At 31.6% G+C, this 72089-nt stretch overlaps 4 protein-coding genes across 6 annotated transcripts; 1 reads left to right on the top strand and 3 right to left on the bottom strand.

Moving 5' to 3' along the window:
* Positions 1-6166: 6166 nt before the first annotated feature.
* LOC120079527 (tropinone reductase homolog At5g06060-like) lies at positions 6167-9267 on the bottom strand. Its single transcript, XM_039033739.2, has 5 exons — positions 9000-9267; positions 8701-8908; positions 7152-7368; positions 6957-7063; positions 6167-6532 (listed from the first exon to the last, which is right to left on the bottom strand). Exons 1-5 carry the CDS (start codon positions 9086-9088, stop codon positions 6332-6334), a joined length of 822 nt encoding a protein of 273 aa, XP_038889667.1. The 5' UTR covers positions 9089-9267; the 3' UTR covers positions 6167-6331.
* A 17444-nt stretch (positions 9268-26711) lies between these two features.
* Positions 26712-32172, top strand: HESO1 (Nucleotidyltransferase family protein). Its single transcript, XM_039034387.2, has 9 exons — positions 26712-27124; positions 27567-27711; positions 27867-28031; positions 28503-28681; positions 28771-28866; positions 29105-29174; positions 29906-30027; positions 30988-31098; positions 31223-32172. The coding sequence occupies exons 2-9, from the start codon at positions 27576-27578 to the stop codon at positions 31730-31732; spliced, it is 1389 nt and encodes a 462-aa protein (XP_038890315.1). The 5' UTR covers positions 26712-27124; positions 27567-27575; the 3' UTR covers positions 31733-32172.
* A 4971-nt stretch (positions 32173-37143) lies between these two features.
* Positions 37144-42176, bottom strand: LOC120080078 (putative methyltransferase PMT11). Its single transcript, XM_039034633.2, has 9 exons — positions 41152-42176; positions 40346-40495; positions 39982-40252; positions 39667-39777; positions 39123-39282; positions 38372-38629; positions 38172-38294; positions 37888-37965; positions 37144-37746 (listed from the first exon to the last, which is right to left on the bottom strand). Exons 1-9 carry the CDS (start codon positions 41848-41850, stop codon positions 37539-37541), a joined length of 2058 nt encoding a protein of 685 aa, XP_038890561.1. The 5' UTR covers positions 41851-42176; the 3' UTR covers positions 37144-37538.
* A 2649-nt stretch (positions 42177-44825) lies between these two features.
* On the bottom strand, positions 44826-51219 carry LOC120080075 (Regulator of chromosome condensation (RCC1) family protein). Of its 3 annotated transcripts, none has more exons than XM_039034629.2 (11): positions 50812-51219; positions 50054-50127; positions 49874-49958; positions 49259-49390; positions 48950-49183; positions 48362-48601; positions 47886-47929; positions 46174-46356; positions 45947-46037; positions 45484-45527; positions 44826-45336 (listed from the first exon to the last, which is right to left on the bottom strand). In XM_039034629.2, exons 1-11 carry the CDS (start codon positions 51035-51037, stop codon positions 45214-45216), a joined length of 1476 nt encoding a protein of 491 aa, XP_038890557.1. In that variant the 5' UTR covers positions 51038-51219; the 3' UTR covers positions 44826-45213. The 3 variants fall into 3 exon arrangements, with proteins under 3 accessions (XP_038890557.1, XP_038890556.1, XP_038890558.1); XM_039034628.2 differs by having other exon boundaries at positions 48362-48607; positions 50812-51177; XM_039034630.2 differs by having other exon boundaries at positions 48362-48607; positions 48950-49129; positions 50812-51177.
* Positions 51220-72089: the final 20870 nt, after the last annotated feature.

Here is a 72089-nt window from a genome sequence, read left to right as displayed (position 1 = left end):
GATCCAAGAGAGTTACGAATAACCCACTCTAATCCACCAATCCATTCTTCACTGCACCAAAAGACATCGACATTGAACTACCAAAATCCATTTGAAGGAAGGGGTCACCTTTCCTGACTCACATGGTTCTCGAACCTCACTGAATCAGGGAACACTTTGTGATTGTTCTAGTTTGGGTTCGTTAAATATACTTTTGAATTCTAATTTGTTAAACATGAGTTATTTATATGGTAAATTTGAATTGAACCTAGTGAATAAGGATAAGTAATATATAGCTAAACCAAACATGGGTTAGGTTTAATTAATTTTTACGTCCCCTCTTCTAAAACTGCGAACCAAGCTCTTTTTTTTGTATATATATCCAATTGATAGAGTTGACTCAATTTTCTGTTAATGACAAGTGATACTATTCATATCTTTTGTTATTAATCGCTCAACATGGCATCAAAATAAAAATATTTTGAGTTCAAATCTTTGCAGTGTTATTTCCTTTTTTTCCCCTTAAAAACACTATTATAAATCACAACATATCAAATTAAACTTTTGGGTCCAAAAATAATTCCATTGTATGAAAACATCAAAAAAACTAAATCTCTACACTATCATTAAACATTTTCTTAATTCTACAAACTCATTTTTTTAATATAACAAGTGAGATATGAAGATTTCAATCTCCGATCTCAAAGAGAAAAAAGACTACACGTCAATGACAGTTAAGCTATATCTACATTGATGAAAATAGCCATAATACACATAAGTCTAAGCTTAAAAAAAAGCTGTGAGGTGATAGATTTAGTACATATTGACTTTGATATTTTTACTAAAAGGGGCTAATTTAGGGTGAAGATATAGAGGCAGAGTTACATAACATTGTTACTTCACATTACACAACCAATAATGCCAAAAACAAAGCACTGTCCTTCATTCCATCGACTTCTTCTCCATAAGGAAAATTGATGAAACATCAATTTTGAGTTAAATGAGTTGATCTCATAGGGAGAGGGGATTAAAAATCCAAAAGACAGAGGCATTATTGCTCTATATAGAGGAAATTTTATGTAACATAGACATACCCATTTTACCATTAATGGCCACAAAAGTACTACTCAAAGCTATAATTGTTAAGAGAATTTAGAAGGAAAGAAAAGAAAGAAAGGACAACATTTTAGTTGGATATTAATTTTTATGGAATTAGGTGTTGTATCTCATAAGGTTGCACATGGGGTTTGGGTCTGTTACCCTATTTTGCCACAGTCATGTATGTGTTTGGTTCGAAGGTTTCATTGGGGAATTTCATCGAACACGTTATGGATGTGAGGAATAAATGGTCACTGCCTTACCTTTTTCATTCTAATTTATGGGGTTTCTATTTTATTCTTTGAAGCCTTTATTGTATAGTGGTTTTGTTTTGGGATTTGTGAATGAAAGCTCTCGTTGTTGCTCCCTAAAACACTCCTATTCCACCCTATTTTGCCTTTTTTTTTCCTATGCCATTTGGTTTCTCACGTGAAGCTTTTCTTTTTTCTTTGGAAAATTGAGAAAACCGGTTCTAAAATATGGTGATAATTGCAATTATACTATCAAACTTTCAATGGTAAAAATTGAGCACTCAAATGTATACAAGTGTTAAAATTGGATTCTCGAACTTACATTATTAGAAATTGCAATTATGGTATAAGTTTGAGAGTTCCATTCTTATAATTTGGAGTTCAAAATTTACCACTATTGTAAGTAAGAGTGCAACAAAAAAGAAAAATTGAAAAACCAAATCAATCCAAACTGATCTAATAAATTGATTTGCTTTTTTAATATAAAATTGGACATACTTGAAGAAAACAAAAAAGTATTGGTTCGCATTGATTTTTATTTGAAAAGCTAACCAAAACAGAGTGTATATATATCCTTAAAAATAAATTCTAATTTAGGTATTTTTACTATTTTAATTATTATGGTGCATATGTATTTGTTCTTTAAAATAAATGACTAATTATATGGCGTTGGTATATTTTTTTTATTTAAAAAATTGCCAAGAAAAAAATGAAAATATCAAATTTCTATATATATATATAAATAAAAAGAAATAGATGGTAATTTAAAATTGGAAAAAAAAAAAAAAGACCAATCCAAAATAAAAGTGAAAATAAAAATAAAAGTTTGTAAGAAAAAAAATGTAGCAAAAATCGAGAACAAAACCAAATAAAAATCAAACCTTTGATTTTATTCTTAATTGGAAATTGGACCATTAAAAATTTAATTTTAAAAATTAAACTTTTAATTTTAATTAGTTAGATAATTGTTAAGATTGGTTGTGGTTTCTCCCTCTTCTTCTTCGTGGATCATCAACCCCCAATGTTCCTCTCTCCCTCTCTTACAATTTCTCCCTTTCTTTCTCCTAGATCCCTCCAGCCTAGAAGAACAAGAAAAATTCGAAAAAACAAAAATCAAACCGAACCAATCTGAACTACTGATTTGGTTTGGATTTTTAGTATAAATTGGACATACTGATTTAAATTTGAAAAAAACCAAAAAGTATTGATTCAAAACGATTTTTAATTGGAAAACCCAATCGAAACCAACCAAACCAATGGTATATTAAATTACACTCTAACACTAGGTATCTTTTAGTATTTTAATTATTATGATGCATGTATATTTATTGTTTAGAAAAAATATTAATTATTATGAAGCATTTATGTTTGACCTTTGGTTTTGTTCCTTATTGAACATCCATTTGTATCCCTCCTTTATAAAATTGAACAGATTGTTTTTGTTCTTAGTTAACAGGAAAACCAACAATATTGAACCGACTATCACCCTAACTCCAACCACACACAGTCAGGAACCGTAAGTGTTGTAGGTTAAGCAACACAAAAAAATCCAACCATGAGGTTAATATACATTACACACTACGCCATGGTTGACCCAAAGTAGAAGAATAATGGTGTTTAAAATATAAGTATATGAGTAAAAAGTGAAGAGTGCTTTCTTAGCATTAAATTTAGGATCTTTATTGCATTTATTTCAGATATCGACCTTAAGGATCAAGATGCTAAGTTTTGAGTTCAAAATGTACGAGAAATGAGACTAATATGAACTCCAAGGCCATTTGTGCAAAAAAAAGAAAGAAAAAGGAGGAAAGTGGACTAGAAATCTAAAGGGGAGAATGTTGCAATGCTCCCTATAACACTTCACGACGCTGAAAACCTGAGAGCTTCAAATAGGGTAGAGTGTTGCGACGCTACAAACATATACTCCTGTCAGCGTTGCTTGATGTTGTAAGGCACTAGGGTCAATGCTAGACAATGTCATAATGCTGCCCTACAGTGTTGCGATATTACCTCAATATATTTCTTTAAAATAAGGTGTTGGCTAATGGAAAAGATATTCAAGTGTTCAGGAGTTTCTGAGACTTTGGGCAAGAGAAAGCCAATGCTACTAAAAGTCGATCAATAGCTTGTAGATCATCCCTGCAGTGTTGGTGACGAAAGATCGTTCTTCTTCGTTTTTTTCCCTTTACATTAGATTTGGTGAACTGTTGTATCCTGAGTAGCTAGACTATTATCCATAGTGTTAATGAGATTTGTGAATTTATTTGTTGACAATTAGATTACTATTAATTAATTACATTTTTATTTATCTATTATAATTTCTTTTGATTTTGCATGGACTATTTCACTACTTGGATGAGAGGAAAATTGGTTGGACATGGTAGATCAAATTGTTATTCAATTATGTATGAAAATGATAGGAAGATAATAAAAGTTGTTATTGAAGGATTTTAAGGTTGCAAAGTATGATAATTACAAAGATATTTGAATCAAACATTGTTAAGTTTAGGAAGGATTGAGCTCGAAAGAGAAAATCTTAAATTTTAAATTCTAGATCCATGAAATTGTTAATCATATTTCCACTCCTTAATAGGTTAATTAGTAAATCGATCTATGATCGACCTTGCACCTTGGAATCTATCCCATCAATTTCTTACTTAAATTGCTTTTGCTTAGTTTAGAATTTGAACAAACTCTTGATTTACCTTAATAGAATTAGTAGATTTAGTAACAATACTTGAGCATGTACAATTACCAATCTCTAAAGACGATATTTAGTTTGACTGTGACATTTATTATTCGATGCTTGCATTTGCGTTTGTTAGTAAGATGTTTGTAGTTTAAACTACAAAAATTCTACATAAATAACTTATAACAATTTAATATACTAAAAATCAACATATGAATACTTAAAGTCATGTCTATTTTGGTCAATATAGCTAAATATTTAAAAAAAAAAAAAAAAAAAAAACTAACCAGACACTGTCACTTGCTTTTTTTAATTTAAGACTGAAATTTACCAAACACTAAGTTACATCATAAAACAACTGATTTTTCTAAAAATATAGTTATTCGTAATTATTTTAAAAGTTACGATAATTTTAAATGGAGTCTAAATTATGTCATTGATTAGACTTTCAAAATGTTTTTTTAGTCCATCTCTTCTAATTAGTATATTATTTTTCATTTAATATTCACAATTCATTTCACTTCCCCAATGTTCATCTCTAATCCATGTGACTTGAAATGATTTGAATAAATGCTCAAGTTAGTTTTGCTAAAACACATACTTGAACCTAGATGATTAGTTTGTTTTTTAAAAAATGTATGAAATTGCCAACCTCAGTATATTCCAACTATTTAAGACATATGCCCTCGACTAAGAAACCAGAATTTTGAATGCCGGACCCACATTTGTTGAACCATAAAATAGTTGCTTTTAAAAGTTCAATTAATGTTAATTAAAATAGATATTTGAAAGTTCAATGACCAAAATCAACTTGAAAATTTAGAAACCAAAAAATAGAAAAATTGAAAGTTGAAGGATCAAAATCGAATAAATTTAAAAAATTCAAGTACCAAAATATGATTAAAGTAATTGCTCAAATTACTTTAACCTATATGATGTCTTGTGTGCATCTCCTTAAATCGTTACGTGTCTACGAGATTCATAACTTTGATACTATCTCTACATCAAGCACAAATTCGAGTAGAGATGAGAAGTGGTGTTTGGTCCTCTTGAAGTTGAAAATCTCAAATAACATTCAAATTTTTAATTAGGTATTAAATTTTTTAGCAAATTGCAAAAAGCACCCCTAAAATCTGGTAATAGTTATAATTGTACTCTTAAAACTTTCAATGTAAAAGTTTGAACCCTCAAACTTAAATGAATGTCAAAATTAGGTCAAATCAGACTCAAACTTATATGATTGTATAAATTATAACCTTTGTATAAGTCTGAAGGTTTAATTTTTAACATTTGTGATTTAATTTCTACAATTATTGTAAGCTTGAAGGCCAATTTTAATATTTGTAGAAGTTTAAGAGCTTGATTTTTACAGAATGTAATTACAACTATCACCATACTTCAAAAGCGAATTTTGTAATTTGCCCTAAATTTATTTATTTGATTACAGTAACGTATTATTTAGTTACTATATCTTAATTAATTAGAGATATAAAGAAGCACTCTGATAATTATACCTATTTCATTCCCATTTCAATGATTCTAGTCAAGTAGAAGTAAACACAATTAAAGAAATATCATCCCATTACAATTGAAGTTCATTTTCATTATGGGAGGTAAGCATGGGCTTAATGAATTAAAAATTTCTAATTAGGTCATTTTATACAAAATATGATAAACTTTAGGTTTAAATACTAATTTGGTCTTTATATTTTCAATTTTGATTCATTTTTGTCACCGTATTTACCAAATATCAATTATGGATCCTAGAGTTTTAAAGAGCAACCATTTTGATCCAAAGCATACGATTTAAAATTACAGAAACTAAAATAAATATTTTGAAACTATAAGGTTCCAAATGAACCGAAACTAAAAGTATATGGGTCAGCCTGTGTTTAAACATAAATTTATAAATAAAAATTTGACTCGTCAACAAATTTGTTTCATTAACATATCAGGATATGAAAACACGCCTCTAGACATACCCTAGTTAGGAAACAAAAACAAAACTTTGTTCCTGGACTAAGTCGAGGTTTGATTTTTCTGATATATGAGGATTTTTATTCCTATCATTTTTTAGTTCAAAGATTCAAACCTTTAACTTAGACGATGACATATTAAAGTCTTTTAATTAGTTGAGGAATGCTCAAGCTTATTGAAGGTTCATGATCTTACTCATGAAAAGCATCAAAAATTAAACAGGAGTAATATGAGAAGCTGAGCAGCAGACTTGAAAGAGTTGAGAACACATGATTTAGCATAAAAGATTATTAAGGAAATAAATCTGTCCAGTCATACGAGAGGCAGAACAGTGTTTTCACAATTTGTCTAGTCTCATACCAGGTTCAAATCCATTTGCAGTGAATCCTCCATCGACCGAAATAATCTGTCCAGTAATGTAAGATGCAGCAGGCAAGCAAAGGAATGCCACCAATGACGACACTTCGTCCGATTCCCCTATGCGCCCAAGTGGAGTTCGAGACACTATTTTGTCCACCAATGTCTTATTACTCAGCAACTATAGGATGATAATAACCCTTGTTATTAGTTAAACACTCAAGATGTTTAAGGGTGAAAACACATGAAATAAAGATGGACACTCTTAGACACAACAGATGTATGAATTACAGAATGTTCTGTCACTAGATGTTGGTTAAAAGAAAATTGGGATCAAAATGTAGGTTAAATTACTCTTTTAATCCTCATACTTTCAATAGTTACCGGATCAAATGTTGCCTAAATGATTCAATTTAACATTCATAGAGATTTAAGAGAAAGATGGATAAGATTAAAAGGAAAGAAGACAACTTTTTCCAATATCGCTTCAATATCTTACTCCATGCTCAACATTTGTTTTTTAGAAGAGACATAAAGAAGCCAAGAGAACAAAACTAAACTAATATGAGTGAATTACTTTGCAAGAATGGTTGAAAAAATATTACCTTTTCTACAAGAGGGGTATTGATATACCAGGGTGCAACACCATTGATCCTGATATTGTCCTTGGCCCATTCACAAGCAAGATTTCTGGTCAGTTGATTTATTGCAGCTGAGTAGAAAATAAAAAAGGTGAACAGTTTTAGCATCTTAGAACCTACCAAAGAAAAGAAGCTAAGTTTTACACAATAGCAACTCACATTTAGTTGCAGCATAGATGGATCCACTTCCAATGCTCACGAGACCAGCAACCGAAGTAATGAACACAATGCTTCCATTTCCAGAAGCTTTTAAAAGAGGATGAGAAAGTTGGGATAAATGATATGCAGATTCAAAGTTTGTTGTCATCAATGCCGAAACCTCTTCCAAACTGTACTCAGTACTTGGCTTCCTTATGTTTGTTCCCACATTGTTTACCTACACAAAGACACTGTCAGAGTTCCTGGAAGGCAACTTCCTAGGCGTCATGTGATTGATTATCGAGCCAACAACGAGACATTATTGCTTTTAGAAGAACGGAGGGTTTTAAACTTTGAAGTACTGGAGATCAATAGAAGGCTTTCTAGTTTCTAGTTTCTAGTTTCAGTGATATGATTGCAATTCACTGAATATTTTACTCAAACAATGTCTAATGTGGATGTCAAGTATGGAAAAATTATAGCACCTGCCTACAATTACAATACTTTTGAATTTAGATCTTTTTATAGTGGTTTCAATTCATTATTTTCTTAGAAATACAAAAGGGACTAAAGTTTATCCCACTTTGCAGGCATTTTTATCTTTCTTGGAGTTCAATCATAAATATACCAATGGATTGTATCTGTATTTTTGTTCTTTTTTGATAAACTAGTTTACATGCACAATTGTCTAATCCTACAACATTGATGCTCAAGCAAAAAGGTATATCTGTATTCTGTCCATTCCCTAGTGTATATATATATATATAACTAGGTGTACTTTTACTATTAGTTGTATATAATATGCAAGAAATGGGCAGGAAACTAATGGGATATTTTTGAACAAAATTACTCAAGGTCCTTGGAATTGGAGCCTTCCCTTTCTCGAGAAAAAATACTTAAAGTACATCTTGGACATAACCGATTCTTGTGCATTCTATTAAGTTGCCCAATCATAATTTTCTATGTGATAGATTCTTTTTATTTCTTGTTTAAAATATTTTAATTAATTTTTTTGGGGTGAGTCATGAGAGGGGATGCATTGATGGGTGCATCCTACCCCTCTCTTGAGTATATACACTCAAGCCTCATCCATCTAAACAATTGCCTTCCTACATCATTTCCCACTCATTCTATTCATAACCATATTAACTTTCCCCAACTCATCACTAATATTCTCTCAATAGTCTTATAATATTCCTAATTCTATCCCAATAACATTCTATCATACTTTAATATCAGTAAGTGGGCACTTTAGATTATAAAATTCGAATCAATATTCTTTTACACTTTTTCAGATGCCCAATGCCGAACTCCGCAAGTCCAACTAATGATGGTTTATTTTGGTTAATGCCAGATACAAGACAACAGATATATAATAATGACGAAACTTGTAGTTTTACAACCACTAATTTGAAAGTAAAGCTAAAAGCAAAATAACCAAAAAAAATGTGATATAATAAGGGCTTCAAATTCCCAACTCAAAGCCACAGAACAAACAACACCCAATTTCGACAATGTTAGCAAATGGCTCATCCAAAATGAAAATGAGCAGAAGCATAGTATTACTGACCAGAATATTGAGAGTGCCACAGAAAACAGACGCCACTTCCTGTATCAGCTCCTCTCTTTGTGTTCTCGAAGAAGCATCACAAACCGATCCACTGACCACAAATCCCTTGCCCTCCCATTCCTTCAAGCACCGATTGAGGTCCGATTCGTTCCGGGAGCAGGTGTGAACCGACGCCCCTAAACCGGCTAGTTCCTCCACCAAAGCGTGACTATAAAACAGAGACATAATCGTACACAGAGCAGAAGAGAATCGAAATTCAAACCCAGAGAGAAGGTTTCAGAGGAAACAGAGTAGCAGACCCGATTCCGCGAGTGCCGCCGGTGACGAGCGCGGTGCAGCCTTTGAGAGACCATCGGGATTTCCCGGAACTGTCGCCGGCCTCCGTCATCTTTGAAGTTCGTGTTCGCTATAGATTTTGAGAGAAGAGTTTGCAATCACAAGTTCGAAAACAATATTCAATTCCTCTTGCATTTATATTTGTCAGTGTGGACTTGCACCCTTGTTTTTTTTTCTCTTGGACGTCATTTTTGTCTTTTTAAATGCTTTTTTTTTTCACTAGTTTTATCCTTCATATTTGAGTTTTATTTTAATTTGATTCTTATATTTTAAAAAATTTATCCTGAATAATTAAAAATAAATATTTAATAAAAAAATTAAAATTAAAAAATATAAAAATCTTGAAACTTAATGGCCAAATTAAAAGAAAACTCAAATTCTCAAAAGTAAAATCATAACATTTTGAAATTTAGAGATTAAGTTGAAACAAAATTCAAAACTTAAATACTGTGTAATATTTGAAAATTTAGGGACCAAATAGAAATTACATCCAAGACGTAGGGACCAAGGTATTTTTCCATATTTTTTTTAAATGGATAATTTGTTTCAAAAAGACATTTATGTCATTGAATTTCTTAAACTTTAATAGATAACAATTTAGTCTTAATATTTTTAATTTATAATTATTTAGTATTACTACTTTGAATAAATAAAATTTTGTATTTATTGTGAAAAATATTATTAAAAACTAATCATTAATTTGATTAGGAATTAATTTTCTTTATAAACTAAAAATTCTAAGTTGTAATGTAATAAAAGTTGACATTGAATTTTGATTTTTTTTTATGATATGACTAAATTGTTATGAATTTCAAAGTATAATGATTGAATTGTTAATTAATTAATTGAGAGATTAAATTGTTGAAAATTTGAAAATATAGGGACGAAATTGTTATCATCTAAAAGTTTAGGATTGAAAGTTATTTTTAGTCAAGGCAGAAATTTCTTTTAAGAAATTAGATAATATTTACAAATAAAAATGTGGGTCCTATTTATTGCAATTGATTGATGGTGTTCAAGAATGAGAATAAAATGTGGATTCGTCTCAAATTTAGGAATCCCATTATGATTTTAAATTCTCATAATGGTGATCAATCTCATCTTTATACCGTTTGAATAGTGTTTACCATGAGCATCATATTCATAGTGATACTAGACATAAACAAACATGTGTTGATCACGCCTTTTTATTAAAAATTTTACTCAACAGTAATGGACATAATATTTCTTTTTAAAAGTTGAAGATTTGATCCTCCATCTCCGTACTTACAAAAAATTAAAAGCTTACAAGTTATATATGATGTTCTTGTATATAAAGTTTCATTTGGATTAAGAAGGTATCTTCTTCTCGCTAAAAGATAAAAACCTTTAATTTGTCTCTTAATCTTCTTTCCTATCTCATCAATCTATCCAATAAGAATATTGTTTACTAGAATGGTCTCAATACTTTATCCAGAAAGATCATCTTCAATATAACTTACAACAAGCAAAAGGCATTGTATAGTAAGTTAATGGTAAAGAAAACAGATCTATATCTATACTATATTAAAACGGGTCAACCAAGAGAAACTTTGCCTTTTAACTTATGACTCTTTTACTTCACACTCACACCCCTACATTGTATTGTACTTACCTTACATACATTTTCTTTCTGTTTTTTTATTTAATTTTTCATTCCTTTTTGACATTATATCTTTCCACAATTAATAATTTGTCCTAACATCATTTCCTACCTTTTTTTTTTATTCCTTTACTTTTGTATGTTTCTTTCATTTTTGGTTTCAAATTGAAAAAAATTAAAACAAAAAAAAATAGTTATCTAATCTATAAAATTTTACAATGTTCTGGAAGATAAATTAATTAAAAAACAAATCTTTTAAGTGTATATTATTATTAAAAGTATTGACCATTTATTTTTATTCGAGACCATTTAATATTATAATTAAAAATATATTTCTCCATTTTATCTCTTTAATTATTTTTAAATTTCATGTCTAATATTTACAAAAATTATATTTATTCAACCATTTATATTTCGTTCTATAAAATTATGTTTCAAACATTTACGAGTGGATCTAACACATTTCATATTCATTATAAATTAACTAAATAAAATATACATATAATTTTAATTATCATCTCTTTCATTACTTTAATTTCATGTTAGATATCTACTATGTAAATTTAGCTAAAATTATATTTATTAAAAAGTTTATATTTTAAAGATTTTGGACCACGTGCATCTCTGTGTTGTCTAGCTAGTTAATAATATAAATTGAATGAAATCTAGTGGTGTACAAATTTTTATGGATAAAGAAACTTTGCAAATTGTATACCACGTATTAAAAAGGAGGAAAACATGATTATGGCTCCTACTCTAGCATTCGTTAAGGGTCGGTTTAATATTGTTTTCGTTTCTTGTTTCCTTTTTGCTGTTTTTGTTTCTTATTTTTTAAGAAACCGACTTGTTTGATAACCATTCTCATTTTTTGTTTCTAAATTTTGAAAAATATTTCAAAAATAGGCCAAATTTGAGAAAAAAGAACTACAAAAGGTATTTCTCCTTGTGGAAATCAGAAATAGCACCCTCAACTTTTCATCTTTCAAAACTAGCATACTTTCTAAAAAGTAGTCAAACTAATTTTTCTTGGTTGCAAGATCAACCACCAAGATTTAGTTTAAAAAGATAGTTTTGTAATTTATCCATTGTTTTGGCCTTTTGAGTACATCTTGGAGAGATTAAACGTACAAAAATCTTATACCAAATCTTATATATTTTCAAATTTTCTCCAAATTCGTTATCTTTACCGAATATTATATTCAATTCTTATGTAATTTTAGGCCAATTTGTATTCCTATGATTATATAAATTTCTAAATTTCCATGTGAATTTACCAATAAGATTTTTTCAGATGGGTGATTGCATTTTTATTTTTAAATTTTGGGAAATATTAAATTTTGAAAAAAAAATATGGAAAATATATAAAATCTCAGTATTGATTTGCCCGAGAATTCATCGATCTCGATGTTAATCTGTCCGAAATTCATACCGAGATTTTATATATTTTCCATATTTTACCTTTTTTTTTTAAAAAAAAAAAATCTTTCCAAAAATTTAAAAATCAAAATCAATCAGAGATCCATCTAAAAAATTTACTTGGATAATTGGTAAATTAATTTGGAGATTAGAAATTTGGCTAAAGATTCAAAAAAATTATGTAAGATTTTGATATAATATTTGGTAAATATAATCGAATTTAGAGAAAATTTGAAAATAGGTAAGATTTGGTATAAAATTTAGGAAGATCACATGATATTTTGGAAAAATTACTACGATGTCGGTGTAATCTCTTGAAAAAAGTCCAAAAGGGCTAAAACAATAGATAGGTTAGAAGAAGCTAAATTTTTTTAACTAAATTTTGGTGGTCAATCTAGTCTGATATAGATCGAGAAAACTTAGAGGTATTATTTAAAAAGGTGCTAATTATACCCGGTGAAAACTTAGAGGCATTATTTCTGATAATTTTCCTTCTATCTTGGGAGACCTTTAGTTCCTTGGTCGTGGGTTCAAATTCCAGTTTAGGTAGATTGTTTTATTTATTTTTGTTTTTGTCTCTTTCTTTTCTAATATTAATTTTGCTAGATTTCTTTTAGATTTCTTACTTTTCTTTATTAATTTCTTTTTATATAGATTGTGTCTATCTGTTGAGTATTTTTTTTTTATTTCTATAAATAATTTGATATTTTTTTCTCCGTAAAAATTTTCTTTAATTTAATTTTGAAATTTAAATTTTTTAATATTTAAACTTGTATATTATTTTTAGATTTTCAAATTTCAAAATTTCAATACCTAAATTTAAATATTTTTTTAATTTTAAATTTTGCAATATGCAATGTTTATATATTATTTTAAATTTTTATTTCTAGTACATTTGAAACCGTTTAAATTTTGCAATACACAAATTTTGTTCATTATGGCATTCATTTAGCTTCACTTAAATATGTTATTGCCATACATAATAATATAATTGAGTTAAATTTGAGTGAAAAACATTTAATATGAATTAATCAAGTGAAAAATAATATTACATATCAAACTTGGGTTATATTCACTATAAGAATTTTGGTTATTCTCGACGAAACTTTTTTCGATGCCCAAAAAACATTAGACGATCTCATTTCCCCTGACGGTAAATGGAGGCATAGGGAGAGAACCCAATCCCGACGGAAAGTTCAGTAGGGTCGAGATAACCAATCTATCCCGACGGTCGATAAACCTACCATCGGGCTTGTTGAACTATCCCGACGGTCCCAGGATCATTGGGAGCCGCTTAGGTTTTTTTAAAAAAAATGAGAAAACTGTAGTTTAATGTTCTCTCGACGGTCGGAGAAACATCGTCGGGGAAAGTACATTCGCCTGACGGCTCTGAATCGTTGGGAGGTAGTGAAATAGAAAATTAAAAAACGTTATGAAACATTGTAAAATTATCCCGATAGTCCTCAAGCGACCATTGGGAGTCTTTACTTCCACCGACGGTGATGCAATCGTCGGATGATTCTTAATTTAAAAAAGACATTTTCTAGATTTTTTGTTCACCTATCCCAACGGTTTGGAGAATGTCGTTGGGCGAGGTTTAAGTTTTAAAAAATAAGAAATAAAAATAAAATTTTTTATGGGGAATTGTCAAGTTTTGCCCGATGGTAAGCAAGCACACCGTCGGGATGTAGTTGAGTTCGCCCAATGGTATTCGAGCGACCGTCGAGAGTTCGTCTTTCAATTGACGGTATTCGAGCGACCGTTGGGATATGGGTATTTAAATAAAAAAAACTTATGAGTAATTGTAAAGTTATGACGATGGTGTGTAAGAACATAGTCGAGATAAGGTTGAGTTTGTCCGATGGTACTCGAGCAACCGTTGGGAGTTCGTAATTAGGCCAACGGTATTCAATTGACCATCGGGATATGGGTATTTATCCTGACAGCTAACCAAACAACCATCGAGAAAAAGTCGTTAAAAAACCCTCCCCACCTCCCTATTACCTACAATTTCTTCTTTTCCTTCTTCTTCCATTTTTTTTTCCTTCATTATTTCTTCTCTGAAATCCACAATCGAGATTCTCCGTCTACTCGTCGTTTATTTGTCGTCCGATTTTGGTACCATGATTTTTTTCTCTTTTCTTTTCCTTTTCGTTTTTCATTTCGCTTCTTTACAGAGGGATGTGTACATTTCGTTTTTTTTCCTTTTTCGTTTTTTTCTTTTTTGCATACTATAAAACTTATTAAGTAGATCATTTGTATACTTTTTTTTTTATTAATGGAGATTTTTTCTTTAAGTTGTTTGATTTAAAGCTCAAGAAAGAGTTAGATTTTTTTTTTCCTTTTTACATTGGAAAGGGTTAGCATGACAGCAAATATACAATGTCATCTATATATAATTTACACTTACAACAATGTCGACATTGTTCTTCCACAAGGCCATACAAAAGCCCATATTTTAAATGTTTCCAGAGAATTGGTGAAAATATATTGTGATTTTCAGAAAAATTTAGCACAATTTGCAAAAATGCCCTTGTGGTTTTTAGAATTCCACTCTTGAATTTTTAATGCTAAAGATTTAACTTTCAAAGTTTGAGAGTGAAAAAATTAGACCCTTAATGATCCTCTTAAATATATTAGGATTGATGAGGTTTGATTTTTATTGTTAAAATATTTTTTAACTTGATTTGTTATCATATAATCTTATTTTGGAGTTAAGGAATTGTGAATGTTATGGTATATTTAAGACGAATAGTATTAGTAAGTTGTTTACTTGACAAGCTCTTGAGATTCAAATATGTTTTCAATATATTATTTACTATTGTAGACATGTATTTGATTTTTGAAATTTTTATAGTTTGATTGATATTTGTAAGATTCAAACAGGTATGACATTTGAAAAAAATATAGATATAGAAAATTAAAAAAAAAAAGTTAATTATGACGGTTAAATATATAATCCTAATGATTCAAGGGATCAGAAAAAAAAAAAAAAAAACATAATTTTATGCGTTGTCACCCTTTCCTGACTCTAAAACCATCTCCTGACGGCCCAGCGGTCAGAAAAAGCCAATAAATTGCAACGATGGTATCTTTGTACCATCGGCCTCCCGACGGTCTTTATAAATTAGGATCGTCGGGGTTTGGCCGCTTATCTCGACAATTTTGTTTAGGATCGTCGGGGTTTGGCCGCTTATCTCGACAGTTTTGTTTAGGATCAGGAAGAAAGCCCCATCCTCCATCCCTCGAGATAACTTTTTTTTCCTAGACACGCCTTTTATACCGTCGGAGAAGGTTTCCAGACAAAGCTTTTACGACAATTGGGTCGATGATTGCGGGACCATGGGGAAAGGTTTGGCCAACGATTTTTTGGATAATGCCGACGTTTTTTAGCGTCGGGAAAGATCCAAATTATTAAAATGATTTGAAAGATAAAAATAATAGTTCTATTATTGTTGTTAATTTTGTAGTGGGACTTATTTATATGTGCTAATGTAAAATTTTTATAATTATTATTTGTATTTGATAATTTAAATGTTTTTTTAATTATTTTTCTATTATAATACATGTTATATATTTTTTATTTTATAATTAAATAATATTTAAACTATAAAATAAGAGGAAAGGTAAAGAAAAAAAATATAAGAAATAGTTATCAAACAAGTTTTCGTTTTTTTTTCTTTTTTTCAAGAAACAAGCAATGAAAATAGGGACAAACCATATTTCTATTTCTAGTTCTTACAAAAGAAGAAACTGAAAATAAGAACCAAAAAATGGGAAACGAAAATCGAGAACGTAATTAAACCCATCCTAAATGTTTTTTTCCTTCTTCTTTTTAAACCACATGCATAGGTTATTATTTAGAATAATATTACTCTTGTTTTATTTCTTGCTCGCATTTGGTGTCCTACATTTTACCTTTTATTATCATATATTTTATCTCACTTAACCTATTCCAAAATAAATAAATAAAATAATAATATTTCTAAGAGTAATTGTAATAGGTAGTTTTTTTTTTAATACTTAAAGTATTCAAAAAATTACAAATATAGCAATATCTATATTCGATTGATGATAAACTTATACTAGTGATAAATTCAAGAGTTAGATCTAAACTTTGCTATATCTACAAGTTCTAATATTTTAGTTTAGATTGCTATATTTGCAATTATCCCTATTATTTTAAAAGGAATTAAATAACATGATTAAATTAAATTTGTAATTGTAGATTTAATTTTTCAACAAAAGCATAATCTAATGTTATTTAAAATATTTTAAAGTATACAATTTTCAATAAGGTAAAAAATTATAATATGAATAAGTAAATAAAAATTGAAAAGTGATATTTTAGTTCTGGTAACATATTCTTTAGTTAATTGATTCTAAACATAAAAAGGCATTCTAGTAATCATCTACTTTGATTCGTAAACAAAATTGGGTAAACACTTCAAAATGACTACCATTCTTATCCCAATTCATCTTAATTCTAATTTCAGACTTATTTCCATTTTTAGTCCCCTTGGTTGATAAACACCTCCTTAAAATACCAAAAAGGACTACAACTCGAAACATACAAGATTAGATGGGGAGGCTTTTCAGCCCATCTCCATATTGTCGCTACTTGCCAAATTATGAGTCACTTTATTAAATGATTTCGAGATAAATTTAAATCATCTACTATGGATTTTGAGCATCTAGGACCTAATTCCCTCGTGAATGGCCTCTTCTGAGGAAAAAGACAAATTATGGGTATGAATGACACAAATGATAGAGTACTTGTCGAAGATTAACTATAATTCGATACTCGTTAATGTAACCAAGAATCCATTCTATTTTAAAATCAACAAACTAAATAGGATGATGTGGTTTTAGCTTCTCGATCCATCTACTAAACCCAACAACCCACACAAAAAGGTACCATGTTCGAGTTGGAAGATTCAATTACACCTTTTGAATAGGTATGCACGCCTTGACTAAAAAGATCAATCACCAAAAGGACCAATTTTGCCCACAAGAACTTTGCCTTTTGTTTTCAATTGTGTGTTTACTAGATCCATCGAGTTTTTTTTTTAATTAAAAAAAAAATGTCAAATAGATTTATTAAACACAAAATTAAAATCTACAAATTTATTATAGATATAAAAGTTTTAAAAGCTTAAAGACATATAGTACTATTTTGTTTAGGGACTAAATAGATATAAATTTAAAAATCTAAGGATGGAATTGAAAATTTAAGGACTATTTTATTATTTTTCATAAACACCTCTTTAATTTCTTTCTAATAGAAAATTTTATTTTCAAACACACATTTGAAACTCTAAAATGTTTGAATACCAAACTATTAATTCTCAATAAACCAAATGTTTGTTTATTAACTATTAATTTCTCATTAAACCTAAGGATTGCATCTAATTATGCAAAGTTGAAATTGTTACAAATATTATATAAAGTAATAACTCTTAAGTTGTCTCCATCTTTTTTTTTTTAATTGAAAAAAAATGAAAGAATATCTGGGTGTACAAAAAGTCAAGCGAACAAAAACGAAAACCTCCCTTTATAATAAGAGATTCCAAGTATGCAAAATAATACCTATAGAATAGTTACAAAAGGTATTTGAAATTAAAGTCCACAAAGAGACATGAAAGCGAACAAGAGACCAAACCTCACTAAAGTTCTTATCCACCCCTCTAAATGTCCTACTATTTTGTTCATCCTACAAGGTCCAAAAATCGCACATACCCTACCAAGTCATAAAAACAACTCTTCTCCCCACTAGGAAAATTGAGGAGGAACTCCTCGATTATAACATCAGTGTCCCTTTGAAGAGTGTACGAATATCAAACGTTTGAAAAAATAACGCTGGAATAGAGAACTTGCAAACTCACAATGCTAAAAGATATAACCCAGATCTATTTCTTCATCATCCAACAAAGAATACAACCAAACAGACCAACAAACGAGAGTAACTTGCTTTGTAATCAATCCATTGTGTTAGTATGATTGTGTAAAACTTGCCAGGTAAAGAATCTCACTTTCCTATGGATCTCAACCTCCAAAGAACCAAAAAGGCTGAGTCAACTAAGAGAGAATGATCAACAAAAACAATGAAAAAGTGATTGGGTCTCAAAATCCTCACATCCCTTCTCTCAGCCAAAAAGAGTGACACTCGAACAAAGAAAGAAAAGAAATCACATCGGTTGCCTTCCTATTTGAAAGAGAGCAGCATAACCCAAATGAAATTTTCACCCCAATGATCTTCCTACAAATACATATCCCTCCCTTCTCCACCACACAATGGACTAAGTGAACAAAAGAAAGTAGCTCTTTTGAAATATCCTTCCACAAATATCATTGAGTATCTTTAATCCCCTTGAAAAACCATTCAAGAGGATGTGGGTCATGTTTACTAACAATGATCTTATGCTTAAGGGAATTGGGCTCAGAGAAGAAGCACTACAACCATTTAACTTATCTCCATCTCGTTACGCCCTTCTTGCTCATCTTGACTTGCTAATTTTGATAAAATAAGGACTTGTATATATTTGAGGTTAAATTGGTAATGCAATATATATATATATATATATATATATATATATATATTTATATATTTATACCACATTTTTTTTTAAAAAAAAGTTGAAGATATATATATAAAATTTATTTTATTTTAATTCTACAAATTTTAAATTAAAATTTTAAAAGAAAAGATAAAGGGAAAAAAAACTTACGATAAAGGTTCCACTAGTCTAAATAAAGTAATTCCTTCTTTCAAAAGTAATCTATTGCATAAATTTAAATTAATAGAGGAGAAGGCAAAAGTTACAACATCTAAAGAAAAAGTAAAGGAGATGTAAGCATTTAGGAATAAAGGCATTAATGTCCTTTACTTCTAAATATTGATTGTCTGTAATTGGTAATGGTATTATGTGTCATATTTTCCCCCCTTTTTTTCACCTTTTTATGAGAAATTATGTGATATTAATACTTTCACTTGTACTTGTCTCTATAGAGCTAAAATGTTAAATTACCTTTTGGTCTTTATATTTTACCTTACATTCAATTTGGTTCCCATCTTTCAACTTTATAATTAAAGTTTTATGTGCTTAAGTTATTAGGCTTCTTATTTTCACACTAAGAATTTGTAACAAAGAGTCTCTCTCATTTTCAATAAATCGTTTGGAATGAAATTTAGTTTGAAGATCATTCTCCATGGGCCGAGAGAAACTAATTATTTATTTGTTTTTTCTTTGTCTTTTTGTTTTTTTTTTATTTTTTTTTACTTAAAAAGGATTAAAAAAAAGGATAAAATGAAAAGACAAACTTTATAATAGGACATTTTAATTGGTTTTGTAGGTCACATTGTTGGAAAAACGTAAAATTAAGTTTTAATCTATAACTTAAGAAAAATATTTCACTTTGATAAAAGTACACTTGGCTATAAGAAATTTTATATTTTTATTTGTTGTATCGGATTTGAACCTCTCATCTCAAAAAAAAATAGTACAACGCCAATTGAGCTAGCTTCCCTCGACTAAAATTTATAATTAAAATTAAAAACTTTGAAACTTACATGTACATTATTTAGGACTAAAATTTGAAATAAATTCGTAGAGTTTACCAAATAAACTTTTAATTACCATCCCAAATGTCAAATGTTCTAATCTTTCACTTTTGCAATTGCAATTATTGAGCTAAAAAATAAAATTAAAAAGAAATAGGAAAAAAAGTCAAAGAACTTAACTTCAATCATAAGGATTTAGATCTCTAACACAAAAAATGTACATGGCGGTTGAGTTATGTTTATTATGGCCAACTCTACTATTTCAATATTAGAATGAATTTCTCATCCAACAAAATAAATTCTCGAAACTAGAACAAGAGAGGGAGGGAAAATACTTAATTTTCATATATTTATTAAAATATATATGTTAAATTTTTTTAGTCTAGTCCTTAAACTTCAAGTTTGAATTTAATAACATCTAATAAATAATTGAACATTGTCTAACTTTTCTTTGAAGTTAGAGGTTGATCCTTCAACCCTACAATTGTTGTATGTTCCTCCTAATTATAGGTTAGCTAAATTACAATTTTTATCCATATGGTTTGGAGAAAGTTAGAATTTGGTTCTAATAGGTTTAAATTTTAAAATTTATAGTCCTTATAGTTTGATAAAACCTCATAAATAGTACCTATAGTTTATAAAATCTTCATAAATAGTCACTATCTTAGGGACGGTTTATGAAAGTTTTATCATATTATAAGGATTACATTCTAATTATATAAACTATGGGGATTAGATTATAACTTTCTTCAAATCATATGGTATCAAATTTGCTATTTAACCTATAGATTTTATATGACGCAAAAGTTATTTAATGTTTAATAGATCTATAAATTTTATTTCTATATAAAAGAAATAGCATATTTTTCATTCGTATGGAATAATGTTGCCACCGTGGACTTAGGCCCCAATTATAAAAAATGGAAATGAGTTGGGATCAGAATGAGAATGCATCTAGGTCCTGTTTTCTATGGGCTTTGAGACTATATTAGATAACATGAGTCTCCATTTCAAAACCAGTTGACAGTGATAGAAGTAGTCTGTGTAGGGGTTGATGCTCTAAATCTCGTAGGGTTCTATAGTTTTTAATTATATTGTACAAATATTTTATTTATGTAATAAAATATATGATGTTTTATTTCAAAATTAGTTGCATTAACCACAAACCAATAGACTAATATCCAAGGTTATCTTGTAGTTTAAACATGCATGTAAAGACATACGGGTGGATCATGTTTAAGTAATAACCTAAATGGTCTGTAGTAGATGGATAAGACTGGATACTTTATCCTAGTGACACTACGAGTATAACCTGCTTTGTAGATGTTACAATTGTTGTAAAGTGCTACCAATGATTTGATCCTGATCATTCATGTGGAGACAAATGAGTAGGGATATTCTATACAAAAGAAATTTGTATAAGACCCGACCACGAAATGTTTAGTCTCATTATATAACGCCGTTCATAATAGAGACTTACATTTCACTAAGATAACCATAGTAACATGACCTGAATCCTGGGTGAGTTGTGAACTCTTGTCTATGAAGGCGGTCCTTTGATTTGTATCAGTGAGAGCGACCAGATTTCCGACTCAACAAGCCTACCATTTTGGGGATTCGTCTCATTGGGGAGTTGGGAACACATCTACACAAGAAAGAATTCACTCATTCCCCAATGTCGGGGCAAGTAGATAAATTACTCCCTGAAGTGCTGATTCCAAGGCTTGAACAATATGACACCACACCATCTCCTGGCCCAAGAGGAGTTTGATCATAGTTAGACTATGATTTATTGTTCTTTAGAGGGATTAGTGGTACTTAAGGAGTTAGATGTAACTACAAGGGCAAAATGGTAATTTTGGCCCACCAGTACTTACGAGTAATTTGTGAAGGGTCGTTATACTATTGATTGGTTATATCAAACAGACACAGAAATATATCTGTAGTGCGAAAAATGCAACTGTCGGTCTTTAGTGGAGTGCCCGACAATTAACGGATGATGAATATTTAATAAAGAGTTTAATTAATTATTCACGTACCGTTGGAGCTTCAAGCTACAGGTCCATGAGGTTCCCTCAGTAGCTCAACGAGATTTAATGAGAATAAGTTTTTGGATTAATTTGAATTGTTTAAATTAATTGAGGGATATAATTAATTAACTTTTAATTATATATATGATCTAATTACTCTAGTGTATTTGATACATTATAATATTAAATATTTATTTGAGAGAAATTTAATATTTGAATATGATTCAAATATTAATTATGTAAATTGGATTCATAATTAAATTTAATATAAATAAGATTTATATTAAATATCGTTGTTGAGAGAATTAAACCATATGTTATATTATATTAGATATAATATTGAACTATAGGTCATATATTGTATTTGATATAATATATAGTTTAATATATATTATATGATAAAGTAGTTATCATATATATATATATATAGTCTTTTTATTAAAATTAATTTTTTTTAATTTTTTTAAAAAATAAAAAAATCAGTTTCAGGGAACTCCCTCCCCCTAATTCTCTCCACAACGTGTAGTGGGAGAAAGTTATGTGTATTTTTTCTGCTTGATCTCCTTCTCATCTCCGAATCACCTTTCCATTTCAAAACCAAAATAGCACCACGCACTCCTAAAGAAGTTGGAGGGAATTCAATTGAAGGTTCGTTCTTCAAAGGTAAGTGTTCGAATCCATTTTATTATTCTGTAATTTTCAAAGGTAAGTGTTCGAATCCATTTTATTATTCTGTCCATTTTATTATTCTGTAATTTTATTTGTTACATGTTATAGTTTCTGTTAAATGCATAATTTTGTTCTCTTTTGCTGTAAAATTTATATTCAGTAAGTTTTGGGTTTGGGACTGATACTGTCTTCTGCTTAATGATCCCTTATCTCTTCAGTCTGACCATGTGACATATAAACATTACGAAGATCTCTCTATTTTTTCAATGTGGAATCCTTAACATGCCCCCTCAAGATGATGACTTTTTGGGTTTACCATTCTTGGATTGGATCTTTTTTTCTTTTATTTAGGATCGAATTCCTATTCGGACCAATGATAAGCAAATAATTGACAATGATTAGGAGCTAGAGCATTAAAAGGTTTACTTCCAAGTTAAGTTTCCAAATACAAAGAATCAAAGCCACCAAAAGTCATAATAAATATGGAAATTCAGATTCATTTACATATTTAATGCTTGATGTATTAATTTATTTCAATGTATTTACATTTATTAAGGTTCACGTATGTAGTTGAAGAGTTTTTGTTGAACCTAGTCAATTATGTGAAAAGTCTGTCCTTTCAAGTTGTCTTTTCAATTAGTATAAATACCTATGTACTTTGGTCATTTGAACAAGACTTTGAATTTGAATGAAATTTCTTTAGAGTTTATTCTCTCAAGCTTTATGTTTTTTCTTTGTATTCTTGTGTTTAGAATACATATTTTAGGACTTTCAATCTAGTTTGATCAATTAGATTGTGGAAAGTTCAAAATCTTGAAGTTAGGAACAAGTTCTCCTTTCTTCTTGATCATCGATCAATCTTCCAAGCCTAAATCTGTTTAGCTTCTTGGGGTTGCTTACCGATTAGTTAATCGGGATTATTCTTATTATTGTTGTGCGGGTTCACCTAGAATAAGAGGAATTCTCAAACGTGATTGAGGTAGTTCCCTTTATCATTTGGTATCAGAGCATTGGCTCTAGACAAATTATATTCTTTCTCATTTTTCGTTCTATCTTTATTTTCTTCATCTAATTCTCATTCTATCTATCTTTTCTTGTTTTCCTTTCCATGCTATCTTCTTTCATCCATTTTCATTTTTTCTTGTGTCTCTTTATCTTCTCATTTATTTTTCCTACTTCATACATTAAGCTTGTTGAAAAAAAAGTTTGTGAAAAAAAGAAAAGAAAAGTGTCTTGTTGTTTTCTTGTGACCTTTCATCTTCTTTTATTTCCTTCATATTTCAGTATACTTGTTGGAAAAATTAGAAAAAGAAAATGTCTTTGCATCTTTCCATTATTTTTTTAGAAAAAAATTTCGAGATTTTGTAACTTTTCGAAATCTAGGCTATATTGGAATTTATTGCATGATTCTCATAAGAATAATATAGGATTTGCTGAAGTTTGAGATACTAGAAGTCTTATGATATGTCTCATCGAAGAAGAAATTGTCATGCCAACAATGATGATAATTTTTGGAAGAATGTTAGAGAAAGTTTGGTCGAGTTGTACCAGACCATTGATTACATAGGCCAATTGAATGAAACGTTGAAGTTGCAAAGCTAGCAAGAAAGAATCATGCCGCGCGAGCCATTAAAAATCAAGAAGATAGTCCATTGCTAGAAATTGATCACCCAATTCCAAATGATGGAGTTCATCCACAAGTCAAAAAGGAAGATTCCAACTGTGATGATGTTGAGATGAAAGTGAGTGATCTCAAAGTTTGGGAGAGGAGTCAACATGTGAAGTAGTTAAGGAGGGAGAGAAGCTATCTGAAGTATGTGTTGGGAATGATATCATAACAAACTTTCTTGAGGAAGTAAGGATTAGAGAAAAGTGAGATAAGTAAGGATAATATGGAGATTAAGAAAATAGAGAAAAGTGAGATATTAGTGACCAAAAAAAAAAAAAGAAGAGAGTGTGATTAAGAGTGGAAGTGAAGAAAAATATTCATGTGAGAAAAATCATGAGAGTAGTTTTCCAACTAACGTTCCTTCATATTTTTTTTCCTTTTGTTTCATATGCTGCATTGAAGACACGATGGGAGATGATCAAGTTTAGAAATTTTCACTAAAGACAATTGGGCTGGAGTGTGATACAAAGAAATTTCACATTTTATTTTGGAGACGAGCCTCTCAAAATTCTTTCCAAAGTTCGAGAAGATGATTGCAAAGTTGCGTTACAAGGTCATCTAAGATTCGAGGACGAATTTTCTCGAAGACGGGGAGAATGATAAGCAAATAATTGGCAATAATTAGGAGTTAGAGCATTAAAAGATATGCTTCCAAGTTAAACTTCTAAATATGAAGAGTTGCAACCCTTCAAGAATCAAAGCTACCAAAAGTCATAATGAATCTGGAAATTCAGATTCATCCACATATTTAATACTTGATATATTAATTTATTTCAATGTATTTACATTTATTAAGGTTCATGTATGTAGTTGAAGAGTTTTTGTTGAACTTAGTCAATTAAGTGAAAAGTTATGTCCTTTCAAGTTGTCTTTTTAATTAGTATAAATACCTATGTATTTTGGTCATTTGAACAAAACATTGAATTTGAATGAAATTTCCTAAAGTTTATTCTCTCAAGTTTTATGCTTTTTCTTTGTATTCTTGTGCTTAGAATGCATGTTTTAAGACTTTCAATCTAGTTTGATCAATTAGATTGTGGAAAGTTCGAAATTTTGAAGTTAAGAACAAGTTCTCTTTTCTTCTTGATCCTTGATCAATCTTCCAAGCCTAAATCTGTTTAGCTTCTTGGGGTTGCTTACCAATTAGTTAATTGGGATTATTCTTATTATTATTATGGGGTTCACCTAGAATAAGGAGAGTTCTCGAACGTAATTGAGGTAGTTCCCTTTATCAACCGACCAATGAGTTGTAATACCATATTAGATAATATATGATAGTCCATGTGAGGTTCCTTGATTGTCTGATTTTTTTGTACAGAATCAAATAAAACCAAGTTATCCACTGGTTTCAATTTGATTTTTTAATATAAAATTAGACATCTTTATTTGTAATTGGAGAAAATAAAAAATAAGTAGAATCAATCAATTTTTTTTTATTGAAAAATCAATTAAAATCGAATCGAACCAAGGATATTTATATCCTTAAAGAACTATATCCATAGCCCTAGGTCCTCTTTAATATTTTAATTATTATAATGCATGGATTATTTAGTAGCAGACCAAAATTTGATTTAAAAAAGTAAAAAAAAAATGTCCAATATAATTGGAAACAAGAATGAAGAATTGACAAAAAAAAAAAAAAAAAAGGGCCACATTTTGAGAACCAAACCTATAATAAAGCGAATCAAATAAAGTCGATCTATTGGTTATGTATTTTTTAGATATTGATTTGATTTCTATTTTTATAAAATCGATTGGTTTGATTTGAATCTTAATTGGCTTTAAAATAAAAAAAATAAAAAACCTTACACCCTAATATAAAGTATAAATAAATCATGCGTTAGTACAAAATAAGATGAAAATAGAATTAATTACCTAAGGATGAAATATTCAAGTTTGGGTGAATCCAAATTGTGTAAAATACTCAATATTTATTTAATAAATATGACTAGTATTATTATTTCTTGTTTAGTATCACAATCGTCAAGAATCGTGAATAAGAGATCGAATCTTTGACGATGAGAGAAGACGTATATATCAATTACTACAAACCTAAGCTCATTCTGAGAACTATAACTGATCTATAGTTTATAGATATATTATTAAACATATCTTGAACGTTTGTTTACGATGGGATCTAGTTTTTAATTTCTTTACTAAACACAACTAAGACTTTGATGAATAATTTATTTTCAAATTGCTTATCTACCATTTATAGGAGTAAGTATAGTTCAACGATAAATTGACATGTACACCTCTCTTAAGGTGTAATGTTCAAATTAAAAAAAAAAAAAAAAAAATTGCCTATCAACTAACTCTAAACAGGTTAGAGAAAAAACATAATTTTTTTAAAACTAAAAGAAAAACTGATTGAGATTTTTTTATTTAATATAAATTTTTAGTATAAAAAGAGATTTTCTTAATGATGACCTAAATTTAGTTTCATTAATGTCAAAGGACTCGAATTTTTAAAACAACAAAAATTAACTTTTTACTTATGTCATACAAGAATTAACTAATGCTAATTTGTCTATTCACGATTGTGATCTCATCCATTACGAAATGATGATCATACTAATTTCACTCGAGAATGTAAAATTTTAATAGTGGACAAGAATTTATATTTTTATATAAAAAATATGATACATCGTAAAATAAGTTCAGGTAATGGATGCAAACTCAAATACAGATGGTCTAGAATTTAAGATTGGTTTTCATTGTTTTCCATTTGGATGAATACATAAAAGAAAGAAATAAAGGAATAATAAATTTGACAAAGCAGCAGCCTTTTGCCACGCCCTTCCCAAAATCCCAAACCCCATCAACAGAAAATCAACCGACGATTACAATACTTACGATTTTCAGTTCTTATACCTTCCATGACTCGACGTTGACCTCTCCTTATACCCCCACAAACCAAAATACTAACGAAAACCCTTCTCCCTAAGCAAAGCTTTTTCTCGTACTGACGGTTTTCAACTTCATTTGACTATTAAAGAAAGTGGGCAAGCTCATCTTCAATGGCTGTATTGGAAAACCACGCCCATAAGACCATCAAAGTTCTCTAGAGGGGTTGGGCTTCTTCAGCTTCCTCGTCTTCGATTCTTACTTTCTGGCTTCGGGTAATCGTTTTGTTTCTGATGACCATGTCTTTAATTCCACTTAATTTCTGAGTTCTGATAGAAATTTAATCAGGTTTTTAACTTGAAATGGGTTTTTTCTATCTTAATTGGTTAGTGTGTTGTGTTTGAGGTTGTGGGGTTTTTAGTTGTAGATGGTTTATTCCTCTGTTAGCTTAACTTTAAGGGTGTTTTTCTTTGAATTTGTTAAGTTATGTTTGCTTGTTTCGGAATGTGACTCTGATTTTGATCAAAAAAAAGAGAAGACCCATGTTGAAGTTCTTGATGTAGACACTAAATTATGTAGAGAACGATGAGGTGAAGTGCTATTTCATAATGCTTTTAAGTCCTCGAGATTGACATTTTGCTGAACTTTTACTTGGTCTGATTCTTTTGCATATTGTTTCTTGTTGAAATATTGAGATTGTGTCCTGTCTTTACATAGAGACTCAAAATGAATGGTTACTTACTGGATCGTGTCATGAAGGATGTACTTCGTGTGGTTGAACCGTTGCAAGATGATTGGGCAGCACGATTTCAAGTCATCAATGAGTTGCGGGATGTTGTGCAATCTATTGAAAGTCTTCGAGGTTTTGCTTGTGTTCTTCAGATTTATTTATTTATTTATTTTTGTTTATAACCTTTTATAAAATCATAGAAAGGATTGTTGAATCAACAGCATGGCCTTGTGAATTGAGGTTGATAGTTTTTATTATATGACATTTTGGTTAATGGGTCAAAGCAGGTGCAACAATTGAGCCATTTGGATCCTTTGTATCTAACCTGTTTTCGCGGTGGGGAGACTTGGATCTCTCTGTTCAATTGCACAATGGTTCTTATATTTCAACTGCTGGGAAGAAGCATAAGCAGAGTTTGCTGAAAGATATCCAAAAAGCATTGAGGAAAAAAGGTACTCTTCGACTAAATGCATCTTTCCTTTTCCCTCAGCGTAGTTTGCTTAACTTAGGATCTGGTAAGATGTCACTAGGAAAGTTTAGATTAACCTAGTATTTCTCGACACTATAAAGTAGTTTTTCCTTTACTATATAGAGTTTCCAAGTAATTGACAGGAATCAAAATTGAGGTTGATTTCCTGGCCTGGACATTGGAAGACCTAAATGAAATTATGAAACTGTATGAATGTAGGTTCAAATATGTGTCACATATCTGCATTCAATTTAATGAATATTTGTTGTTGTTGTTGTTTTTTTTTTTTTTTTTAATAATTATTTATTTAAATGATAGAATTGTATTAGCCACCTTGCTATAGGATTGGCCTGCCTAGTTATTATCGGATTACTGTGTCGTGAGTGTTGGTTGTGAGGGAGGATTGCTCTCTTTTGGATTTTGGTTTCTTATTCCTTGGAATTTCCTTTTGCAGGTGGATGGTACAAGCTACAATTAATTCCTCATGCTAGAGTACCTATTTTGAAGATCGAACATATTCAGCACAAGATTTCCTGTGATATTTCCATTGATAATCTTGTGGGCCAAATGAAGTCTAAAATTTTGTTGTGGCTTAATGATATAGATGGGCGCTTCCATGATATGGTTTTGCTTGTACGTTCTATTAGTTTAGCATTGTCAAACTTGTCAATTCTCTTTGCAAGAAGTGCTTCAATGTAATTATCCTCTCTAGCTTTGTGTAGGTCAAAGAATGGGCAAAAGCACATGACATCAACAATTCAAAACAGGGAACTTTCAATTCATACTCTCTCAGTTTACTTGTGATATTTCATTTTCAGGTGGTTTTTCTTCCAATGCTGTTCTGTCAAATGTTAATATCTACCACGATATACTTGAATCCATTCTTTGTGCCCTTCTTGAGTGATCTTTTATTTCTGCCCTTTTTTCCTCAACAGCTTAATTGATGTGAAACCAAGATAGAATCTTTACTGTACAATTTATTTGTCCAATTTTTATATTACCATGTGTTGACTTTGATTTCTATAATCCCAATATTCATTATTAAGTTTTCTGCAGACATGCTCACCAGCCATCTTACCTCCACTTAAAGACATATACCCAGGAAATGTTGCCGATAATCTCAAAGGTACATTTGCTTTTAATTTGTTGTCTGGTGCAGCCTTTTAAAAGGCCCACCGAGGCACCAAGGCACCTGCCTAGGCCCAAGGGCGGCCTCCTCAATGAAGTGCCTCAGTGCCTTAAGGCGTACTTCCTACTTTTCTTTCTTCTTTTTATTAAAGAAAAAAATTCTAACTTGTAATGAAGAAACACAATAATACTCTTAAAAGATATTATTTCCCAACTGTCTCGAATAAAAGCTATTTTTTCTTTAGTTTTCATCATCTTATTATTCCTCATACTATTTTTCTTCATATATAAAAAAAATCGTGTACATTTTTCTATTAAGCCATGTAATAAAGAAGTGCTTGTTCTTTCTATTTTTTTTTTTCTCCTCTTAAGCTGAGCAGGGCTCTTGCACTTTATTTGTCCTTGAGTTTTAAAAGACACTGGTCAGGTGCATTCTTACTTTCTTAGAAGGGTTTTAGATTGCAACAATGGGGAATAATTATGAACATTGGAAGGGGTTTTCTTTTTCTTAAAGGTTAGGGGTGAAAATTAAAGATGTCATTAATGTCTTTGCCGTTTTAGCTATGCTAAGGTTAATTATGGACCTGAGACTTACGCAAATGCATATGCAACTCAAAGGAGTACTTAGTGGTGTTGTACGTAAAGAGAAAAATGAGATCATCAATAAATCCGAAGTATTAGTTTGTGAATTGAAATACAAAATAATGTGACATGTATGCATTGAAGCAGGTGTGAGGGCTGAGGTCGAGAGCAAAATTGCAAGGACATGTGCTACCAACATAGCCAGGTTCAAATCGAGAACCATCAACAGAAGTTCGTTGTCCGAACTTTTTGTTTCATTCCTTGTAAAGGTAATATTTTAGTTAAATTATAGTTCTTATACTATGTTGGTTCTAATATTTTTTGCCCCGGTACTTTCTCTTGTTTGATTTTTTGTCCCGATATTTTTGTAAAATTATCAATTTGGGCATCTAGTTATCGCTTATAAGTTATATCTAGATATATGGCCAATACTAAATGTAATGCGAGACCCCATGAAATAAAATACATTGGATATATTTTTTATATGGTTGTAAATAGAACAAAAATGTTGTGGTTACTCCATGTTAGCTCACTTTTATGCTCGTTTCTTTGGCATCAATTTTACAACTATCAATTAGAGATTGGAGTACATGGATAAAATACAGGGTAAAAAACGGATCAATATTTAGAATAAACTGAGGGTTATAAAAAGAAATTACTTGATTCACTAAACTCAGAAATTAGTTCTACAAATATTCCTTCTAAACAAATGCCCATAAAGAGTAAAGAAGATGAGTTATTTCATATGCTCGTGAAACCTATCTATATCTTTCCAGCCAATGAGTTCACAATCGCCTGTCATTATCAATTCCAAATAAACTTCAGGCATGTTTAGGAGTGATTATGAAATAGTTAAAATCACTTTGTCCAGTTTATAACCTCTCCAAAACATGTTTTAAATCTTTCAAAATCTACTTTGGGAAAGTTGCATTTAAAAGTGTAGAACCAAATATTAAATTGATTTTGAATGATTTAGAGTATATTTCGGAGTAATTTTGAATACGACAAAAGAGATTTTAATTATTTCAAAATTGGTCCCAAACATGCTCATGCTCTTATCCTCCCTACCCACCAAAGTTTAAACAAGATTATTTATGCATCAAATCTTCTTCGTAATAATAGGCACCTGATTTTGTGATGACGACTGGCTTGCTATTTATGTTTCTTGTGTCTATAACAATCACAATCTTCTTCTTTCTCATAGTCATAGTCATTGTTCTGTCTTTCAGTTTTCAGATATAAGTTCAAAAGCATCAGAACTGGGAATTTGTCCATACACAGGTCAATGGTTGGAAATAGAAAGCAATATGAGATGGTTACCAAAAACATATGCAATATTTGTAATCTCTCTTTCCTCTCTTTATGTCATATCATGCTTGCCATATGCACAAGATGGTATTTCTTTTTGCCTCTTCTCTGATATTGTGATTGTGGCCGGGCGTTGGGATGGTTGGATGTGGACAGGTTGAAGATCCATTTGAGCAACCAGAAAATACAGCCAGGGCTATTAACGCGAGGCAATTGGCGAGGATTTCTGAAGCATTTTGGATGACTCATTTGAGGCTCACCTCAGTTCATCAGAATCAAAGTTTAATCCTAAATGATTTAGCCCGACCTCAAATATCGCAATTTATCATTAACCCATCTGGATCTTCTAGTGCCCCAGCATTTAATATAGGAAATCACCCCCCAATTCGTCCACAGGTTCACCAAGCCAGTGTTACGCAGCCCCGTCCATGGATTCAACATCAGTTCCAGAACAATGTTCCCAGGTTCAATATGGGAAACTTCCCCCATATCAGTCCACAGGCTCCTCACACTGGAACTACGCAGTCTCGCCCACCTGTTAAACACAAAACACCGAAAACAAAACGTACGGTAAGTAATCCTAATGGTTTGAAAGCCGGGGAGCCCTCAAATCCCTCAAAGATTTATAATGGTCAAGGCCAGCAAAAGTGGAGACCAAGATCTTAGAGACAGGTGTATTGTGAACAGAACACTGAACTTCACTGTTTGACTTTTGCTTTTGTACACATAATTGGCTAAGAAGGCTGAATGCTCCCCACTTGACCATTATCTGTTACAATATCTCTCTCGCTGCATTGTTTGTGATCACACAACTGGGGGTTGAGGTCACTCAAACCATTATTTTGGGTCAGCAGATCATGTTTCTCTGCCGCTACTGTAATTCTTACTTGAGAGACCATTGCTTGTGATAGTCTATACCATTTTTCTGTTGATCTCTCTTCTTCCCCTCCCATGATGTTAAAAACTGAGTTTGAGTGAAGGGGGTATTGTATTTATAGCAGCGTGGCATTTGAATTCATGAGTTGAACAACCTCAGTGAATGGCTTGTCTTTGGTACATACAATCCTGTTGAGAAAATTATAATAATATTGTGATTTTTAAAACTATTTATAATTTTTTTTTAAAAAAAAAAATTTAGGTTTTCAGAGTTGAGAAAACTTGACAAAAGAGGTCGAGTCTTCAAAATTCAACAAACTTAAGTCGAGTTTTGAAGACTCGACCTCTATTTTTTATTTATTTTTCATTATGTTATTTTAATATTTTATTTTCCGTTATGTTATCTTGATATTTCAACTTCCTTTTTTATTTTATTATTTAGTATATTCCACTTCACATTTTATTTTATTATTTTTTAAATCATCTTCTTAACTTAACTCTAAAAAGAACAAATTAAAAAAAATAATATCTCATAAAAATAATAAAGTGTAAATTAAAATATCTCATTTATATAAAAATAATTACAAAAATCAATGTGTCCTACAAGGCGGACGTTGTCGATTTCGAGCTGGTTGTCGTCGTCGACTTCGAACTTGAGCAAACTTGAGGTTGCTCTGGTTTTTCTTAACTCTAAAAAGAACAAATTAAAAAAAAAATAATATCCCATAAAAATAATAAAGTGTAAATTAAAATATCTCATTATATAAAAATAATTACAAAAATCAATGTGTCCTACAAGGCGGACGTTGTCGATTTCGAGCTGGTTGTCGTCATCGACTTCGAACTTGAACTTGAGCAAACTTGAGGTTGCTCTGGTTCTTCTTGATGTTGCTTTGGTATCTCTGTAGGCACTTCATAATATAAATATTCATTATGCTCTTCACGACTCCGACCATGTCCATGCACGTATAAAGACGATGGACCAGCCTCTGAGTCATAATATCCTAAACCAAATGCTGACATCATCATCATCAGACTAACATAAACTCTTCCACATTATGGGCAATCTCATCGAACTCATCTTCTTCTCGAACAGATCATATAGGCATATCGTACATATAATGTATCTCCTCCATATAGCTTTGGTTGTCATTGCATATAGCAAGAACCTGGTTCGGATCATTCGCTATATCATGGAGTCTACTATTGTTCAATCTTTGTGATGACTCACAGCCAAATGTGCAACTTTTTTGGACCAATCTCCGGTCCTTAAGTCAATATCATGCCGTAGAGGTTCAATATTACAAAGCGATGGGACATTCTGCTGAAAACCGAATTGTCTCATCACCCTGTCAGGAAGATGTCACTCACCAATGTGAAAACATATAAGAGGACTTATCTCCGCCATATGTTTTGACCATTTGTACAGAAATTGGGCAAGGTGTGCATAATAAGTTTGTAGGGCTCCCAAATAATCTAAAACACAAAATATTGTATTGAAAACATAACAAATACAATAAAAATGTGTATAAAATAATCAATTTGGTTCAGTATTAATGTGCCTGATGAAGCAGATCAAACATGTATATGTACTGACTGACTACATGTGTGGCTATCCTAATCACACAAAATTTGTCTCTCCAACTAAATTTTTAAATTGATAATTTAGATTTTGAATTAACTAGATCAGTCATATACAAATTAAATTGAATTAAAATAACATACCGAGAACCGTAGCTCGTTCAACTAACTGAGTGTCATTTATATTTGTAACTGTGGAGCCATTATTGGAAATCGCTCCCAAGCCCATAGTTGCAGAAGTATGAGAGGCCCAATTATCTCACGAACTTCAAGTCTTGTTGCTTTGCACAATTGTCTATACAACCATGCCAAACATGCTCCACCCCACGAATACCGTCCCGCATCATAGAGGTTAGCTAACAGTGGTAGGAACATCAAGTGAACAAAATGACTTGATTTGTCGAAAAACAGACTTGCACCCATCATTTGTAATATATATGCTCGTGCATATCTCGTCTGCTTCATCTGTGAGCTCACGGAACTATGTCCCTAACCATATCAAACTCAACCTTGATCATGACCACTCACCATCAACAAGTAACCCCAACAATACTTCTATGTCTTGTAGAGTGATAGTGCACTCTCCAATAGACATATGAAATGTATACGTCTCAGGTCACCATCTCTTGACCAAGGTTGTGATCAGATGCCAATCTAACTGAATAAATCTCAATCTGGCAACTCCATAAAATCCAGATGTATGGAGTAGCGGTAGTATTCGAGGGTGGAGTGGGATAGTGGGACAACTGCCTCTCATGTAAGATACGATCTTGCCATACAATATATGATCGACGAATAGATTGGTCATACAAAACATTGGATCAATAGGTCTTGATTTAAAGCCATGATCTAAAAGAAAAAAAAAAATATTTATTTCTCAATTAAATAGTGTACAACTTAATTAAAAGAATAATGTAAAATTTTATAAATTATAATAAAAAAAATTAAATATACAATAAAAGTATCATCTACACTTAATTAAATATACATGAAAAAATTATTTATTTCTCAATCCTTAACTGTCTGGAGCCCGTCTTAGTATCAAAGGGCACTTCCTTCGATTATTGCCTAACTGATTACAATTCATCTCGTTATGATAACGTGAACTTTTTGGTCTACTAAGTTTTCTCAACAAAATGGATCAGCATGTAAGACACACATATTAGAATGCGTGATCTAGTAATCTTCATGCGGTACAGGTTAAAATTGAGGAGAGTAACATTCAACATACGTTGACAATTTATAGTAGTCCTCAATAAAATCTTCGTAGTTCATGTTAAAATGTGAGCAAACTACCATAAAATGCAAGCATGGAATGACTTGCCACTTGTTACATGAATAGTATTGCTCGGGCCTGTTTAGCCTTAATATTTGAATATTTCCTCTATTAGCATTGAGACTATGATGTCCGGTCTTCACATAAAACACACCTTCATATCAGTCGTGTGACTGTACTTCATGTTTACTAGATCTTGCAGTCCATTTATTAATTTTTTCGTGTGCGTATCTGAATTTTGACTCCACTTAGCATTATAACTATGCTTGAAACAAATTGTTAATAACACACACACATATATAAAATAATGTTACTGGGTGTATTTACATTCTTTTCTCGAAATAATTTACGCACGTGAGGAATGTTATTTGAGCAAAAGTATTTATAGACAACATTCGAGCTCCATCAATAGCATCAATCATATCCAACCCTATCCTATTTACATTTACATACAAATGCACTAAATTCGGGAGTGACATCGCGATTGAGAACATATGGAATGACATAAACCTTAGTGATCCTGATGGTTCTAGATTAGGATGTCTATATATTATGTCTAACTGATTTGTTCCAATTTCTACACTAAGTGACATCCCATCCATTTCAATGAATTGTTCAAATACAATTCCACTGTTCACATTTATGCTAAAACCCCCACTTGATGCTGGTCGTAATCAACTCTATCAATACCATCAATCATATTACCATTTGTAAACAACATAAATCCCAAACATTTGTCCGCCATTTTCTATAAAAAAAAAAAAAAAAAACAAACAAACAACACATTACTAATTGTTATACTAATTATCAAACTTAAACAAAAACAAATCACAATAAGAAATATAAGAAATATATTTAAAAAAATCACAATAAGATAAACTTTTTAAAATTATTTTTAAACATAATAATAAATTAAACTTTTTAAAACTATTTTTTCAAAGTTAATACTAAAAAAATCAAATATCATAAAAAATATATTTAAAAAAATCACAATAATTTTGTATTAAACTAAAAATATTAAAGTTTTTAAACTATAAACATCAACTTTTTAAACATAAACAATAAGGAAAACTTTTTAAAACTATTTTTTCAAATTTAATACTAAAAAATATAATAAAATATTATAAGAAATATATTATAAAAATAACAATAATTTTGTATTAAACTAAAAATATTAAAGTTCTTAAACTATAAACTAAGGTAAACTTTTTAAAACTATTTTTTCAAATTTAATACTAAAAAAATAAAACATCATAAGAAATCTATTAAAAAAAACACAATAATTTTGTATTAAACTAAAAATATTAAGGTTTTTAAACTATAAACATCAACTTTTTAAACATAACATCATTACAAAAGTACCCCTAATTTCCTTTTTCTTTCTTCCTCTTTTTCTTCTCGATTTTCCTTCATTCATGTTAGCCATTTGTCAAACTCATTCATTGCCGTCCATTAGAACGTTGTAGAGGTATCGTTGACAACTATCAGAATGTTATAGTTGGGTCACTAGAGTGGGATTGGAATATGTCAGATGTGTGGGATCATTGGAGGACTAGAGAAAAATGGAATGAGTGTTATAATGATGAGAAGAGATCAAGATTAGTTGTCATCTATGAGAGTGAGAATGGAAAGTGAGAGAGGAAATTGAGGGTGAGAAATGGAGAGGGAGAGTGAGAGTGAGAGGCCTATTTACGTGTGCAATGTTCTATCTTGATAATTTCACGCGAATATGACAAGTAAAAAAAAAGGGCATATTTCACTATTTTCCCCAAATTTTGGGTCATTTATCCATCGGATGCTAAATTTCAACAAGCAGGTAGGATTAAATACCATTTTGGTTTCTTAAAAAAAATAATAAATAAAATAAAATTGGTGATCACATCCAGGGAAAAAAAAAAACCCTTAAAGAGAATGCATAAAGAAAAGTATTTTCAAGAGATAAACTCCACCGGTGGACACTTTCCTAACGCTCACCTCGAGATCTACATTTTAGTTTTCATGTCTCATTTAAGTCCACATTTCCAATAAATCTTAAAATTATTAATTATTGTTGGATTCCAACTTGAAGTTGGTTTCTTATCAAATTTCTTAAATAATTATAACAACTTTTATTTCAAAAAAACACGATGTCAATATATTTCCAAAATTAACATAGAAAAGGTTAGTAGATAATTTTTCTTTTTGGGAAAAAAATTAAACAATAAACAAACAATAGGAACTTTATCTCAAATTTTATGTTTCAAAGGACAAAACCTACAATAAAACAAGTCTTACATAAACTATAATGATATTTTAAGCTAAAACAATTATAAAGTGAAAAATACAGAAAAGTACAACAAAACAGTAAAACAAAAAAAAAAAAAAATTCCAAATAGATTGAATGTGTATCTAAGGATGAATGAGTTGATCAATTGTTTACAATCTCTAGTTCTCCAATTTGCAGTCAAGCTGCAGTGATGCTATATCATATTCTCCTCTTTTTAACTACAAAAACAAACCCACCAAGGCACCAAATCTATGCCTTCATATGCTGTACCATATGAAGGAACCAAATGAACCAACTAAACATTGTGCAATTGAAGGACAATGGTTGTTTGCCTAAGCATATCTTAATTTGATGCTTTCTTGGCCTCTGAAGGTGGGACATTAACCTGTGGTTTACTTTACCTGCTTCTCATTTTCAAGAATGAGCTATAGGAAATTCCGAAATTATAATCAACGCAGCAGATCCTGCAATATTCACGCACGCAAAAGGCGTTTTTCACCAATCAGTATTCTATAGCTTGCATGGGGTCCTTCGGATGTATCACGAAGGGTAACACGCCAACCCATCGCCTTTCCAATGGCTTGAAGCTCATCCATGACAGCAACAGTATCACGAATATACACACGGCCCCCAGGCCTTAAGATCCGATCCATCTCGAGCATGATTGTCGGCATACTGCATCTGATGCCAGTTATCAAAGAGAGGAGTAAGCAACAGAATTCCCAACGATGAAATGTAACAAAATCCTTGAGTGTCAATTTAAAGTGATAACGGATAGGAACCACATCAACCATAGCATCTATCTATATACATAAGGTGTACCTTTTCACCTCGGATGAAAAAAGACCAGCTGCATGCAATAGATCGTATGTTCTTGGGTATGTATCGAAAGGTTCACACCTGATATATGCATCACAAAGAAGCTATCATATAGCTTGAATTCAACGTCCTATCTAAATCTTGGATTAAAAACAGGAAGATTTATGTGATTCACTCATCTAAATTGATTTAGCCATCAAAATACCACTGTATTAATGTAGTTTGAGAGTTCCGATAGTAAATATACAGAGATATTGTTTGAGGATCAAACAGTTGAGCAGTTTTACCAATCGTGAAGAACTCCAAGAAGCCCACGATCATATATGATGGGTAAGGTGTTCGGTCCACTCACAGGGACGACATTCATCACCCACGAATCCAATTTATGATCAACTAATGCTGCAGCAAAGCTGCCAATTGACAAAAATGAAGAGTAAATAATGGGAAGATGAAGGATCTTGTGAGATATGATATAGAATAAACTAACCCTCCAAATCCAGCTCTCATGTCCATTACATTCCTTAGTCTTATCTTCTTCCAATGTAATGCACGCACATAGCTTCCTATAATTTCATTCCAATATTTAGATTCTGCCGTGAAGAGCTCATTTCTAGAAATATAGGCATCATATTGAATGCTTTGGAGCCTATCTGGAGGAGTATGCAAACGTGCAGGCCATTTTGTCACATTTCTGCCAAAACCATTTTCTGGCAGCCGAGTAATGCAAGGCTTCAGCTCGACATACCTTAACATGACAAAATGTAGAGAGTCCAACAGTCAGAAATATGGTTGTAAGAAAAATGCCAATAGAAGGGATGAAAAGCCTTCATCGAACCGTTCCTTTTCCCGCTTGTTTGGAACTAACTTGACATAAATATAAATTAAGGCAATACATGTAGGAGAACCGACCATTTGAGACTTCTTTTCATATGTTTGCTTCAAACAAAACGCCACATTTATCTAGACGGAAGAGTATGGTTCGAATAGAAAGCAGCAAAACTGGATTACATCTTCTCTTCAGATAAATTAGCTCTAGTGTATGAACACAGTTCAATACGATTTCTAAGCAACCAGGTAGCACTTTCTATTTGTTGCAAGTAAAATTCTAATTTCTGTCAATAAAAAAACTTTTGGATCTGATACATAAATGACTAATCAAAATCTAATGGGGATAAAAGATATAGTCACCCGTCTAACTACCCGTTCATAAAAAAAAATGAATATTAATGTATGCATACCAAACTTTATCTGGATCATCGTTCACATCACAAAGTGGAGGCTTAACTTCTGAATCACGGCTAAGATAGCAGCTATTATCCATTGGCTTTTGCCATATTGCTATATACCCATCCTTTTTCACAAACTTCCAACAGAGACGAGTGGTAAGGTTAATCATCTCTGGTAAGAGAGAAAAGAGAGTTGTATTTAATACGGAAAGTTCTGAAGAAAATTATAAGAGCTATACTATTTAAAGACCAAAATACCACAGACATTAAGTGGATAATGGTAACAGAGATGTCAACTCACCTTACAACCTTTCTATATTTCTTATATTATCATACTTATTTTCTCGAGTTCAATAGTCAGAAACACAAAGCAATACTTGAGCCAGGTTAAACAAGCTAGCCAATTAATTGTATAAAGATCAACAGAAAGAGACAAATTGGCTGCAAACGAGGATATAAAAAAGACTTCACAAAGTCAGAACTTAACGACTCTGACTAAGCATAGGCATTAGGTTAGAAGAAATAGCCAACGGATACAATAGAGTCACAGACAGACCTTCCCACTGCTGCTCCAAGGCTTCTTCATGCTTGTAAACAGGTTGTGCTGCCCAAGCAAAGTATCCTCCAGCCCTTAGCATTCTGTCAACCTCCAGCAACAGAACTCCATCTTAAAGTCAGAAAGTTTTAAAAACTCAACAATCAGAATACATTACAAATAAGAATTCTTCATTGAAAATGCAATATTATGCCAATAACTCTCATTTGACAATTGAATACCATTTAGTACATTGGATCTATAAATCTTTGATAGAGAACGTAACAAGAATATACAGATATTAATAAAAAGAAGAGAGTAATGAGACAATCATACCATCACGAGTCCAATTAATTCTACATCTTGAACAATGTATCAATTCAAAAGCTTGACTTGGATACAACAAACGATGAGTAGAAAATGCTGCAACCATTGCAGGAACACCACGCTCAAGAGCAAACTGAATCTGGTTCTCATGAACATCTTTAGGAGCAATGGACATCGTTACCACATTCCGTGACAGCAGGTAGGCACCAAAACTTGCAACACCGCATCCAATATCCAAAACTACTCGTGTATGACTACCAAAAGCAACATCAGGAACAATCTACACAACAAACAAAAAGTTTATCATTACAAAAGAAAACCAATCTGAAAGCTAAATTCATCTTAAATGTGCAGTAATTGTCTATTAATTTACCTTAGAGATATGATCCAAGTATTCATTTGCCCCATGAATGAATTGTGTACCACCTCCAGGAAATTTAAATTTATCTTTGTCCCGGGAAATCCAGTTTTGACCCCCTTTATCTTCAACTAAACGGGTATGAGGAACATTGTTGAACCACACCTACAACATAGTATGCTCCAACTATTAAGTCTAAAAAGCTGTTTAGTCATGAAGCCCAAAGTATAAGGAATTAATAAGCCATGCAATTGACATTTTTAGTCATGGGCCCATATTGAGTTTAAGAACTCTTTGGACCAAACAAGGAATAAAGTCGACAGCTTCACTCCCCTCAACTCCTACTACTTGGGCCAAACATGCCCTAAAACTTTGAGAGATAGATGCTATAAAAGAAAATTAGCTTGTAAAAGTTCTGTCTTGCTAGAAAAATATAAAAATGCAATATATGTAAATATTAACTATCAAAATGACTTCAAATCTACTACTCTCCACTTTAAAAAAGAAAAAGTGGATATAGATTCCGGCTATCAGGGAAACTGAAACAGAGCAAAAATGTAACTCATAAATTCAACGCTCTTTAACCTAATCACTCAACCTTTATAAGCATATCAGCTATACATATAAGAGTGATGGAAAACCATAAAATAAACTAATATAGCAATTAATAAGAAACATGATACAGCCTGCAGAAATACTAGAATATCCTTTTTAATAATATAACAGCAGAGCAACTGACCAATTGAACAAGACCAGTAGCAATCAATGACACAAGTCATTTTAAATGAGAATTGAAATATATATACTGCACAAAACAATACCTCATCACGGCTCCTTGGCCAGGGAATAGGTATCTTGTATCCTTTCGGTGCTGGAACTAAGCAGTTCAATCCCCCACCAACATCAGGGCAATGCCGCTCGAACTTTTCCCCTTTTTCCGTTGACTCTAGCTTCTTAATGGCAGCCACATTATCCAAGCAAGGTATGTATTCCCTCATGCTCTGTGGGCAAAGAGCAAACTTCTTGATCCTAATCTTGACAGAGCCACTCTCATCCGTCCCAGTTTCTATCTCATTCCCCCAATTCTCCGTAAACTCAGGATCCAAATCCCCCACCTCGAACTCGTCAGCCATCGTTCCATTCTCCGTCACGATCCCGAATCTCTGCACTGAATCAGAAGGCGGAGGCGGCGATGGAGGAGGAGGAGGGGGAGTTGAAGTGGGAATCGGAGATAGGGGCGGGGCTGGAGCCGGGGCGGAGGCGGAAGAAATGGGTTTTTCCGGAGCTTCACGCGTTAGATTCTGCTCGATCAGAGAAGAAACATTGAAGGGGTTGTCGTGATTAGGCGAGATTGACACTGAAGGAGGGGAATATCGAGTTTCAGTGAAGAAGACGAGCTGTGGGTACCCATCAGACCAATGCTTACCCAGGTAAAAGAAGGTGAGGGAGATCAGAAAGAAGGCAGAGATCTTGAAGAAAGATGGGTTCTTCAGTGAATCGCAAATAGAGAAAGGTTTCATCCTCGTTTATGAACCCAAGTGAGGAAATGAGAAAGGGAATATAAAACAAAAAAACTGAAGAAGGGGGTTCTTCTTTTTCACTGAAACAATCGAACTTGGTTACAGAGTTACAGAATCTCGTTTCTCCGGCAAAGAGTTGTAAGTTTCCGATCGGGGAGGTTTGAAAGAAAGAAAGGGTATTGAGAATTACCCGCCACAATGATGAAGGTTGCAGAGAAATTGAAAATGGTAGGAAGGAAAAAGCTCCATGAGAGAGCGTGAGGTCACCACTGAAACGGCAACTTTGTCCGATCCTGACTTGGATTCCAACCGTGTTCAATCAGCCCAGCTCAACGTTTTTTCTTTTTTCTTTTTTCTTTTTTTTTTAAAGAAAAAAATTATTATTACTAATAACAAAATACATTTTTGGTACTCAATCTTAGAGTATGATTTTTCACCCTCAGGACTTGATTTGTATAAATTTAAACCTTCAACTCATAATTATATCAATTTAAACACGGAACTTTATAAGTTGTGTCAATTTACACAATTCATTACATTTCATTCAAGAAACTTAGTGTACAATTTACAATTTGTATCAATTGAACCCTTCAACTTTCATAAATCAATCAATTAAACTCTTGGTGATTATTTCTTTTGAGAATCGTTCATGTATTTACCCTAATCTTTCGTTTTACAAAATCAACATTTGAAGAAGTCAATATATATTTGAGAATTAATGCATGAATAGTTTTCTAAGATAATCTTAATCTATGGTCTAAATTAATTGACTTATGAGATTAATTTTCCAAAAAAATTATATGTTAGTTTCACATGATATTGGAGAACTAAATATGTAAGAGGGAGTAAATTAGTACATTTATGAACGTCCAAGGTTAATGATATTTTTATATGAATTTCTAAAGTATTTCTAGTCTAAAAAAGTTTTAAAACATCTAGTACATTAAAAAAAAAAAAAAAAAAGTATGCCACCTTGTATTTACAAAATAAATAGAAAAAGATTTAAGATATTTTTTATTAAAAAATAGTCAAATAAAAATATATAATTTAGAAGTGTTTGACAATCACTCAAAATAGTTTTTAAAATCTATTTTCAATAATTTTTTATAAAAAATATTTTAAATAAAAATGAATTTTTTAAAAGATACATTTTTAGTCCATCCAAATAGATCCTCGCGAGAATGTCCAAAAATAAAAACAAACAAGAACTTCAATATATAGTTAAGACCTATATTATTCAAATATTATATGACACTGCCAGTTTAATAATTTGTTGATAGACCTCACCTGACCACTTACCTGTAAATATAGTATCTAATCTTTTGAGCTAAATTACAAATTTAGGTTTTGCTCTAGTTTTTAAAATAATCGCTGGTAGTAACTGTACCTTTACAAAAAATTGTGTTCAAATGAAATAAAATAGCATTTGATATATTTTAATTTTAAATAAAAAAATTAGTTATGGTATCTGATATGGAAGAAATATATATTAAATTTAAATTTTTCCATGATTTCGTAATATTCATTATAAACCTCACTTTGCTCAGTTTTGATAAAGGATTCAAAAAATTTATTCCAAAACTCTTTATCTAATTCTATTTTGTTAATTGTAAAGGGTTTGGAAATAACATTTAACGGGTTACTAAATTGGTGTAATTTAATTATATGAATCAAAACTTGTTATTTCAATTATTTTCACATGAAAATTAATTTATAATTTATCTGAAATTGTATGTGATTTAAACTTTTAACTCATTTTATTTAATATAAATTATTTCATTTTTTTAAAAAAAATTGTTATAAAAGATGAGTAAATTAAAATTGAAAATAGACCTAATAAATTATATTAATTCGAGATAATATATTAAAATATATTTATTTAAAAAGTAAAGAAGTTAATAAATTTTTAGGAAAGCTAAATTCAAAAACTAAGTATTAATGTTTACACATTAGTTAAGAAATAATTCCGATAGATTATTAAATAATTCATTTTACCAAACAATGAAAGTATTTAAGATTTTCCTATAATAGTTGTGAGAACTAAAATGACGTAGCTTTTAAAAAGTTGTTTTTGTTATTTTAAAATTTGACTAAAAATTCAACTATTATACTCAAAGTACAAAATGTATATGAAATAGACTTAATTTTCAAAATAAAAAATCAAAAATCAAATTATTTTCTAGCAGAGCCTAAAATTTTAATTTTCTCTAATACATTGACCTAACATTTATTAGAAGAAAAAAAAATAATGAACTTACTAAATATATGATTAAAAGTCCTTGTATTATACATCAAATTGATTTTTCAGTCTAATGGAAACATTATTATTTAAAGACTACGGATTTATTATACGCCAAATTAAATGTTGTAGCAAAACCACAAGTCACAAACTTTTCTTCAATATATTTTTTAAATTTTTTTCTGGCTATATAGTTGAAATGAGCTGGAAAAGATGGATACATCATATTTAGATTAAATTAAAAAATTAGGATAGTGCTTAGATAGCTTCTAAACATTAAAAAGTTCTAATTAGTGAATTAACATTGAATACTATGCTCAATATACTACATGATATATCTACCACATAAAATTTAATTAGATCAACTTGACAGAATATATAGTTGATAAAACTAATGAGAATTGAGAAAGATCAAAATAATAAATGAGTTAAAAAACTGGAGCCCTTGTGAGTGGTAATTAGAGCTAAAGACCTGCATTTGTCAAATATAAACTAAATTATACCAACCATTTAGTCTGACACTTAATTGAGGCTAAAAGTTTTAACTTCAAAGTTGAATGCTAAACGGCCATTTTTATACGGTAAAACATGAATCAAGATAAGTCATTGCATATAAAGTAGGAAAAGAAAAAGAAAGGCCAGTGCAATGCTTACTCTACGTCTTCTCGAAGACGAAATACCGACATATCAAGATATCATCATCACAAGAAAACTTATGAGTGATAATTATATGATATAGCATCAGAACTCTTCAAATCATCTGTTGAACTTATCATCACTTTTGAACAGAAGTACACCATTTATAAGAGAGCCTAAAACAGTTTGAATTCTAAAGAAAGTGAACATGAGATAATGAAGGTCTTTCTTCTAGTTCTAACTTATAATATATGGTATACAAATAATCTACCTCAATCAGGAACTGGTATCTCCTCTCCCCATCAGTATTTATATATAGGATTTCTTCCTAACAGCCTCTGATCATTAAAGAATGAGTACATACATGAATGTACATGCATATGGATGAAAGCTATTGTCTATTGCATTTACAAAATGAATCTACCATTTTGAAAGAAGGGGCAGCTAACTAACAAAACTTTGTTGAAGCTAGGAAAGAGGCTAGGAATTCAGGTAGGCGATTCGGCCAAAAGAAGGGTGTGCCACCATCCGCAGGCAACGTTTTTAGGGATGCAATTCTCCATCGGGACTTCGACAGGAATATTACGGTCGATTACATCGCCCAAACCTAGCTGCAGTGTGTAAATGAAGACTTCTAAGATCCTCAATATCAGATCTGAGCTTGGGGAACAACTTACAAACATACATTTATGCATAAGGCATTGAGAAACAACAGAATTATTGTGGCAATGTTTAACAAGCAACTAAAGCAAGCATACCTGGCCATACTTGTTCCATCCCCAGCAGAACACTTTTCCATTGTCTAGAAATTGGAGAAACAATAAAGTCAGAATGAATATTGCACACAAATGTGTTATCGACTAATCAAAATTCTTAAAATATAGCGCAGAAAGTTTAGAGCAGTCCAATTATAACACATTTCTTCAAAAGTTCTTAGCGACCATGTGAGAAAAAAAAGGTATATCTTTGTCTTTTTTTCCCTTTCTTAGCTGACACTACTTATTCTAAAACTCGAAGTTCAGAAGAAGAAACTAATTCTAAACTAATGCAAAATGACTAAATCGGGAGAACCGATACAAACTTTCATCTCTCCAACAAATAATCAAGATGATGACCACTTATAAAAGTTCAGACATTTGAACTCTTTCATTTCGTTAAATTGAAGGTTGGATCTCATGAACCAGAAAAGTAGAACCCAGGAGTAAGAAGATAATGAAGTACCTGATACTATAGCACTGTGCCGAGCCCCGCATGATACAATCTTTGCATTTACATTTTCCACACTAGGCGCATCTAGAAGTCTTGGAAGGGTCTGGATAAATGATTGAAAAGGAAATATGACATAACATCAATTACGTTTTTCTACTTCAGATCTCATACTATAATAGTATTATGATCAATTATGATCTGACATGTTAAAGCAAGCATCGATTTAGTAAAGCATATACCTCGGCTTGATCAGCACCCGTTCCTAACTGCCCAAATTGATTTCCGCCAAATGAATACACATCACCATCGGAGGATATACAGACCGTGTGCCACAGTCCAGCTGCAACACTCTCGATCCGGATGCCAAGTAATGAGGACACACATGTTGGACTTAACTCATCATCTGTACATCCTTGCCCACACTGTAAGACATAAATTAAGCCAAGAATATAGCAGCAGCACGAGAAATAGACAAAGAGTATGGAAAAAGGAACAGAAAGAATTATCTCTTTTTGATTGAACTTGATCTTGACGATCTACATCTACATATCTTTTTCTCCACCATTTTCTACTTTACCTACAGATTGATTCTGAAGATTGGTCAATTGTCAATGTAGTGAACTCCAGCTGATGTTGGGTTGTACATAGGAATAAACTAGTTAACTTGCTAACGAAGTAGAGGAATGGCTATTGAATACAAGGTAAAAAGGAAAAATATCACAAGTAAAAGATGAAAAGAGGTACATGGGCACTTTTGAATGTTAATGGCGAGAGAAAAGAAAATCCACCAGAATATGTACAATGGTGAGATAGGAGTCATATGCATCTTACTGAGAACTGAGAGTTGTTTTAACAAGTTTAATTTAGGGTGGTTTTCAAATAAAAGAAAATGAGTTAATTTTTTTTTTACAAATATAGCAAAATTTCATTATCTATTAGTGATAGACCACAATAGACATCTATCGGCGTCGGCAATAGATATCTATCACGTCTATCATTGATAGACTATGACGTGTTTTTAGCAGTTTTACTCTGTTAAACAATTACCCTTTAATTTACAAGGAAGGGTTTCTGAACTTATAGCTGTCAGTTAAATGGATTATCTTCCGACCAATTTGTGCAAAATCAAACTTTCGAGAATCATAGGAATGCATGAGATAAAAAATGAACTCGGATGAAAAATGATTAGATCCCGCAATATACATTTGGCTTTTCACAACCATATTCAATGAACTAGAACTCCTAAACAAGCTTGCTATAAAGATATTACCAATCAACAAATTTTAGTAGTTTGGAATTCAAGAAAGTTGATTGATTGTTGAAAGGATATGTTAATAGGAGATCTGATAGGAAATTGCCAAGTGGTAATAGATAACATGTTTTGTCATTCAACAGGGTTAATCAGAAGAGGGAAAAGAAGTTGACACAAAAAACATTAGATGGGAAAAGATATATTCCAAGAATATATTCAGCGGGGTCCACCATCACTTGAAAAAGATTGGGTGGTGAACAACAAGCACAAGAAAGATGCCTAAGTATTGTCTAATTGCTAACTTTTTGTGGGAGAAAAATTTTGGGGCTCCTAAACATGCTATGGGTCATGGGACCAAGGAAAGCAACCTTACAGATACAAAGGATATGAGCCATACCCACTTAGATATGTAAAGAATTAATTCATAGAATTGTATGGTCTTGCATTAGAAGGACTAATTTTGTCATATCAACTACGCAATATGCATTAATTGACAAACGAAATAAAAGGTACACAAAAAAGGATGCCAAGGAAGAAATGGAATGTGTTGAAAGAGAACACTGAGAATGAGCATGAGCATAATCATGTAACAAAAGAAAAAGAAATTCCCAAATGAGTAACGATAGAATAAATAAAAATGGCGAGAAAAAAGTGTTACTGAAACGAAGCACATGTTAGAAAATGACATGATAAATTCACCTGTCCATACAGTCCCCAACCAAACGTTAGCAGTGCCCCCGCATCTGTGACATAAAAGATAAGATAAATATCAAATATGCGAAGATTAGCACTTTAAGTGGACAGCATGAAAAACAGAGGTATAGTTTAATCAAGCATCAATGTTTCGTATGAATATGAAAATTAATGCCTAAAGATAATCTCTAGGCTCATTTTTTAACCAAAAAAAAAATCAATGATCTAAAGTTGCAATTTCTTGCAGCCATCATTTTCATTAAACTACCTATTAAAACTATATGATCTGAGACTGCCGTATATATAAATTTGTGAATTATATGATCTGAGATTGCTGTATAAATAAATATGTAATTCACAAGTACAGAAATCATTAAACTACCTTTTCATTAATTATCCAAAATTTTATTCAGTATCTACAGAAATCAGCAACAGAAAAATTTATGCACCCACTATTATAGTGGGAAACAAACATCACAAACCTGTAACTGCTGCACTATGACGCCCTCCACAAGCAATTCCCTTCACATAGCTTCCAGGAATTCTACTACCCTGGCCCTCTAAGCTTGCACTTCCTCGAGCAAGAGCCGTAGATCTATCTTTGCCAAAAGAAGAGGACTCGATGCAAGGTATAGGATGTGGAGAGGAAACCATACGTATGCGGGAGCCCAAACCTAGCTGTCCTTCTCCACCATACCCCCAACCCCAGACCTGTCCCACATCTGAAACTTTGAAGACATTAGGGTGCATTATACGTTATGTGTTAAATGTTATTCTAGTAAACTATTCCAAGTTTCTTCCAGAACTAAATTTGTATGGCTCTAAACACAAAGTAGAAAAGGTTTTAGATTAATATTTCATGGGAGTCGAATAGAATCAACTAGAACAAGTTTGGTATTATTGGTTTCAAAATTAACTTGAAATATTTTTTATAAACCAGTATTAATGATTCAATCTACAAGTATATACAAATATAAATTTACTAACAAGACCAAATTGACATGCTATAAATCTCAAAATTTATTACAGAAACAAGTGGACAATATTAATACATAAGATATCAGAATTACCTGACAACGCCAGTGTATGACGCCCTCCTGCAGAAACCGAGGTTATTCTAACTCCAGGATTAAGAGTAACAAGACAGGGAAGTGCAGAGAGAGTGTCATCACTTGATGATGAACTCTCAGCAGCAAGCTTTGCTGATGAAACCCTTCTCCTCTTTGTACTTTCTGCTCCACCAGCCCTAGCTTCAATATTGGAAACAACACCAGCAGATCGTGAAGCTTGTAAGTGAGGGCTGACTGCCACAAAGAGCATGAAAGGCCAGTGAGAAAAACTTTGAAAAATCCCTTATCATAATTAAGTTTGTGCAGTACCTTGATCTATCACGGAAGAAGGCTGCCTCTCTAATACATCCCTTTCATAGGCAGCCCCAACAGACAGATCACCAAAGATCTTTCCAGAAGGAACACATTCTTTCCATCCCCATGTGTAGACTTCTCCTCTGTCTGGCACATATACAACAGAAACGACATTAGATCAGTTCAATTTGGCAATAAAATAGCCATGAAAAGGATGTGATGTAAACAAACTTCGAAAAGCAGACTCCTTTTTCGAAAAGCATGACTAAAGAATTTAACAGCAAATAGAGAAATCGATGTGTAGGGGCCCTAGAGTTAATCAATTAGTTTTCCAAGAAAACCCATCACAGTGATTTTTTTTTAAAAAAAAAAAATATAAGTCATCTTTTCCCTAAATAATCTCTTATATAACTAATAATTCCTCCATATGTACAAAATTATATAAATTTTCTATAATCTGAATTTTGTTTTCAGACTTCCCCCTAAAGCTCCACTCCTAGTGCATCTCGTGCTTTAAAAAACACTAAATAAGCAAAAAGACTTTATCACTGTCTTGTTTGCACACCATCCAAAAATAATTTAACAGGAGTTCTGTCTTCTTTCCCTTTTCTAAGAGAAGAAATGGTTTACCTGTAATAGCAGCACAGTGGGCCCAACCTGCTGCTGCTTTTACTATAGAAGCTTCTGTTGGAAGAGGAAAAGGCTCTGGAGTTTCCTTGAGAAGAAAATTGAAATATGCTGACAGGTCAGTTCATTAAGAACTAACAGTAAAAACATTGTAATTCAATGAACATTGTGTATGGCTCATACCCCATGCTTCCCAGACGTCACATAGCTTTGCCCAAGATCATCTGTTGAGCCCCATGTAATGAGTTTTCCAGTTGCTGGTTAAATGAGGAAACACAAGACTAAATATCAAATAAAAGAAAGAACTGCATTGTGAAGAAAACAGATGAAAACTATATAATCAAATATCAGCAGTCATAAGCAATCAATGAAGACAATAAACATATTGACCGGTAGGCTTAAATGAAATGTTTGAGTATACAATAAAAGCCAAAATTGTAATTAGTCCTACTAAATAGATCAAACACTGAAAAGACGTTCAGAAGTAAAGTTGTCTAATAATTTTGTTTAAAAAAACAATGTATAAGAAACGACAATCCCTCGTCAAACAAAGAGAAGAATGTACGCCCCTTCATCTAGAGGAGGCAAAGAAAAAAAAAATTAGTAAAGAACAGATAAGAAAGATTCCTGAATTCAGCACCTAGCTCAGAAATTACAGGGGAACAAAAAAAAAACTCAATCTTCCATTTGCAGAAATAATTCCAAATCTGAACAAAACATAAAAAAACGAGTTAAACAAAGAAAACTCTGGAGTGAAATGAGTTGAATATCACCATTTCAGCACAAGCACCCCATAACGTATCAGACTTAATTCCATTCACCAATTCAACAAGATCCAGTAATGCAAGAATTCAGAAACCCCCAAAATTCCAACTGAAAACATTAAAACCCATACAAAAACCCATAAAAAATCACAGAACATGTTTTAAAGAAAAAGTCACCAGAAATAGCCACAGCGAACCCGCAACCACCACCGCAAACATCCCTCCAACCGTGACCGTCAGTGGCATCTTTTCCCGGAAGTCGAACCACCACCGGCGACAGCAACGGCGACCTCTGCGGCAAAGCTCCAGGAAGATACCCCCACATATAAACAATCTTCTTTTCCTGAACATCTTCTTCCATTCTCACGATCTCATCTTCTCCTCTGCTCCCTTCTCCATTCATATCGTTTTACCGGGCCAATAAGGAAAATAAAAAGATACCCAACAAACTACAGATGCTAATTTCTTCTGGGGTCTCAGATTTTCGTGTGGTTTCTATGCAAACAGAGAGTGATTTCAACTTTGGTGGACTTGGGGAAGTGATACAGAAGAAGAAGAAGAGGAAAGAAGTGCCCTAAGGCTAAAGACATTTAAAAAGGGGAACGTATCATTTTCAGGGGAATGGGGAGGGCCACGTCGGATGCTTACGTGGTATTCTTGACATGTGGCACGATTTGAGCCATCAGATCCATTGGCGAATTCTGGCCAGGAGTTAGCGGGAAGTTTCTGGAAGGTCGAGTGTCTGGGAAGCTCTTTTCTTCTTTTTTCCGACCATTTTTGGGCTCTGTCGTGGCAGCTTCATGGCCTTCCACGTGTCAGTATTTTGCTCGAAGTCCAATCATTATAATTTTCCACGCTTGGTCTCAGCTACCGAACCCCTTTTGAGTACCTATACACATCATCGGTGGTCCCCATCGCATCAGCCTGAGTGGGACCGCCACGTGGGTCCTGTCTTTTTGTAACAGTTTTTGAGATTTTTCCAATTGCTTTCGGGTTTTTTTTTTTTAAAGGGCAAAAAAACAGAAAATAAAGAAAGACAATTATTTTTTACCCTTCAAATTGACAAACAAAGTGCCTCAACTTTTACTTTGAATATTTAAATTTATTCAATTGTGCGTCAAATTTAGATATGTATTTTGTTTTATTAAAAAAAGTCTAAATTATAAATAATGACCCTAACTTTTAAATTTGCGTAAAATATATGATTGAATTTTCAAAAGTTTCAAAAAGAGTTCAATTCTTATCATAAGTTTTGGATGAAAACCGTTAAAGTTTTGTTTAGAAAATGCCCTCAAATTTTCAAAAGTTTAAAAAATTCACTTAGCTTAAAAAAACATTAAAAAAAAATACCCACATTGTTAGTATATAAACAAAAATTGTTAATATCTCGTTGTAAAAGTAAGTCTAATTTTTTTAAATAACAGTTTAAAAATGCTCCTATTGTTAGTATGATAATCAATTTGTTTAAAGTTTTCTTGAGTTCGAAAATAACCAATTTTAAGATAAATTATATATATATATATATATTATCATTTCTCCAAATAGATACTTTTATTATCTTGTATTTTTCTAATTCTTATACCAATTTTTTCAACAATCAAAATAAAAAATAAAATTTTAAGTTAAAACATAAAATCTCAACAAATTCCAAAATCAAAATTATCTCTCCTTAAAATATACCATATGATAAATAATCAAATAAAAAAATTTATTTGACTATTAACATACATTCAACAACTAGCGTATAACTTTGTTAAACATCTAAATCTTAAAACCCCCTAGTGGTTTATTTAATCTCTTTTTTCTTATTAGAGTCCATTTAAGGTAAATGAAGTGTGCATTTTTATTTATTTGTTATTTTTTAGATAAGAAAATGCCAAATAGTTAACAAAAAGGGGAGTATTGAAAAAGAGATGTGTGAAAAAAGAAAGAAAAAAGAGAAGTAAGATACTATTAATGGTTTCTATTCATATAATAGTAAGGGTATTTTTAATTTAAAAGTATTTTTTAAACTATTAAAAGTTTTAGGAGATTTTTTTACACAAAACACTAACGATTTCTATCTAAAACTATTTTTAACTCATCTAGTAAATTTAAGGATATTTTTTTACACAAAGTATAAAGTTTACGTGCACTTCATATAATTTAGCAAAAAATATATATTATAATCTTAATCTTAAACTTTTTTAAAAAAATGTTGTAGTTTTTACATAGATGATTTTGGTTTTCTCTTTTTTTTTTTTTTAATTCGTTATACAAGGTGTTCTCATATGCTTTCAATTGATCATAATATATATATATAAAGTATAAAATCGATAAGATTTAAAAGAAAAATGATATGGGAGAATATATATATATTGTTAAGATTTGTGCATTTTGATAAAGTTATGTAACTGTTAATTTATGGATTAACTAACCAACTTATATGATTAGGAAACCGAAATTTCAATTTAAATCCAAAAATCAACTTAAATTTGTACCATATATATATATAATGAAATCAAAAGTTTATTGTGAATTTTATATGGTTGTCTTTTTTTAATATAGTAGAAAGTAGGAGATTCAAATTTCTTGTTCAAGAATACATAATGTTTGTCATTTGAACTATGCTTGATTGTAGTAAAATTTGATAAACAACATGTCAAATTAGATCAGTGGTAAACAGTTTAGTTCTTCAAGTTCTTGAGTTCCATTGCATTAATGAATCCGGCTGTAAAGACCTACACCTACTACCCTTTATCAAACTTTCCCCTTTGAATAATAATAAGGCCAGCTTGGATTCCAAACCTTTTGATATGCAGTCTTGCTATTCTTTGTTTGCATTCAAAGGTCAATATGTGCGCTACGAGTCACGTTCCTAACTTCCAAAGGATGAATCTATGAATATGGTAGAGGAGCGAAAGTGGCCGACGTTGATGTAGAGCTAGTTGGAGTGAAGCTCACACATATCGATTGATGGAGGATGGGATCACACTCACATGCTTATCTTAGGCGTCTTTGGACTCACGAAACCAACTTTCAAATTGAGGGAAAAAACGTGACCATCTATTTTTTTTTTAATATATATATAATTTATGCATTTTAGTGCCTTAAAACTATTGGTGGTTTGACGACAAGGGACGTCTCTCAATTTTGTAATTCACCTCAAAAGGAGCCAATTGTCATCAATTATGTTTTGGTTTTTGTCTGGTAAACTGTCCCTCTCTCATCATTATTTCCTGTCTTTGTCTATTATGTTCGAAATTAATTTATAATTTTAACTTAATGAACAAGGATCAATCTTAAAAACCACTAAATCATGTCTTTAGATATTTAATTTTTTCTTTTTTAAGATTATATCAAATAATTCACTATATCCAAAGTTTAAAATATCAATTTCGACCTATATTTCTGAAAAATTATAAAAACAAAAATTATAAAAAATTAAATTAATAAATAAACCTTTTATATGATTTTTAAATAAGTTAACATGTTTATTATTTATATTATATTTATATCAATGACATTTTGTTACTTATTTTTTTTTATATTTCATAGATTTTTCTACGATACATAGGAAATATCGATCCCCCATAGAAACGTGAAAATATCAATGAAAATATCGACATATCAACGAAAATTTAATACTGTGACTATAATTAAGATTATTGTCTAAAATGTATTCGTACAATAGAGTTGATTAGATTATCAAAGTGAGCACATATTAGCAGTATTTGACATGTGTTTCTTTTAAAATTAAAGGTCGTTCAAATTCTCATACTTCCGACTTGTTGTACTTAAAAATAATAATAATAAATAAAGTCACTTATCATTGATTATATGAACATGGTGTATAAATTATGTGATGCAATGAAGTAGGCCAATTGAAAAGAAATAAAGTTTGATGACTACAAAAACTTATGGAGTGGATGGTTAAAAATTCATTTGAAATTAAAACTTTAGGTATTTTGTCCTTATTATATATTTTGTTGGCCAATATTTTAAAGTCATGCTTTATTAGTCCAATTTAACAAATCATGTCAATATTTAAATAATCGTATTAATGACAATATTTTAGTTCAATAATATGTGTGGGAGAGATTCAAATTATGAACTTTTGGTCAAAATTTTACATTATTGTTTAAAATTCAAAACAAAATTACAACACTTGTCAAAGCCTAAGATCCAATTAGAAGTCTAGAGGAGGGCTATATTTCTTTTTCTCTGTTTGGAAACTTTTAGAGCACTATGAACAAAGAAAATTAGTACAACGAGTGGAGTATGAGAATTTGAATCTCGAACTTCAAGAGATGGAGCAGATGTCAATTACCATTAAGTTACGTTCATTTTGACACGTGACAAAAAATTGAAGTATTAACTTAGGGATTAAGGTAATACTTGGTAAAAAAAAAATGATGATATTATTTACTTTATGATTTGGGGGCTCTTTTTGTTGGTGGAGGTGACAAACAAACAATGAATCAGCATTGAAGTTTAAGGAAAGTGAAAGATATATATGAAAGAGAAGAAAGTGATGATTAGTTCCATTTGATTGAATAATGAGTGTTTAATATAGGGTGAAAAAAAATCTATGGTCATTTTCTTAAAGTCATTTTACCAAAATATTGATGGTTGAATACTACAATTCAATTGGATTGGTCATTGGTCATTTCTCATTTTATCTTGATTTTCTTGATGAAAATTGAGTGCAAAAAAGGAGGGGAAAAGGTCTTTACTTTTAATGTATATTTCTCCAAAACAATGAAACTATTTAATGAAGAACTTTGTCAATTTGTAGTTCGAGTTCATTTTAATTGAGAATGTATTTAGATTACATTTTCAAGCGTTCAATTTAAAAAATAAGTTATTTTGGAAAAAATTGGAGTGTTTGACAACCACTCAAAATAGTTTTTCAAGTATATTTTAATCAATTTTTATTAAAAGTGTTTAAATAAAAGTGAGATTTTTGAAAAACACTTTTTTATTAAGTGAATCCACACGAGCCTAAATTTATGGAAAAATAATTGACAAGATTTAGGAGGGAAAATGGAATTTCAAGAAATTGTACACAAGATTTTCCATCTGTATCAAAGTACCGATTGATTCAAAAGTTTAAGATGAAGGTAAATTTAATATTATATTAATATTCTAATAAGATAAGATTAGTTTGAGAAATACCTATGTTGATGTCTTTTATTTTATATATAAAATATCAAATTAAGGGAAAAGTAAAAATTTATTCCTAAACTCGTTAGGATCACTTTTCATTTTTACATATTTAAATTTCATCAAATTAAAACTTATTTTAAGTTCAATTTCAAGCGATTCACCCAATTTTTTAAAACAAAAAAATCAATATAAAATTTTTATAGACTTACTAATTTTAATTAACTTAAACTTTGGCATAAGATTAAGGCCAAAGTTTGATAAAGATGAACAAATTAACCCTTTGATAATTTGCCAAAAGTCACAAATTTCAACCAAAAAAAAAAAGGAAAAAAAATAGCTCTATTATTATTTTCTTTAAGATGTTATCATTTTTTTTAAGAGGTATTGTAATTAAAATGTGGGGTGGGGGAATTAAACCTTAAACACGAGGTTGATAGTATGAACATAATGCTAATTGAGCTAAGCTCTTGTTGGCAAGATGTTATCAATTTTCTATGGTAATTTGTTTGGTAATTTATTACACATATGAGAATAGCTTTTTTCTAATAATCTTTTAAATGAAACGTTTCATAAGATTAAATATAATATTTTATAGTTCAAATTAAAATCGTAATAATTATCTAACTTTGTTGTATAATTGATGAAATAAATTACAAGTTTGTGGTAAAATTCAATCAAACTGGATAAAGCTATGGGTAAAAAAAGATTGCTTTTTTTAAAATTTAAAAGTGGACAAACTAATCACATTTTTTCCTTGCACTCTTAAATTTTTATTTTATTTTTGAGAATCATAAGTGGTGTTATTAAATTATATTTCAATCTTTTTTAACATATTTTTATTACTTTTTTTTAAAAAAAATAACATAATTTTATTCTTTTACATGTTTTGATTTAAATCTCTTAAATTTCATAGAAACTTTCTTTCCTTTTTTTTTTTTTTTTTTTTTTTTTACATATTCTTTTTGGAACTTTCTTTTAGTACATATGAAATTTTATCTTTGATTATAAATATCACATGAGTTTACATGGTCACACAAGATATTGGTGAAATTCAATAAAGAATTTAAAATATAGTGATCAAAATGAATTGTTTTTTAAAAATATCTTTTATTGATAGGTTATAAAAGAATTTTCATATATCATCTTGTTTTTCTCTCTATACTTTTATAAATCAACGTGATCTTCCACATCTTATTTATAAATCATAAACATCTTTGTCCTAAATTAGTGTTTAGAAAATGTTAACCATATTAATTTGACATGCATTAATCCACATCAACATCACATCATTCCATATCAAAGATGTTATCTATATCAATTTTAATTTATATTGACTTGCATTTCACATCATAAATATTTGAAGCCTTTGGAATTAATCATTGGAGTAGTAACATGAAGATAAGCAATGCAATATGATATATATTATATAATATAAAATTGTTTTAATTATTATAAAAACAATCAATTATGCATTTTTCTAAGGACAAGTACTTACACCTTCTTCTTTCAGGTGGAGTGTCCAAAGAGAAATTGTGCAATCCTAGGATGAACTCAAAAGTGGCTCCTAAGGAGAAAAACAAAAAAGTACATAAAAGTTTTAAGGAGATGAAGCTACCTTTAATAAATCTCAAAGGGCTAGGGTTTATTGACTAGATCAATATGATGAGTCTAATCTCTTTATTACATATTTAATTGCAAAATATGTAAATTTTTCTCCTCTTTTTCTCTTTGCGGTGGAGAGGCAATGTTGGTGGTGGGTCGATGACCGATTGATAGGGATGTTCAAATAATCATATATTAGGAGTACAAACAAAGTTCCACATTAGTTATAGAAGGAAGTGAACATTGGTATATAAATGACAACAATTATCTCTATTGGTATAAGATCTTTTGGGTGCTATACCAAAAGCAAAATCATGAGAGTTTATGCCTAAGTGGATGATATCATACAATTATGAAGATATGTGGAGGTTCCTTGCCTTACTAATTGGTATCAGAGCCTTAGTCTAAATCTAACTATGTGGGTGAAATTCTTAGAATCTGAACAAAGAAATTTAGTGAGTCTTATTCATGCTCTATCTAGGTAACCTTGGTTTTCCTACCTTGATAAGAGCAAGTGTGATCTGTTCTCGTGCTCATGCATGTGCTCTATTTAGATGTTGACCCGAATGTAGGGGAGGTGCCTCGGGATGCATGGGATGTAAGTGACCCAAGATGAATAGAAGGTGTATTGGGATTTAGAGCAAGCTCTCATGGTTAGGAATGGACAGATTTGTTCAAGGAGAGACTTAAAACGGTACTCTGTTCTAGGGAAGGATTGTCAGGAGTGCAAACAAAATCCCAGATTGGTTAGAGAAGGAAGTGATTATAGGGATATAAGTGAGGACAATTATCTTCAATGGTATGGGGCCTTTTGGGTGATGCCAAAAGTAAAGTCACTAGTGTTTATGCCCAAAGTGGACAATATCATAATATTGGAGGTATGTGGAGGTAAATTGTCCTTATCACCGGACAACCCGAGAAATTCGAACTATTTAATCCAAATTGTAAGGGTTGGGTCTCAGGTTGAATACATTTTTTCTCAGATATATATATATATTTCTAAAATTGATGAATTTGTGAATTTTTTATTTCTTTTAGAAAAGTTGGTCTTTGTTTAAAGTTTGTAATGATATATTGTGGACATGATACTTATTATTTAAATTTGGGTTTCATGAGATTTTAGTTATTAGACATATAGATAAATTTAATTATTTTAATTCAATAAGAAAAAACAATATTCTGACAACCCGATCGATCCCAACCCAACCCGAATTTTAAAAAATTGGATTGGGTTGGATTCGAGACTCTGTTTGAGTCTTTCAAGTTGGTCCAAAAACCTACACAATTCAATCCAACTCATATACACCTCTACCGACCGAGGGGAAGATGAAACGGGTGGGGGGGGGGGGGAGGTAAAGGAGAGATTAAAAAAATAATTACTTTTTTATAAGTTATATTCTAATAATTATATTAATAACAACAATTATTATTATTATTAAAAATATCACATCAGCTCCTTCATTAGTTCGAACATCAATGAAATGTCAGAGACTAGATAATTCAATCTTAAAATTTAGAAAAATTGTCAAAAATAACACTATTAGATTTCCACATTGTAAAATTAGCACACTTTTTGAAACTTATAAAAATAGTTTTTCTCGGTCCCTCCAAGAATTAGTTAAAATTTTAAAATTTTTTAACTTATCGATTGTTTTGTGTCTTTTCGATATATATTACCCACCAAGATTTGCTAATTCTTTTATATAATCTTCCCAAATCTTATACCAAAATCTTATATTATTTTCAAATTTTCTCCAAAATCGGTTATGTTTACTAAATATTATATTAAATTATTAAGTAATTTTTCAAAACTTTACCATAATTTATGTTTTCACAACTATATGAATTTCCAAATTCCAAATGGGTTTTCCAATTATCAAAATAGATTTTCTAGATTGATTCAACATTTTTAAATTTTGGAAAATATCACTTTTCAAAAAATTAGGTAAGATTTGGGATATATATAGAATCTTGGTGTTAATTCTGTCCGAGATTCCATCGAGAAAGCTCAAATATATGAATTTTGGTATTAACTATGCCCGAGATTTCATCAAGAACGCTTAAATATATAGAATCTCGGTGTTATTTTACCTGTGATTAGCACCGAAATGTACATAATCTCGATGTATAATCTGGTCAGATATACCAAATAATTGATAAGTTGGAAAAAGTTGATTTTTTAACTAAAATATGTGGTCGATCTCGTCCGAGATGGACTGATTTTACGAATTTTTAAAAAAGTTTGCTAGTTTTGTAAAGTAAAAATCCAACCATTTTCCATCCATTTAAAACAAATTTCAAATCTCTCTAAGCAAAAGTGTAAATTTTCCATTTATATCGCGAGATCAAATCTCCACCTTCAAATTTTGAAATTAATTCTTTAAAAAGAAAAAAAAATAAACGTACTACAATACCAGTTGAAAAGAATTCCACAACAACGTAGGATTAAATCTCAACCACTAAATAAATTAGTGGTCTTTTAAAAATAATAAAAAAAAAGAAATAAAAAAGAAATAAAGTTAGTGGTGAATTTGTGGATAGGGCTTGTAAAAGCCACGAGTTTCGGGCTATGGACGCTCCTCAATTTTGGGCCTCAAAATATGGGCCAACTCCATCCAAATATTGGGCCCTATTTTAATGACGTGTCATTCCAACATCGTTTGGCTAATCACTAAATGATTTGGTGCGGCCGGTCCCACGGGAAGATCTGATAGGATTTCAATCATTCCAGTGGACCCTAATCAAGTGATACATAACGCCTCGGCGAAGGCTTTGTTGTTGAGCGGTCGAGATTCGCTTGCACGGCAAACACACGGTGCCCTGATGTACAGGATTCTGACCCCTCTATATCTAAATTATTTTACGGTTCGTTATAAGACGTAATCATATGGTGGGGTCCATTTTTATTTTTATTTTTCATTTAAATGATGTTGTGGTTAATAAGAGAGCGTTTAGTAAATGATTGAATGGGGTCAACTGAACGACATGTGGTCGTACGCTTAAGTTTCACTTTCGACATGTCGCCCTACCAAACCTCAAAACGCAAATCTAGCTAGCCACCGCTTCTACCCAATTAGGATATTCCGTACGATCCGTACATTTGGAGGGGGTTGAATTATTTGAAGGGTTTTCATAGAGTATGAATAGGTTGAGTAACGAGACATGTTTTCAAATTTTTTTTTGAAAATAAATATATTTTTGTATGTTAATTTAAAATATTATTCATTTATACCGAATATGATGTTTTTATCACCACTAAAGAAATTCAATTTCTCCATATTTTATTACTAAAAATTTCATAGCGTATGAAGATTTTTAGTGATTAGGCATATCTTGAAAAGTTGTTTTGAAAATATATTTAGCTTTAAACAAATACATTATGTGTGTGGAAGATTAACACATTTGCGTACTAAACTAAGAGAGTGTAAGATTTTTTTTTTTTTTTTAATACAGAAAGAAAGAAAGAAAGTTTCTATTCTCCTAAATAGGATATATGTGTTTGACTTTTAAATGACAGTTACAGGTAATTACTTGTCATATGGGTGAGTCATTAAAACCTTATTAGATAAGGTTACCTGACCAATTTTGTGTAGGGATAAAAGCCTTAACACAACGAAATTATCAGAATCTTTCTCGATAATTAATTCATAAAGCGAAATACCAGTACACTGGGAGACATAGAATATCACAGAGACAAAGAAAAAAAAAAACTTAGCCTACTAGAAAAAATCTAGGTTAAGCGTGTGTTGGGATTGGTGTCCTAATTCTTCCGGAGTCTTGTTGGTTGTAATGATACACATTGTTTGATGAATAAAATAAATGTTATTTCATTCTGGCATTTACTCATATCCAATAAACAAAACTTCATGGTTATCTTATGTAAACTTAAGCATGTATATGTGATATACAAGTGGATCATGACTTCAGTGATAACCTAAATAGGTCTGTAGTATAAGGATTAAGGTGAGATATTTGATCCTGGTGACACTACGGATATGACCCACTTTGTAGAGGTCTGTAAGTGTTATAAACTACTACAAAAGGTAGATCCTGACCATTCATTTGGAGACGTGTGAGCAGGGGTGTCCTATACAAAGAGTTTGTATAAGACTGGACCACGAGATGACTAGACTTTATATATAACGCCATTGATACTAGAGACTTACATCTCACCTAAACGACCATAGGTGACACGACCTTAATCCTGAGTGTTTTGGGAACTTCTACCTTTGAGAGCGGTCCTTTGATTAGTATGGGTGAGAGTAGCCAGATTGCCAACTCAACATGCCTACCTTTTTGGGGACTTGTCTACTCTAAGAGCTGGGAACTCAATCCACAAGATGGAATTCACTTCTTTCTGAAGCAGGGATAAGTAGAAAGATTGCTCCCTTAGGGGCTGATTCCGGGGCTTGAACATAGTGGCCACAACTTCTCTTTGGAAAAGAGAACTCAGTCATAGTCTACTATGACTTATGTTCATTAGAGGGATCAGTGATACTTAAGGAGTTAGATGTAACTACAGGGGCATAACGGTTATTGACCCAGCTGTATTTACGAACGATTTGTGAAGGGTTGTCGCACTGCTGATTGGTTAAGATGGACACATAATATATCTATAGTAAGGAGAGTTCTGCTGTCGATCTTTAGTGGAGTGCTTGGCAGGTAACGAATGGTAGATCCCGTGACTAAAGAGTTTAGTCAGTTATTCATGTATCGTTAGAGCCTCGAGCTACAGGTCCATAAGGTTCCTTTGGTAGTTCAATGGATTTAGTCGAGGATCAGTTCTTGGTGTTGATTTGAAATGTTCAAATTGACAAGAGGTAATTCGATTATATATGATATGATCGGTATGATGTATAAGATACATCTAGTGGAGGATTAATGTAAATGAGATTTACATTAAATACCATGGAATAGAAAAATAACTGTAGTTTATATGTTTCATGAGATGAAATATTAAAACTATAGGTTATAAATATAGTATGATAAGTTTGTTATCATTTATATTTATAATAATATTAATTATTGAATAATTAAATCTTTTTCTCTAATAACTAATTGAGTGAGAGGTTATTGGTGGTTTCATGGTAACCGTGAGATAAAAGGAAAATTTTTTTTTCCTAATTTTAGTAATGTTAAATTTTGTGAATTTGAAATTTTCTCTCTTGGAAAATAATCTCAAGGAAGTTGTCAAGTAAATGGGATTTACTAAGCAACAACTTGACTAAGGTAAACGATCGTGTAGTGTTTGTAGGCGACAGACATCCAGCTAATTGATGAGCTAATTGATCGCTTAACTTTTGCTAGACGATTGCTTAGCTTTAGTTAAACGATTGGGCATCAACCTATATGATAGGTTCAGCCTTTTCCCACTTGCTCAATCGTTTACACAATTATTGTTTCCTCCATCTTTTACCTTAAACCAAGTTCACACAGAACCCACCCTTTGGATTCTCACACCGAGAATACCAAGGTAGCCTTTTGGGTGGTGTTATACTCAACTCGACACCGTCGAGGTTCTGTGGAGGCCGTTCGTGTTGTTCGGGGTGTTTGTGACTGAGGCGATCGCTGAGTTCGAGTGCGCGGTGTTCGTGTTGTGCAGCGGTCATGTTGGATGAGCATTCGAGGTTGCTGTGTTCGAGCGTTCGTGATCAAGGAGCTTGGCGATGAGTCTACAAATGTATGTAGAGTTTCTTCTTGATCATTTGAATTATCATGTTGTAATTTCTATAAAGAATGTGTAACCGTATGTTTGTGTTTATGACTGTAATTGTAAAGTTCATATATGATTGTAATTTGAAAGATCTTTCCGGTGCTCATGGAAATCCTCGTGCACGATTTCCTTCAGCATGCTCATTGAAAAAGACAATCCTTTAGAAAAAGGGAAAGAACCTTACTCTCGTTGATCACTCGAATGCCAATTCTCCTTTTTGATTGAAATTACGAACACCACCAAATTTAAAAGTTGAGGTATTGGTTTGTGGGAACCAAATCAATAACAGGGAGAAGGAAAGGAGAATTTTTTAGAGATTTTTGGAGCACAAAACAGTGCTATGAAGAGAATCCCCATCACATGTAAAACTTAAGTTTCGTAGGTTTATCAACCAAATGAGGGACAGAGAAGGGAAACGTGGGAGCTATCCCACGTTTTAGATAACTCCCTTATGTAGGAGTTACCATTTGATTTAATAAAAAATAAAATAAAATAATTAATAATTAAATAAATAATTAAATAATTAAATCTTATTTAATTAATGATTTCAATTAAATCATATCTAAATAAGACATCTCTCACATAACCTATATTTTTAATTCAATTAATTTAATCAAATCAAATCAAATTAGATTAGATTGATAATTAATTAAAATTACCAAATTAAATATGAAATGTTTAATTTAGCCTATATTTGAATTATATTCAATTGTATTTCTCTCATAACTTATAGTTTAGTGCGCATCTAATACACATTAATTTTAACCTATAATTTTAATATGAATCCAATTCATATTAAATTAATATTTGAACTTCTTCACATATTTAATTCTCCCATAAATGAATTTTGAATCATATCCAAAATTAAATTTATATCATAAAGTTTAATTAAAATATAAACTTTATGTTATAATATATCATGATACATTATACTATTTTCCTAAGTGAAGTTAAATTTTTCTAACTCAATTCAAGACATAATTACCTCAATTCCTTTTACAAGCTAGGAAGATAACCTCATGGACCTATAGATCATAAGCTTCAACATTGTGAGATTAATTGGCTAAACTCATTAACCACATTAATCAATATTTCTTAACTGTGGGTACATTCCACTAAAGACCTGTTGGGGTTGATACCCTAAAGTTTCATGTCCTGTAGTTTGTAAACAGTATATACGAACACCTGTGATTGTTAATATATGATATTTACTACACATCTGGTTGTTTTGTTTAGTTATTTGTTTTATTTGCTTTACCACAAACCAATAAACATAAAATCCTTGGTTATCTGTATGTGACTCAAGCATGTATGTGGTGACATACAAGTGGATCATGTCTTGAGTGATAACCAAAATGGTCTATAGTAAATAGATAAATGAGGGAAACCTCATCCTGGAAACGCTACGGACGCGGCCCGCTTTGTGGAATGGTCACAAGTGTTGTGATTTATCACAGATGGTCTGATCCTGATCATTCGTATTGGGGACATGCGAGTGGGGGCGTCCTATACAAAGAGTTTGTAAAAGACTTGACCACGAAGTGTTAATGTCTCGTTATATAACACCGTTCATGACAGAGACTTCACTTCACTAGGATGACCATAGGTAACATGACCTCAATCCTGAGAGAGTTGGGAACTCCTTCCATTGAGGGCGATCCTTTGATTTGTATGGGTGCGAGTGGCCAGGTCGCCGATTCAAACCTACCATTTTGGGGATTCGTCTGATTTGGGAGCTGGGAACTCAGCTACACAAGATGGAATTCACTCATTCTCCGAGGCAGAGGTAAGCAGATAGGTGGCTCTCTTAAGGGCTGATTCCGGGGATTGAACGATGTGGTGCCACACACCTTCTCTTGGCCCGAGAGGTGTTCACACATAGTTGGACTATGTTGTATTGTTCATTAGAGAAATAAGTGGTACTTAAGGAGTGAGATGTAACTACAGGGGCAAAACGGTAAATTGGCCCAGCTGTACTTACAAGCATCTATGAAGGGTCATCGTACTCATGATTGGTTATATCCGATGGACACAGAAATATATTTGTGGTAAGAAAAGTTCAGCTGTTGGTCTTTAGTGGAATCACTGACAGTTAACGGATGGTGAATCTCGTGGCTAAAGAGTTTAGTCAGCTATTCACATATCGTTGGAGCTTCGAGCCGCAGGTCCATTAGGTCACTGGATAGCGTGGATAAAGTCGAGAACCAGTGTTTGGGTTAATTGAAAATGTTTAAATTGACAAGAGGAAGTTCAATTATATATGATATAATTGGACTGGTTAATTATATATGATATAATTGGCTAAATTTATGAGATACATTTTGGAGGAAATTAGATATAAATATGATTTATATCAAGTAGAAGAGAAAATACTATAGTAGATATATGATATCAAACTATAGAATATAAATATAATATGATTATATTTATTAATTAAATTAATTGATTAATTATTTGATAATTAACGGATTTACCCACGTTCGGACGTGGGAAGTGGGGCTGCGATGATTATGGTAATCGGCGGATTAAACAAATGAAAATTGTTTTCATTTTATTCAATAGTGCATTTATATTCGCCCGCGCCCAAAAGAATCCGTGAAAGCGATCGCGAGAGCCTATACGATAGAAGCCCGTTCGTCTAAACGATCATCTACCTCACGCGTTCTCTAAACGATCGTATACATTTTTCCTAAACGATCGTTCAGTTTTTCCTACACGATCGTGTAGCTCTACTATACGATAAGCATTTCCGCCATACGATATCAGAGCTTCATCTCCCACTTGCTTATCGTCTACATGATGCCTTATTCTCCGTCCTCTACCAAACTCACTAGAGCCCACTCTTTGGGTTTTTGATGCCGAGGATACCCGAGTTTCTCTTGTGGTGGTGTTGTCCTTGTTACAGTGTTCGTATACGTTCTGATCGTGTTGTTGCAGTCGACATACTCGTCGGGTGTCGGTAGATCGGTGGGAGATTTTTCCGCTATTGTGGGTTCACACATACGAAGAGAGTCTTCATCTGGTATGAACCTTTTTTCCTTGTGTTTTATTGTATTCTGAGTATGCCAATAATGAGTTTTATATGCATAACTGTATGTATGGAATGTATGTCGTTTGTGTTTCGGTCACTGTGAAATCGGAGCGTTCTAATCCCGCTCATGTAACTCTCGGTATGAGATCCTTCAATTAGTATCAGAGCCAGGTTTCTGATACTCCGATTTCATTTGTTGCAACGAAATAACATATACATTCATGGTGGGTGCATTTCTACGCTATTTTAAATGTTAATTCTGTTGTGGATGTGCCAGATTAATAGATGTTTTCGGGATGAATTGCCTGCCTCGATTTGTTTAATTCCTTTTATATTTGCGGTTGTTTGTAAAGGCCCCTGCGTTTTTGGCATACATAATCGTAATCGAGTCTGTATTCAAAACTGTTTGAAGTCTTGAGTCGTTCGTCGAAGTTTTGGGCAAAGGTTGCAGCTCTTCGAGGAAGGAGATGATCTAGGGTTGATCGCATCATGCAGAAGAGGTTCTATGCGATCGCTGTCCATCACATCGTGAAGATGAAGGACTATGCAATCGTGGATGAACGTATCGGTTAAACGATGGGGTAGGCGATCAAGAGTTGGTTGTATCGGGTTGACGATCGAGCATGTGATCGCTGAGTATCGTTTAATGCGCGCACGAGCTAGACGATCGTTTAGGTCAGCAAGCTTCATCGCTTAGTAATTGACTAAACGATCGCTTAGCATCGCAAGGTAAATCGTTTACCAAGTTGTATGCATCAGTTAGACGATCAGACGCTCGCGTATCGTTTAAAGCACGCTAGACGATCGTTTAGGTCAGCAAGCTTCATCGCTTAGTAACTTAAGGTAAATCGTTTACCTGTCGTTGTGCTACACGATCGCTTGGATGATTAGGCCTCGCAACCTCGTCGTCGTCCATGCGATCGTTTGCTAATGTTCCTATCGTCTAGTGCACGCTGGACGATCATCTACCTGCTGGAGTTTGCTACACGATGAAGACTTTCTAGCGGTTCAAGACCCGGTTCACCTGTGAACCGGTTTACTTGATGAAAAATGTAATAGATAGGATTTTCATTCCATTTTTTTTTGGTTTAAAGGCTCATCCCGGTCCATTAATCTCTTGTTTAATACATGTGATGTATGTTTTATATATCATATGGTATGCACATATAGTAAATCCCACCTTAGGTTATGCATTGATCATGCATCATCTCTTTATTGTAATTGTATAATTTAGAGAAGCATGATTTTAATTATGTAAGAGCATGCTCATGCATCCTATAATATAAGAGTTATATTTATGCATGCATAAAAAGCATTGACATGCATCATCTTTATATTATAATTTTTATAGTATAAGGGTGAATGATAGCATGTTTGCTTGGTTATTACGCGTAATATAAAAGTTATATAGTAATGACCGGACATTGCATGAAGCATGACACATAGGTTACTTTATAAATGTTATAAATGCCTCGTTATGCGCAATATTTTTTAGTTGTTTCTTTTTAAGAGTTAAAGAGAAATTAGAACTAAAAGAAATAAGAAAGATATGCATGCTAACTTAGGTTTAATTCATGGTTTTAAAATGTTTAAACTTAGATCACATAGACCTAAGATCATGGTTTTAATATGATTAGCAACCCTAAGGTTTTAATTTTTTAATCAGTTTAATAGGATTAAATTGGCTAATAAAAAGTTAAAGTGTAGCAAATCTATCTATAAGGGACCTTTTGTCTAAGGCGGGTTCTGTCTAGGCTGGGGTATTTAAGTTGACGGAAACGTAACACCCCTACCTGGGAACTTACCTGGAAAGGTGAATTAGATAGATTTGATACATGCATACAAGTTAAGGACAATTCATTAAAGTGTTTAAATGTGACTACTTGAACTTGTTTATATTTCATAAACAAACGTTGTTTATGAGCAGGTTTTAAAAAGACCACTTAGACTAAAATCAGTAGCCGGATTGTCTAGGTTAATGAATCCCTAGGTAGAACATTTAGTGGGAGGTTCTTGGGGCATAAGATGCTTCACTTAAACCTTTACTTTTCTCCTAAAGTCCACACCGTGAGATCTATCCTCGGCCTCGCGACATCTTTTGTGTGTCCTCTCAACGGATGGTGTTTGGGTAGGTCAATATCAAGGTGGATGGAAAGAATGTTTATAGTAAGTGAGAGCGGGAAGTGCAACAGAATATCCCTCGGTCTCCCTCGTTAGGTTGAATAAAAGTACTGTGCATCGCCTCGAGGCACCCTGGGAGTGTCCCCTTAAAGGATGGTAGTTTTGCACGTTTCTTTATTTGATCTCCTGTAAGAGGATAAGGTAACTTAGTCTCTTATCCTAATTTGTCTTTTCCTTACGGTAAGCGCATTAGGGCGAGACTCTGGCACCAAAAACTCGTAGTTTGTAAATAGTAAACATACATAAAATTTATTCAGAAAAATGTTGTTAAATAAAAATGAATTGATAACTCTAAATCTAGTAAACTACAAAGCCTTGGCTATTGTTATGAATACTTGGACTTTATGTGGAGACATAAACTAGATCAAGTTCGAGTATAATACCTTAAATAGTCTACAATACTTGGATTTGGTTGGGTACCTATTTCTGGAGATACTATTGAATATGATTCACTTTATGATTGTTACAAATGTTGTAAAGTATGATAAATGATGTGATCGGTTCGTTCATGTAGAGACATGTGAGCTGGGGTGTTCTACACGATGAGATGTGTAAGACTGACCATGAAATAATTACTGTTACGTATTAATACCGTTTACTGTTAACACTGATTAATTTCACTTCTCGATGACCTAGATAACTTGATCTAAGTCCTGAGCTGTCTATGAACTCCTGTTTATTCGAGATTGTCCCTTGATCTACATAAGTAAGGGTAAGCTCATCAACGTTGCTCAATTTGCCTCCTATTTCAGGGATAAGATCGGGTAGATAACTGAGAATATAGAATTTGCAAGATGAAATTCACTTCTACCCATTTTAAGGATAGTAAAAAGGTTGTTCCCTTAAGAGCTGATCCCGAGTCTTGAACAAGGGGCCCCATCCTCTCGTTGGCCTGAGAGGGAATGAATTTAGTGATTAAGCTCCTAAATCAATTATTCATTAGAGGGACAGTGGTACTTAAGGAGAAAAGATGTAACTGAGGAGTAAAATGGTAAATAATCTAGCCGAGGTTACGAACAATCTGTGAAGGATCAACTTATCGATGACGATTATATTCAATGGACACATAATATATCTATAGTGAGGGAAGTACAACTACAGATTTTAGTGGACAGTCCTGTTAGTTAACGAATGTTGATTAACTAGGTTAAAGAGTTTGACTGGTTAGTCTTGGATTGTTGGAACCCATGATCTGTAGGTCCATCAGGTCTCCTTGCTAGCTCACTACGGACAAAATTGAAGAACTAGGTGAAGTGAAAATTTGAAATGTTTAAATTCGGCCTTTAGGGAAAATTGTATTTTATATGAGATATAATTTATATTTATATAATTAATTATTTTTAGAGAGTATGTTTTAAATAAAATATTAACATGAAAGTATTTTAAAAATTGATTAATGTGATTTATCAAAATTAGGTGTCAAAGTCAATTTGATACGTGATATTAAATTATTAATATAATATAATTAAAATTATTTTAATTAAATAATTTCTAAAATATGAAAAATGTATTTCATAAATTTTGTCAAAAATTGTTTTATTATAATTTTATTTTAATAAAAAATTAGTTAGTGGAAAAATCGAATTGTTGGATTTTTCCACTAATTAAGTGGATTATGAAGTGTTTCATACTAAGCTTGACACCTATTTTATTCATGGTAATGGAGTTTGAGGTGGAAGCCATGCAAGAAGAATTTTTGCATGTGTTTTGTTTATAAATAGATTTTGATTTTCAAAAATTAAAACTTAATGCTTCTTTGACTTTTGACCAAATTCTTCCACAAACTCTCTTTGACTCTCCAAATTAATTAGTGAAATTCCTTGTCTTTTACTAATTTTTCGGTCCCACAACCATATTCTTCAATCAGAGAATAGCGAGGATTTACCGTTTGTGGTGTCGATTGCTCACGGAGACGAAGATACTAGTGGAAACTACAAAGGTTGTATTTCTAACTCTCTTTGCATGCTTAATCCTTGCTTATTTAATGTTATTAGAGCGTTTTTGACCTTTCGCTTCCGCTGTGTATGCTTCTTTTGTCCCATCATGAACATTGATCCCTTTGTATCTTTACATACAATTCAAGACTCATAAGACAACCTAAGATATTAGTTTATTAGATTTAGGGTTATTAAGACAAAATCCCTACAACATAATCAATAACACTTATTGAAATAACATCGATAACTCTTTATTGATGACAGTAAATTATTTACATTTACTATCTACGAGTTTTAAAGCATAAAACCCAACATGTTGGACTTTCTTTGATACAGGTGGTCATGTGATTGAAAGCATAAGTTTGACTTCATAAATAAGTCATTAATATGATTGATGAGTATTTATGATTAAATGTATCTTATTCTAATGCAACTTAATCTTACTTTCTTTGAGATGTTCAAAAGAAAATAGACTAAAGTTTAAGTCATTTAGGCAATCTATAGTGACATTATGATATGATCATAATGATTAGTACAAGTTTTTTTGTTGTACTAAGCCTAAGTGATAGAGATGAGATGAGATCTCAATTTCGAGCATTAGGTACAATTTGGATGAAATTGTGCTGAAACAGGAGAAATATGACCTTGTTGAACTTCGTATCTTTTAAGTACTTCGTTGAACATAGTCATAATATTTTAGCATTACAATGATGTTTTACTCCATTAAGGATATGCAATGGAGATTGAAACTTTTGAACATTATTTCCTCTAAATTGTTTGCGAAATAATGTTTGATTAATGGAATTGTAGTTTATGACATTTCAATTTTTGGGTAAATTGAGACACTTGTGTCAAAACAAGCCCTTAATGAAATATGTTCAAATATATGCCTAGTTGTAGGTAAGCCATGAAGAGTTTATAAACAATGTTTTGGACAGTCCAAATTAGTATGATGTATTTGTATGACAAATACTGATTCAATTGAAAAGTTCAAGGTTGCAAACCTGTAAATGGGTCAAATTGTGTTAATGAATTTTTTTCCAGTAAAACCACGTAATAGTTAATAAGTGTTGTTGACCATTTATTTTTATTTGAACGTCAATTTCTAATTGTCAAACAGACAAGTCTTCATCGTAGTGGGAGAGTTATGAGATAACTCAACCTTTGCAAAGGTTTACTTGAAGTCTTCATTGTCATATAAGATGACAAGATGAAAACTTATAAACCTTTCAATAGTGGGAGAGCTATGCAGTGACTCTACCTTAGTTGTGACTTATTAGAAATCAAAGTTATCATGCTAGATGATAAGAATTGAAGGAAGTTGATAAAGAGAAATTTTGTTAAAGTCATAAATTTGAGATAAAGTAGTGTAATTAATCTCAGTCAGTTTTTTTATAGATTATCATTGATGAGGACAACCTCAAAAGATATGAATGGATTTACAAGAAGAGGAGACTTGAAAGTGTAGTACTTGGAGATAAAGATCTCTATAGTAAGACTCTTGCCGTCAAGTGAAAACCAGCATTAGAACTGTTGGGTGAAAATAGAAGGTGAGTCAATTAGTTAATTTTCTAACTAGTTTCTATAAGAGAGTCTTTATGCATTCATCATTGCATATGAGATATGTAAAAATGAACAATATATTTTATGAAAAGAAGTTCAATACATCTACACGATTTCAAGAGAACCTTTTTCAATGATAGGTTTGCAAAATTATGATATTCATTTGAGAAATGAATTTCACAATTAGGATCTTTGAAAATAAGAATTTGATATAAAATTATAACCAATGACTTTGAACGATGACGATGTTTTGTACATGCAAGAAAATGAAAGGTGGATA

Source organism: Benincasa hispida, chromosome 7, assembly GCF_027475165.1.
Source record: "Benincasa hispida cultivar pf3 chromosome 7, pf3_genome.v1.1, whole genome shotgun sequence".
Taxonomy (NCBI): Eukaryota; Viridiplantae; Streptophyta; class Magnoliopsida; order Cucurbitales; family Cucurbitaceae; genus Benincasa; species Benincasa hispida.
The sequence above is the reverse complement of the archived record's forward strand: the minus strand, read 5'-3'. Positions and strand labels throughout refer to the sequence as shown.

Coding starts and splice junctions, on each gene's coding strand:
- LOC120079527 (XM_039033739.2), bottom strand. CDS start 9,088: ATGACGGAGGCCGGCGACAGTTCCGGGAAATCCCGATGGTCTCTCAAA. Junction 7,369..8,700: donor GTGGCACTCTCAATATTCTG/GTCAGTAATACT, acceptor GTCTTTGTGTAG/GTAAACAATGTGGGAACAAA. Junction 7,064..7,151: donor CATCTATGCTGCAACTAAAT/GTGAGTTGCTAT, acceptor TTTTCTACTCAG/CTGCAATAAATCAACTGACC.
- HESO1 (XM_039034387.2), top strand. CDS start 27,576: ATGAATGGTTACTTACTGGATCGTGTCATGAAGGATGTACTTCGTGTG. Junction 29,175..29,905: donor TGTTGCCGATAATCTCAAAG/GTACATTTGCTT, acceptor GCATTGAAGCAG/GTGTGAGGGCTGAGGTCGAG. Junction 31,099..31,222: donor CAAAAACATATGCAATATTT/GTAATCTCTCTT, acceptor GGATGTGGACAG/GTTGAAGATCCATTTGAGCA.
- LOC120080078 (XM_039034633.2), bottom strand. CDS start 41,850: ATGAAACCTTTCTCTATTTGCGATTCACTGAAGAACCCATCTTTCTTC. Junction 40,496..41,151: donor GGCCAAGGAGCCGTGATGAG/GTATTGTTTTGT, acceptor ACTATGTTGTAG/GTGTGGTTCAACAATGTTCC. Junction 38,295..38,371: donor ATGAGAGCTGGATTTGGAGG/GTTAGTTTATTC, acceptor GTCAATTGGCAG/CTTTGCTGCAGCATTAGTTG.
- LOC120080075 (XM_039034628.2), bottom strand. CDS start 51,037: ATGAATGGAGAAGGGAGCAGAGGAGAAGATGAGATCGTGAGAATGGAA. Junction 49,184..49,258: donor TTCTTCCGTGATAGATCAAG/GTACTGCACAAA, acceptor TCTTTGTGGCAG/TCAGCCCTCACTTACAAGCT. Junction 47,930..48,361: donor TCATAGTGCAGCAGTTACAG/GTTTGTGATGTT, acceptor TTTATGTCACAG/ATGCGGGGGCACTGCTAACG.